General features: G+C 34.8%; 3 protein-coding genes and 2 pseudogenes across 9 annotated transcripts; 2 read left to right on the top strand and 3 right to left on the bottom strand.

Annotated features, from left to right (window-relative positions):
• Nucleotides 1-5174: 5174 nt before the first annotated feature.
• LOC150034945 (uncharacterized) lies at nucleotides 5175-5792 on the bottom strand. The gene has a single exon (XM_090315184.1). The coding sequence runs from the start codon at nucleotides 5790-5792 to the stop codon at nucleotides 5175-5177; it is 618 nt and encodes a 205-aa protein (XP_090171310.1).
• Nucleotides 5793-18149: 12357 nt separating this feature from the next.
• On the top strand, nucleotides 18150-22866 carry LOC120082114 (uncharacterized). 3 transcript variants are annotated; one of them, XM_039037346.2, is made up of 8 exons: nucleotides 18157-18355; nucleotides 18473-18775; nucleotides 19762-19896; nucleotides 20620-20676; nucleotides 21225-21305; nucleotides 21427-21510; nucleotides 21754-21888; nucleotides 22696-22866. In XM_039037346.2, the coding sequence occupies exons 2-8, from the start codon at nucleotides 18476-18478 to the stop codon at nucleotides 22759-22761; spliced, it is 858 nt and encodes a 285-aa protein (XP_038893274.2). In that variant the 5' UTR covers nucleotides 18157-18355; nucleotides 18473-18475; the 3' UTR covers nucleotides 22762-22866. The 3 variants fall into 3 exon arrangements, with proteins under 3 accessions (XP_038893276.2, XP_038893274.2, XP_038893275.2); XM_039037347.2 differs by lacking the exon at nucleotides 21225-21305; XM_039037348.2 differs by lacking the exons at nucleotides 21225-21305; nucleotides 21427-21510 and having other exon boundaries at nucleotides 18150-18355.
• Nucleotides 22867-27161: 4295 nt separating this feature from the next.
• On the bottom strand, nucleotides 27162-65257 carry XRCC2 (homolog of X-ray repair cross complementing 2 (XRCC2)). Of its 4 annotated transcripts, XM_039035912.2 has the most exons (11): nucleotides 64846-65257; nucleotides 64517-64670; nucleotides 62611-62723; nucleotides 53060-53130; nucleotides 48877-48939; nucleotides 39781-39915; nucleotides 39345-39398; nucleotides 30020-30110; nucleotides 28235-28271; nucleotides 28041-28141; nucleotides 27162-27500 (listed from the first exon to the last, which is right to left on the bottom strand). In XM_039035912.2, exons 1-11 carry the CDS (start codon nucleotides 65020-65022, stop codon nucleotides 27477-27479), a joined length of 1020 nt encoding a protein of 339 aa, XP_038891840.2. In that variant the 5' UTR covers nucleotides 65023-65257; the 3' UTR covers nucleotides 27162-27476. The 4 variants fall into 4 exon arrangements, with proteins under 4 accessions (XP_038891840.2, XP_038891841.2, XP_038891842.2 ...); XM_039035913.2 differs by lacking the exon at nucleotides 39345-39398; XM_039035914.2 differs by lacking the exon at nucleotides 39781-39915.
• On the top strand, nucleotides 49121-52791 carry LOC120081213 (small ribosomal subunit protein uS12 pseudogene; annotated as a pseudogene). The gene has a single exon (XR_016530602.1). The product of XR_016530602.1 is annotated as a small ribosomal subunit protein uS12 pseudogene (transcript).
• Nucleotides 53139-56264, bottom strand: LOC150034944 (uncharacterized; annotated as a pseudogene).
• Nucleotides 65258-72089: the final 6832 nt, after the last annotated feature.

Genomic DNA, 72089 nt, shown 5'->3' with positions numbered 1-72089 from the left:
AAATAGATACATTAGTTATTTTATGATATACTAAAAATATCTAATCAAACGCCTCAACTAACCACAATACGGTTCAAAATTATAAAACTACTAATCAATCTTTGGACGATTCAAGATATTTTATAATAATGAAAATCAATATACTCATGATAATATCTTTAATGTTTCATAATATTATCTTCCTTCACTAGAATCACGTTAACATGATTAATAGACTTAACTTTAATTTGATATCTATTAAACTTACTAATTTGCCCACTTTGGTGACTAACAAATTATTCATAATATAAATATGATAATAAAATAATCACAAATAATTTATCATTTTAATTTGCAAAACATTATATTATCAATAGAATATCTATAAGACTTACTAATTTAGCCACTTTGATGACTAACAAATTATTTATACTATAGATAATATAATAAAATAAACACAAATAAATACACACTTTAAATTATTCCCATGATATATACATAACACATAAAGATAATAAATACATATTTTATTATATCAAACTTTAAGGAATTTAAACATGCATAATTTATTATCTTCTAAACTAGATATAATAATCCAAGCATAATTTACATGAACATTTATGGATAACATAATTAAATCTTGCATAACATTAGTCTAAGAAATTTGAATTCAAAATAAGCAATAATTTAAATTTTGAAAAACATAAATAATTGATAGTGTAATTATCTTTATTTTTTTTAATAAAAGATAAAACTTAAATCTCGCATAATATGAATTCACGATAAGCAATAATTTTGGAAACGGTAAATAATTGATAGTGTGATTATTTTTTATCTTTTCTGAAAAAAAATGGTTAAAAGAAAAGATTTTTTTTTAAAACTCTAAACTTATCTGTTTTCATGAATTAACTTTATTTTGATATCTTTATAAATTTTACTAATTTGGCCACTTTGATGACTACAAATTATTTTCAACATATAGATATCAAAATAACATAATTTCAAGTAATTTACAACAAAAATTGTAAAACATTAATATTACAAATAATTTATCAACATTCCAATTTGTAATTTAAATTACAAGGATAAAATCATATTTTAAATTTGAATGATAAACATATTACATGAAATAAATTAATTAATTAAAAAACATGCCACGGTTCATCCAAGTTTCAAACTTAATCCATGATCATCATAAATTGAATTTTCACTACATTAATGCCAAGCAACAAGCTGAGACAAAGCAAAAGTCAATCATATGAATGCCTAGCATAAAACTTAATTATCAAAGAAGTACTAGCGGCATTCCATCGGTCTATGTTTCAAGATGACAAAATTTTTCATGGGATCAAATCTTAAGGTTTTTCGATTCCATTAAAGTAGGAATCCCTTGTTTGATCGGGTATAGTAGGAGGTCAAACCGAAGATTTAGTCAGGTACCTGATTGGAGACGAAGCGGGAACGATGAGGGGATCCCCGCTCCCGACTCCGTCTCGAATTTACGTTTACTATTATTTTTTTATAGTATATATATATATATATAAACTACTGTATTATTTCTTTTAGAAATTTAAGCTATGTACTGTATGTTAGAAAAAAACGTGGAGGACAAATATGAAAAATGAGAGATATATTTTCTATTTAACTAAGCATGCCTTTATATAGGCTTACAAACATAAGCGTAGAAATGTCAATGGTTTAAAGCTATAAATGTCATCAAATGCTCATAACTCACATAACTCCTATAACTCAAAAATCACTATTGGTTACAAAAAAACTAAAAGTCACAAAACTCAAAAGTCACACTAAATGCCACAAATAAAGTAATAATGACAAACTTTTCAATACCTCCCCTTAAACTTGATTTGTTACACCAAGTAAACTTATTTTGATAAAAGTCTCCAATTTGAGGGGCTTTGTGAAAATGTCTGCCGCTTGGTCCTGTGACTTGATATATTTGAGTTCCACTTCTTTCTTCGTAATGCAATCCCGAATGTAGTGAAATCGGGTATCAATGTGCTTTCTCCTCCCATGAAATACCAAATTTTTGGCTAAGGCAAAATCTCCATTGGACCTTCCATTTGAAATTTCAACTCCTTCACTAAGTTTCTTAGCCAAATTTCATGACATACACATGAAGTTGTTGTGACGTACTCTACCTCGCGTGTTGATAATGTGACTATAGGTTGCTTTTTTTTTTTTTTTTTTTACATCCATGTGAACATCGTTTCACCAATAAAAAAACACAAATCCCACAGTGCTCTTTCGATCATCCAAATCATTACGCTAATCACTGTCACAAGAACCAACAATATCAAAATTGCTAGAAGAGATATAGGAAAGATCATATCCAATCGTCCCTTTGATGTAGCGAAGTATCCTTTTTGCCATTTTGCAATGTGTTGTTGTCGGTTCCTCCATAAATCGACTAATAATTCCAACTGAATAAAGAATATCCGGTCTTGTACATGTCAAGTATCTCAAACTTCCAACCAAGCTTTTGAAATATGTAGAATTTACCTTCTCTCCTCCATCTTACTTGGTGATTTTGACTCCATATTCCATCGGTGTTCCAATTGAATTAGCATCATTCATATTGAACTTCTTAAGCACTTCTTTAACATAGCCCTCTTGGGATATAAAAATCTCATCTTCACCTTGTTTGATCTCGATCCCAAATAGTAACTCATGAGACCAATGTCCGTCATTTCAAACTTCTTTGTCATCTCTCTTTTGAACTCATCAAACATGCTAGGATTGTTTCCGGTAAATTCTAAATCATCAACATGTAAACAAATGATTAGTATGCTTTCACCTTGCATTTTGATGTAGAGGGCATGCTCATAAGGACACTTCATATACTTCTCTCGAAAGTACTTGTCAATCTTCGAATTTCATGCTCTTGGTGCTTGCTTTAAACCATAGAGTACCTTCTTCAATCGAAGCACTTTATCTTCTTCACCCTTGACTTTATAACCCAATGGTTGTTCCACATAAACCTCTTCCTCAAGAATTCCGTTCAAGAATGCCGATTTGACATCCATTTGATGTATCTTCCAATTATTATGGGCTGCCAAAGCAATAATCAAACGAATAGTTTCAAGGCGAACCACAAGGGCAAATACCTCATTATAGTCGATGCCATGTCGTTGGCTATACCCTTTCACCACTAGTCTCACCTTGTGCCTCTCAACATCGCCATTGACTTTTCTCTGTGTCTTGTATACCCACTTCACTTCGATCGGTTTGTGCCCTTTTGGAAGCTTGGTCAACTCCCATATGTCATTTTTCTCTATCGCTCGAATTTCTTCATCCATTGCATCCTTCTAGTTCTTGCTTGCAATGGCTTCTTGGAAACTAATAGGCTCACAATCACCTAAAATACAATATAGAATTATGTCATTTTGATTTTCATTTACCTCATTAAGTTTCTGTAGACTTCGAGTTCCTCTTAGGCCAATTCCGTTCTCCGAATCGCTAGATGAACCTTTAGATGATGATCGATCGGTCGAATGAGGTGGCACTGGAATGGGCAAACCTTCACCCATTTCATCCCTGATCGGCTCATTTTCATCGTCTTCTTCAAAATATGGAAGGAAATCATACTTCTCCTCTTGTATATTCCAATCCCAAGAAACTTCCTCATCAAAAACAACATCACGACTAATCATTACCTTCCCATTCAAAGGATTGTAAAAACGATAACCCTTTGAACTTGCATCATAGCCGATGAAGATGAGTTTCTTGCTTCGATCACGAGTTTGGTCCTTTTTTCTTCCGACACATGAGCATATACGATACTCCCATACACCTTGAAGTGACCAATCCTGGGCTTTCTTCCATTCCATGCTTCTTGAGGTGTCTTGTCAAGCACACTTTTGGTTGGTGCTCAATTTATTAAATAAACTGCACAAGCTACGGCCTCCGCCCAAAATTCCCTCGGCATCTTCTTTGTCTTTAGCATGCTTCTTGCCATGTTCAAGATTGTCCGATTCTTCCTCTCCACCATGTCATTTTGTTGCGGTTTCCTTGGGATTGTTAACGGACGTCGGATGCCTTTTTCAACACAAAATTGTTTGAACTCATTTGATGTGAATTCACCACCTCAATCGGTTCTCATGACCTTGATTGTAAGGTTGCTTTCATTATCCACACGTTACCTTAAATCTCTTGAAAATTTCAAATACTTCTGATTTTTCCTTCAAAAAGTACACCTATGTTTTTCTAGAAAAATCATCAATAAATAGAAGGAAATATTTACTTTTACCATGAGACTCTGGTTTGATCATTCCACACACATCGTCATGGATGAGTTCTAAAAGCTTCTTTGTTGTTGTCATAGACTCCTTCGGAAAACTACTTCGATGATGTTTGCCAAGCAAACACTCTTCACACACTTGGTTTGACTTGTGAATGTGTGGTAAACCTCGCACCATCTTCTTCTTCGACAAATCTTCTAGACTTCCAAAATTAAGGTGCCCGAACCGTAGATGACATAGCCAAGAGAGACCTTCATAACACGTCTTCAAGCATTTTGAAACATCATTACATATATTCAAAGGAAACATTCGGTTTTTAGTCATGGAGACTTTAGTAATAAGTCTCTCATGATTATCCCTCAAATACAAACAACTGTTTTTCATTTGAAATTCAAAACCTTTCTCTAACAATCGTCCTACACTCAATATATTATTTTTTACATTGGGAATATAATAAACATTTGTGATATATTGATTTTCTCCATTTTTTAACCGAATGAGAATTTTACCTATTCCTTTGATGGCGGCTAAAGAATTGTCTCCAAAGGCAATATTACCTTTCTCCATCTCGTTCAACTCCATAAACATCTCGCGTTTTCCACATATGTGATTCGAGGCTCCTGTGTCAAGATACCACATACTATCTTGACTCTCTTCTTCTCCCTTTGAAACCATAAATAAGGTTCCATTCTCCTCTGCATAATTGGATTGCCCTTGATGAGCTTTTGATGTGCTAGCGGTTGATTGATCCTGATGCTTTCGATCAATCAACTCTGTTTGAGATGAGTAACACTCATTCGCATAACGTCCATATTTATTACAATTATAATATTTTACCTCAGATTTATCTCTCCCGGACCTTCCACCACGCCTTCCACGACCACGACTATTCTCCTCCTTGATTTTGAGTTAGAGAAGTTGTTTAACGGTCTATGTTTACTCTATCCTCCTTTTCTTTTTCTCCTCATAGGCTTGTAACGAGCCTATAAATTGTTCAATTGTCATGTTCTCGAGATCCTGTGTCTTCTCGATCGTCGTGGCGATAATCTCGAACTTTGTATTTAGACTTCGTAGAACCTTCTCCATGACACGAACATCGGTGATTTCTTCACCATTCCGTCTCAATTGGTTGACGATAACCATTACTTTTGTGTGATATTCCGCTATCACCTCCGTCTCCTTCATTTGTAAAGATTCAAACTCATCACATAAGGTTTGCAACCATATCTTTTTCACACGATCGGCTCCTCTATGAGTCGATTGGAGCTTGTCCCATGCTGCCTTTAACGTCTTCGCATTGGCGATGGTCTCAAACGTATCTTCGTCCACCGATTGATACAAGATATAAAGGGCCTTCTTGTCCTTCTTTCTTGTCTCCTTTAACGCATCTCTTTGCGCTTGATCGACTCCAGCTTCTACCTCTTGGAAATCGTTCTCCATGATCTCCCACACGTCTTGTGCTCCTAGTAACGCTTTTATCTTGATGCTCCAATTGTCATAGTTGAGCTTGGTAAGCATTGATAGTTGAAGTGAACCTATCCCACCGTTGGCCATTTTTCTCTCAATATTTTCTACTAGCTTTGATACCACTACGTTATAAAAAAACGTGGAGGACAAATATAAAAAATGAGAGATATATTTTCCATTCAACTAAGCATGCCTTTATATAGGCTTACAAACATAACCATAGGAATGTCAATGGTTTAAAGCTATAAATGTCATCAAATGCTCATAACTCACATAATTGAACTCAAAAATCACTATTGGTTACAAAAAACTAAAAGTCACAAAACCCAAAAGTCACACTAATGTCACAAATAAAGTTTAATAATGACAAACTTTTCAACGCTATAATGCTAGATTTAGATTTTTTTTGTTTATATTAATTAAAGTAAGTTAAACACTATATTCTATGTTTAATTATACATTTAAATAAATAAAATAACGGTAATACTGACGTCTAATCTAAAATATTAAAATTTTTAATATAAATATCAATTTTTTTAATTAAATTTTCTTAGAACAGGGATTTTCCTAAAATATTAAAATTTTTAATATAAATATCAATTTTTTAATTAAATTTTCTTAGAACAGGGATTTTTCCCGTGGTGACTCAATCCCAAAATGGAGAATCCCCAACTCCAACCTCGATTTCCTAAAACAGGGAATGAGGTGGAGACGATGATGAAAGTTCTTTAAGGGGACGGGGATGGGGAATGCACACCCAACCCTGTCCTATCTGTCCCGTCCTGTTGCGAAGAATCGAACCATCACTGACCTATGAACTGAAAATAATAATAACAATCCGTTGTAGAGAAACCATTAACATCAATATTCAAAATTACTTCAGTCATAAAAAAAAATCCTTAATTTATGGTTGATAGCTTACCTAATCCTTTAATGTTTTAATCAATTTACTGTAATTTAAAGTATCTACTAAAAAAACATATACCCATTTGTAGCAGAGACATGAATTTATACATTAAACATATCATAAGTTCTCAATCAAAATTCTGATATTACTAGTAAGTTTCAACTTCATGATTATACAATAAAACCCTAATATTATATAAAACAATAAATACCAAGATTTTTTAACTAAATGATTCTCACAATAACATTAATTAGAATAACGTACTTTGATCCATGGTAATGATCTTCTAAGGGATTGTGTTTCTCTCTCTTACCCATCTTTTAGAACTTAATTAGGTTTTTTGATAAAGAGAAAAGAACTACTTAATGTGCTAGAGAGTGTTTTTAGGGTGGTATATTTATATAAACATCTCTTATCAGGATATTTAATTAGAAAATTATATTTTAATTAATAAAATTAATGAACATGGGCCACATTACTGATAAGATTAAATTTAAAATATATCTAACATCATTGAATTAAAGGATAATAGAATTGCTAATTGAAAACCCAGCTTAAAAATCAACCAACCAAATAACACAACAGTTAGATCCAGAGCATTTGAAATGAGTAGGAACAAATCGATCTGCCAAAACCACACATTTTGATGAAAAGGGTTTGAAAAAAACAGCCAACACAAGTTGAAAGAATGAATTGAATTTCACCACAGCACTGACTTCTCAATATTCTCGAGAAAGCGAAAAACAACAAAAGACAGAGAGAAATCTAACCTTGAAACCCCCAACAAAAAAAAAATACTACAAATTTGGCGTTTCTGGATGAATAATATTTTTTTTTTCTTCGTGGCATAGCAAAAAAATCCAGAAACCTTAATTTAGAGCTTTAAAATTAATATTGGTTTAAAATTACATTTGTTGATGGTCGTAAGGCGTCAACAAATGTTTATATTTAATTTGACGTACATGCACATCAAGAAAAAAAAACCTTTCTTGATACAAACATATGTAAGTTACGTCAAAATGGTGAATTATCGATCTTTGATTCGTTTATGATAAAAAAAACCATCAAGAAAACTCTTTCTTGATGGACTATGGCTATCAAGGAAGTAGCATAACTTGATGGGCAATGACCATCAACGAATCTATCCACGAAAACCAAGATTTAATTCACGTGCATTTTGAAACTTTAGCATGCAAACGTGGGTTTTCTTGATGGGCAAGGCCCATCAAGAAAGAGGTTTGCATTGACTCACTTTGACCATTTAGGAAAAGACCAAAATGACGTTGTTTTGAATTCATTTTTCTTAACAACCATTGTCCATAAAGAAAAGGATCTATGTTGATCGGCTTTGACCATCAAGGAAAGGCTTGTCATCACTGGAGGGATAGTACTCTACAAAAAATTATGCCTCAGAGGTACGATGAGTTGCACCTGCACGTCCTCCAATATTTGCACGATACCAGCTAGCTGGACAATATGGTTAGCCATGCTTTGCAGCTGAGCTAGAGTCTCTTGTTGAAACTAAATAGAGCTACTAGTAAGTTCAAACATTAAGAACTCCAAAGTCATACCTAGGCATAGATCTCGAGGAAGTTGTTCATCCTCCACCGCGTCGACATGGACTACCTCATGTCTCAAAGCCACCAAAAAGCCGAAGGAATGGTCTGGCAATAGCTCGTCCTACCTCCAAACTGAAGTAGCAAGCTGACCAACAAGGCCACTCAGACTTCGCAATTTAGTTCTAGCCTCTTCATTAGAGAAAAGACTCTCCTGCTAGAAGCGTTCGAAATCCTGTTACCTATGGAGGTTCTCCTATTGAAACTTAAAAGTGCTATAAGTAAGATCTGTACCCAAAGCCTCTAAAGATTTACCTGAATTAGAAAACTAAGCATGAGTCGATTGTCAGGAAGTGATATGGGCTTGGGCATCTTGGCATCGTTGCCACCTTGAGTATCTATAGTAAAAGATGAATGGATTGAATCCCGATGCAGAAGCGTTTTATCATCTTTGTCTTTCATGGAAGAAAAGATTTTTTTAGAATTAAAAGAAAATACAAATTAAGCTTGATGTGGAAATGAAAAAAAAAAACAAATAAAAGAAGTTAACCTTTGAAGATCTATTCTTTGATTTTCTCTAAGACTTTTCACGCACGACTCAACAGCTTGAATACCACAAAAAAATGTCTTTCCCACTATGTCTTAGGCAAGAATGCAGATTTTTGGGAACTTTTTTTTTGGAAGAGAGAAGGAAAAGTACAAAGAAAATATTTTCTATCCGTAAATTTTCAGAGAGAATTGTTGAGAGATATATCTTTTGTTGAGAAAACATAAAAAATAGTACGTATGTTTTTAACAAATAAAAACAACTTAAAAGCAAAAGAGAGAGAGGGGTACTCTAACTCCCCACTCCATCCCTCCACCACTTCCTACAATGGGAAGTTGACATAATTTTTAATTAAAATTAAATATAATTTAATTTAATTTAAAATTTTATTGTCTAATTAAATAAATTTAAACATCTCATATTTAAATCAAACTTTATTTGAATCATATTCAAATTCATTTCTCTCTCATAATCTATAGTTTTAATATAAATCGCATTCATATTAATTTTAACTTATAGTTTTAATATGAATCTCATTCATATAATTTATTATTCGAATGTTATTCAAATAAATTAAATATCTCATATTATATAGTTTAATTTTGAATGCTATTCAAAATTAACTTTATAATATAATATATCTATATACATTATATTTAATTGTATCTTATACAATTAATTTACATTTCTTAATTTCACTTGAACGATTCAAATTCTTCCAAAACAATGTGATCCTTGTTTTACCCTTAGTGGGTTAGCAGGGGGACCTAATGGACCTACAAATTAGAAGCTTCAATGATCCAAGACTAATTAAGTAAACACTTTAATTACATTAATCAACTTTCATTAATTGTGGGTCACTCGAATAAAGACCCACAACTGTATTATTCGCATTGTAGGATATTTCTATGTCCATTGATTTAACCATTTCACGTAAATCAATCCTTCAGAAATTGTTCGTAACTATAGTTGGGTCAAATTACCATTTTACCCCTTGTAGCTACCTCTTGCTCCTTAAGTACCACTGATCCTCTAATAAACAATTTGTTTATGGTCCTACCATAAATAAAGTAGCGCGAGAGGGTGAGGGCTTATTGCTTATGTTCCAGACTCAACACTTAAGGGAACAACTTATCTACTTACCCTAAAAGCGAGAAAGAGCGAACTACAACTTGTGAAGCTATGTTTCCAGCTCCTCTCTTGATATCATTCCCAAAATGGTAGCCATATTGAATTGGCAACTAGAGCCACTCTAACCCATACAATTCAAACAAGAACCCACTCATGAGCAAGAGTACATAATGCATTTAGGATTCAAATTGATGGTCATCATTTGAAATATTAGTCTCTTCAGTTAACAGTGTTACAAAGAGAGAGTATATATTTCGTGGTGTTGGGTTGTGTGTCCTAAAAAACTTGCAGTTTGTAAAGTTAAACACATTCTATTATTAATAAAAATGTTATTGAATATTTCTTCAATGAAGTTGTTATTGAATCTTTAAATTACATTCATACAGTCTAAATCTAATAAACTAAGATCCATGGCTATTACATGAATACTTGAACTTTATGTAGAGACATAAAGATGGATCAAGTTCGAGAAATAGCCAAAATGTTCTATAGTATATGGATAAGGTTGGGTGCCTTATTCTGGTAATGCTATTGGATACGGCCTACTATGTAGCGGTTACAAGTTGTTGTAAATGTGCTAGAAACGAAGTGATCCTGATTTGTTCATGTATTAACATGAAAAGTGGGGTCATCCTATACAATGAGTTTGCATAAGATCAGACCAAGAAATAAGTCACTCTTACTTTCTAATGTTGTTTACTGTTTAAGACAGACTATTTCGCTTTGATGACCTAGGTAACTCGATCTTAATCCTGAGCTAACTATAAACTCCTGTTTATTCGGGATTATCCTTAGATTTATATAGGTGAGGGTTGGCTCAACAGTGCCAGTTCAATAAGCCTCCCATCTCAGGGGTAAGACTAGGTAGATAGCTGGGGACATGGGTTGCAAGATGGATTTCACGCCTACCCGATTTAGGGATAGGAGGAGAAAGGTTGTTATCTTAAGTACTGAATCCAGGTCTTGAACAAGGGGCCCACCCTCTCATTGGCTCGAGAGGGATCTGATTTAGTGATTGGATCATAAACCAATTGTTCATTAGAGTATTAATAGAAACTTAAGAAACAAGACGTAATATCGAGGGTAAAACAACTTATTGACCCAACCGTAATTATGAACAACCTGTGAATGGTCGACTTACTAGTTATAGTTAAATCATGTGGACGCACAATATCTACATTGAGGAGAGTGCAACTATCGAGCTATAATGGTGTGACTTGATAGTTAACGAATATTTGATTAATTCGGTCTAAATAGTTTTAGCCAATTAATCTTATATCATTGGAGCTCATGATCTGTAGGTTCATAAGATCCCTCTACTAACTCGTAAAACATGAACACCTTAAATTATTAAATTGAGTGAATTTGGAATGATATCAATTTGAATGGTTCAAATTGAATTTCAATTTAAGAATGTTCAAATTGAAATTTAGGGTTTGATTTTGAATAAGTTCAAAATCAAATTAGGGTTTGTGTAATTATATTTGATATAATTAATTAAAGTTTAATTTGATTGAAATTAAATTGGAGAGTTTACAATATTTATATATTGATTTAAATATTAATTACATGAATAGGATTCATGTTTAAAATTAGTTGTGTAGTTAATTTAATATTTTATATTAAATCAATTAATTAAATGTGTTTAATTAATTAAATATCAAATTGATTTCCAATTTTAATCTAATTTAAGAAATTGGATTTTATTTTTAAATTTGATTAATTATGAATTAATCAAAATCAAATTTCAGTTAATTGAAGAATGATTGAAATTTGAATTTAAAAAAATAATAACAAATCGGAAATTAGGAATTTGATAGTGATTTTTTCCCTCAAACACCCAAGCATGAGGTGCTCTTCATGCAAAATCACACATCAATTTTCACTTGAATCAAAAGTAGCTGTTGGCATTGATGTCTTCTGAAGTGCTTGCATGAGATGGATGATTAAAAGGTCTCCATAATTGCTCAAATGGATAAGAACTGAAGCTGGAAAACTGGTTTCCTAGAGCTTCATCTTCTTCCTCTCAAACCTAGAAAAATCACCTCACAAATTCACTCTCAAATTCAAGGCAAAGAAGAGTAGAGAAGATCTCTTGGTGGTTCACAGAAGATTTGAAGGTGAAATAACGTGAAGAATAGCTTGGATTGGAAGATTTCATCAAAGGTATGTGAAACTTGAAACCCACCTTTTGATTTTCTAAAATAGCATGCTTTAGAACTCAAATTAAATATAATTAGAGTGCTTATTGATTCTGTTTGTTTTTGTTGCATGCTAGTATATCCTATCACATGGTTCGGTCTTTTACAATCTTACTGTATAGGATATCTCCACTCACATGTATTCAATGAACGATTTGGATCAAACAATTTGGAACAATTACAACATTTGTAACACTTACAAAGTGGGTCATATCCATAATGTTACCAGGATAAGGCACTCAACTTTATTCATATACTATATATCTTTTAGGTTACTACTTAAACATAATCCTCTTGTATGTCAACCACATATTGTTCAAGTTACATTAAATAACCTTGGATCTTAATTTATTGGATTTGAGTTATACAAATAATAAATTAAACTTTATTTATTTGAAAATAAATAATATTTATGTTTCAATAATTTGTTTACAAATTTACAAACTACGAGATTTAGGATATAATTCCCAACAAAAGAACTCTTCCCATCTAGGACGATGAGACCCGTATTCCAAATGGCTATAATACCTCTTCTCGAAAAATCCTCTTTTCACTGGGCTTCATTGCAACCTTGGGAATGCTTGATAGGAAAAACAAGCATAAAGTGGAAGCTAACAAAATCATTAAGCACTCTAATTACACTTAATTTGAGCTTAAAACATGCTAAAAAAAAATTACAAAGAAGAGGATTTCCTAAGAGCATATCTTTGTAGAATGACTTCAATTCCTTGCTGAATTCCACGGATTGGTTCTCTAAAACTCTAGAAGGCTACCAAGAGAGTCTTCTCTACTATCCTCAGCCTTGGATTGAGTGGTAGAAACTCAAGATTGAGATAGATCCAAGGAATTGGAGAGAGTTTTTTAGTTGAAGAGTTTTTACAGAAATTTCATCCAATTTCATAATGCATGCCTTCAAAATTCAGAATAATGAAGTATTTAACTAGTTGTAACATGCAAGCACTCAATTATTCAGCCAATTGACACCTCAATTAGTACTAAGTGTGTGGGGAAGGTGTCAAAAATGTGAAAAAAAAATCCATTAACAATCCCAAAAATGGGATACTTTCCTTTTTGGTGTGTTGACGATATTTTGTGGGATTATCTTTCATCATTTCGTTGTGCTATTTAAGCTTAAGAAGTTCTCATACTAGAGTTGCCGCATCAATTGTTTCATGAGACTAACGTAGAATTCTTACAACACTACATTATTTTCAAGTAGAAGTGCTTTGATCTTTTTAAGCTATTTTTGGCTGCATGTTCTTCCCAGGTTCTTTCTTCAATTCACGAAGGTTGATTAGTCTTAGGGGGAGCCTAAGATTTTTTTTCATCAAAAGGGATCTCTCTAGCCTTAAGGGGAGCCTAAGGTGTTACTCATCGAGAAGAGAGTTCTCAAGACTTAGTAAGTTATCATGTGAAGAGAGATTACAAGTTGGACAAAAGATACCATCAAGTGAGAGGAAATCCCACACACTTAGGGAGCATAAGTATGTAGATTGATCCAATTCTATCATAAGTATGTTCATTAAGGATTACCCCTAATGCCCTAATTTAGTTCTGAATTGCTTCTTAAAGACATTCCACAATTGATCCCTAAATTGCATGAATCTTTTGGGTTTTCTTAATTATGACATTCTTAAAACTCAAAAGACTAAAAATTCAGGTATGATTATATGAATGTTCTAAATTAGTGGATTCTTTCAAGAAAATAGGTAAAGAAGTTCAAATTTTCGATCAACATCACTAATTCTTGCAATCTAATTATAATTTTTCTATAAAGCCATGAAATTTTGCATACAAAAATAAATTAAATCTGATTGTCAATTCAATTTTAATTGATTTCATTAAAAATCTCAGTAAGAACATTCCAGAACAACATATTACATAAAAGAAATTGAAGAAAAGTCTCAAGAATTTGCTAATCTACATAATCCTCAAGAAAGAAATTACCTACTCATTGAGAGGGAAATTCTTCAAGAAATCCATTGAGTCTTGCATTGAAATTTACGAGGTTGAAGAGAATTTAGCAGAACCTCTCAAGAATTACAAAGAAAAGCTCTTAAGTTCGTCAAATTTGATCTCTCTCCCATAAAAATGGCTGAAAAACTACTTTTACACAGATGTCGCAACGTTGCAATGTTGGTAGGAAGCATTGCAACACTCCCTTGCATAAACAAGCGCGTTTTTTTTTATCTTTCCATCCAAATTCATAGCGTTACAAAGCTGTCGTTGCAAAGCTATCCTGTATATCAGCATTCTACCTTGACCTTTTAATGACAGACAGCAGAAATCTGCTTTTAATGACACACAAAAGATGTCGTTGGCAAAAAACCTGCACATCTTCATATTTTCTTCCTTCTTTTCTTTTTTTCCTTTGATCCATTGCTCAGTTTTGACTTATTTTTTGTCCTTTTTTCTCTAATTTAATCCAATTTTGTTGTAATGACTCTAAAATGCTCTCGGCACCATTTTACCTATAAAATTGACATATTAAGCAAATTGAAATATAAAATTGAGGGAGTTATGTACTAAAATGTAGTTCTTTTTAAGACCTATCAGCCTCCCATCGTTAGTAATCGTCACCACATTTGGAACTCTATAGAAGGCACCAAAAACTCTCTACATAAGATATTATGCACTAATACAAAATTCTGCACTATATTTCTTTTAGTCAGTTTTTTATCATTTCTTGAGAATTTGAGCTAAAACACTTACACAAATCCGATCTTCTTCGCAAGTTGGGAGTGTCACATCTTGATTCATCTCGAAAAAGATTGAATCAAGATGATCCAAGATTACTATGCATTTTTTTTTTTCAATTTTAGTTTTCTTGTCTGTTCTTCAATATATTAAGTTTAATTTTAGTTTGATTTATGTATTTCAATTCTTTAAGTTAAATTTTGATCGTTTCTCCTTCATCTCAATTTCTTTATTATTTTAGTTAAAAGTTTGTTTCACTCATTTTCTACACATCATTTTTTATCGAATCTCATAGAAAGTTGAAATTGTTACAACTTGAAATCCTTTGAAAAAGGAGAAGACAAGTGAGATTAGAGAAAAAAAATGTAGAAATTTGGTTTTAAGTTTCATTTCATAGTTTTGAGGTAATTCTAATTTTTCAATATTTGTTGTCTACGTTGTTATATTTTTAGCGGCCTTGCTTAATTATTTTTCTTTATAAGTTATAACTTTTAGAAATAGGCTTTTCTCCCTCATTTGTTATTTTCGTTTATTCAATTTTTTTCATTACCTAGAATTTTGCTTCCTTTTCCTTAAACACTCCACATCCTAGGTTTGGTAGGGTAACCTCTGACGAGGTGTCACATAATGTCTAGAATATGTATTTTTTAATTGGTCAAGTTTTTATATAATTTACCCTATCGTCAGAGCTTTAATTATTGTTATCACATGATTCTATATTTTAAAATTTTAAATTCAAAGTCTGGATATACTTAAAATATAAGAAGGTTCTTTTCAAATATTGCATTACTCGTTCAAAATGACTTGTCAAGATTGAAAATGATATGTCAAAAATTACCTTTTTGCTTTTGTTCTATGTTGAAACTTGTCAAGGTTGGAGATCTAAAAACGAACTAAAATGAACTATTTTACTTTAGCCGACTATATGTTTCTTCTTGCTCATCTCTGTTTTTTTTTTTTTTTTTTCTGCCGAGAGAAGTTTTCTTGATTCTAACTCTTTTTCAACAAGTGTTCTTTGTCAAGAGTGTTATGCTAACCCTACAGAGCAATCAACATGAAACAATTAACATCGAAATCATGTCTCAATTGCTTTAAAGGCGATGTTCATTCTACTACTCGACTATCATATTACGGTCAACATCCAATTCTAACATTATTTATATCACATAATAATTATAATATTAATATTGATAATAATAATAATAACCGTCGTTGTCGTCATCATCATATTACCTATCGAACTAGCAAAATTATACTAAAATGAGCATAATTCGTAATTGATGAGATATACTTCTTTCCTTCAAATGAGTAGTTTGATTCCTCATCTCTACACAATTATCTTACTAAAAGACTAACAAATTTATGGTCAACTTGGACAAATCCATATTTCACATCACAATAAGTAGAATGGGTATAACGTACAAGTACAAGATTTTGTTACTTTCCCCATTTGAATTCTCTTGACACATACTTAGACAACTCATTTCTTATATATATATCAAGTTCACTCCAATATGAGGTGTATGAATCTAAACACCGCATTTTTCTAAACGTATATATTTGCACCGTCCATTACATTCATTTTAGATAAATAGTCGTGTGAGACTCATAGCTTTATCAATTAAATCTAAAATTTTATAAATGTATCACTTTAGAATCTCAATTAAAAAAAAAATCAATATTAGTTATCCATTTTATTAATCTAATATTTGAATAAATGAACATGTGGCGGATCTAGAAATGCATGCTAGGGGTGCACAGTTTCATATATGATTAAAAGTTTAGAGCATGTAATTTTAAATTTGCCTATATATAGGTTCTTTAACTTTAAAATGTGTATAATAAATTCCTAGTTTTTTTATTATGTATTTTATAAATTTTCATGGTCAAGTTTATAAACAATAGTTCTCTTTTATATATATATAGACATGCACACATATATGTTAAACTTTGGACATGTTCAAATATATATATACACACATATACACACATATATGTGTGTATATATATATATTTGAACATGTCAAAAGTTTATTATAAAATTTAATTTCGTGTTTAATAGGTTTTATTGTAAATTTTTTTTGAGAAAAAAAAGTTCGATGGAGTATCTATTATTTGCTATATTGAAAATTTAAGGCTGGATTAGATACAAAATTAAAATTTTTGTCCAATAAAATAAATCATTTTTAAAATTTCAAATATTTTCGAAACCTATTGGATACAAAATTGTAAGCTCATCAATATGTTAGACATTTGTGACTTATTAGACATAAAATTAAAATTTATATATTTATTTTGCCCAATTTTAAAAATTTGAGACTAAACTTGTAATTTAATATTTGATATACATCTAAATTACATTGATGTAATGTAACATCTATACTCAGTAATATTATTTAAAAAGATTAAAAATTAAATAGTATATAGAAACATTTGCATGAAAGAAATGCTTTTAAGTTGCAAATTGAAGAAAAATATATTGAATAATGTAAAAAGAGGTTGCAAATTGAAAAAAAAAAAATTATAGTACAACAATTGTGGGGTGGGGGAATGAGCCTCCGACCTAGAGGTTGGAGCGCATGTCAATACCACTAAGTTAAAAATTGAGCATTGTAATAATATATAATAAAACTAAATGACAAGAATTCTAAGGGGGAAAAAGAGAACACTTACGTTGCGCAACGTTGAATCCAAAGAATAAGAAAAAAACAAAAAACAAAAAACCTTACGTTAACTCTGAACTAGGGGGGAACAACTCCTTTATCCATGCCCAACAACCACATGCCCCCTGGTCCCACACGATCCGCTCCTAAACACGGCTATAAAAGTTGAATACATGGACGATTTTTAGATATAATCTCCACAAATGGTTTGTTATGGGTGATTTTGGATGAAATAGTATAACAACACCAAGGAAAAATATAAACGAAGTCAAGAAGGCAGTAAGATTCAAACTAAAAATAGCAACTTAGAACCATAATGAGTCTAGAAAAGGAGGATTGGCTTGGGCCTCAACCCAGGCCATGGTTAAGATCGAGTTTAATAAAATAACTAATACGACATTGCACATGCTCTAGACCATGAGATCATTTTAGATCGAAAATATGGCTAAGAGAAAGTGCTCGACCTCGATAGACTCTACTAACATATCAAATCGAGTATGTCCCTTGGACACCTACCTCAATCTTGTGAACTAAAAGATAACCTCCTCATTGGTGTACGAATCTTACAACCTTATCATGTCACATGAAGCTCGTGTGCATTCTTTTCTCTTCAAATTTTAACAAAAATATGACATAAATTGATTTACTTGTAACAATTGAACGAAGTCTACTATTACAAAATTTCAGAATTTTTAAATTGATATAATTATTTAGTATTTAAATGGATACCACCCATTTTGGTAAAAATTGATTTTTTTAAAGAACAAAAGAAAAAGGAAGAAAAAAAGAAAAGAAAAGAAGTCGTGTGGGTCTACAATTGCAAAGCAAACAAGTGGTTGAAATTAATCTCAAAATGAAACCAAAAAACCAATTTGAAACCACATCTTTTCTCAAATTCTTGATTCTCCGCTCCCGATTCCATTCTCGATCCTCCGATTATCCTCGAAGGTAACGTTTATCTACAATTTCTCCATCGAAATCAACATCGAGTTTTTAGTTCCCTTCTTTCCAATTTCAGTTGCCCTTACTGGTACAATCGATGGAACCGATTGATTGTTTTTGCAGATTATGACGAGCGTAACGTTCGGCCACCAGAGTAATTGGTCGCCGGGGATTGGAATTCAAGAGCATCTAGGCAGAACAAAGATTTCTAGGGTTTCGTATTCATATTCGGAGTATTGTTGTCCATTTCTTCCTTCCAGAGATGCAACAATCACTCACCATGGGAATCATGTTGCTTACTGTCGCCGGCAAAGTGGACGGCATGTAAGACCTGTTCTTGCCGGTTCCGTCGACGGTGCCATGGATCCAGATGAGTCCGATCGCGGGATTAACGACAGTGAGACTCCCAAACCCGAAAATGGAGGGGTTAGTACTCTACTGCTTTCACTTGACATATTTTCTATTGGTTTCAACTCTAAAACATCCCACAAATATAGGTGTTTAAACAACGAGGTTCAAATCTTCATTGCCAATTCCAATTTACGTTGAATTAAAAGAAAAAATTCCCAATTATACACTTTTCGATTTGCTGACCTGAATCTGATTGTGTTTAAGTATATATTCTCGATTTAAAGTATGAAGTTCAAATCTCGACTTCTTTGTTAACTAAAAAGGAATAGGCCTCGAGATTTTGATTCTAAATTTTAATAAATAAGTGCCCTTTGATTTCTGAGTTTGGCGAATATGCAATTTCTAGAGGTTTCTAACTTCATGCTTAGCACAACCGTATTTTATAACCATTTGTAGGGACGGATCTTTAATCATAAAGGCATCCGCCTCTCCCAAACAAATCAACCGCATTTTATAACCATTTGTGAGAACGGGTCTTTAATCACCATGAAGGGTCATTTGTAAAATTTTTAAAAAAATAAATAAAAAAATAAAAAAATAAAAAAAACTACAATTTATAGCCATGGTCCACGATCCAAACAGCAAATTTTAAAATAGCTTTAGTGTATTCAGATTTTGAATGTGAATGTGAAGTTATTACATACACAAATATATTAAAACAGATAAAACATTAAAAAAATTATTGTATTTCAGATTATAAACTCAATTATTTTTTTTGGTTAAATTAAAATATATATTATAGTAAAAAATAATAATTCTACAACGATTTTTATATAAACCAAATTTATAAATTAAATAATAATAATTGATATCAACTTATTATTTAATGGGTAATTATAATTAGTTCGAAGGTTTATAAATATATTATCGTATACATTCTAAACAATTGTTTCAATTGAAATTTAATTTATGAATTTATTGTCAAACACATAAAAATATGAAACACAGCTCATTTAATAAAAAATTTATTAAGTTCATTGTTTTTAAATTTCTATTTCCAGATGAACTTTGAAATGCTTAGAGAGAACTTGGAGAGATCGGTTGGGACAGATGATTCCAGATTTAGTGGGATTGACCTGGCTACTCTTATCCGAAACAAGTATGGCAAGTCTTATGATGTTCAACTAATAAAGAAGGTATTCAACTTTTATTTCTAAACTTTGATTCCTTAAATTAAATTACAAGTGTAGTCTTTTATGTTTGTGTTAAATAAGTCTCTGAATTCAAAAAAAAAAATGTGTAACAAGTCTTGATCATTGAACTTTAAAAGTTTCTCACAAGTTCATTGATTTTGTATCTATTAAGACCTTAAACTTTTAATTTTGTCATATTTCCAGGACCTGGTTACTAAGTTGTTAGGTTAATGTGTTATTAAGAAAGAATTAATTTTATGTCTAATAATAGATTCAATAATGTAAAAAAATGAGTATGTTAGACTAAATTGAAAGTTCAAATATCTATATGAAAATTTTAAAGTTCGAGAACTTATAAAATACAAAATTGAAATTTCAAAAATCGAGATAACGTTTAAAGCTTAGAGACTTGGCTAATAGACAATCATGAAAGTTTGTAGATTAAACTTGTAATTTAAGTTTTGACCTTATCATTATTACCTGAAAAAAAAAAAACTTGATTCAATTTTGAACTTCTTTTCCACCTTTTTTCCCCTGAACTATTAAAAATTAAGGGATGCTATGTTGTACATATTAGACATTTGTTGTGCATTATCATCAAAATTCAAGAAGCTAAAACTATTTTCTCAGTTTGTCTAGTTTCTGGGTATGTCATATAATCAGTGTGGTCTGTTCCTAATTTAAACTAAATTATGGATTTCTCATCTTGTTTCTGTGATAATTCAGGAGTTCATGGGACGGAATCTTCTTGCTTTAAATGTCATGTGGAAATACAGAGAGCAGGTATGCAAGGCCCACTCTACTTTTTCACCAAAATCTTTAATCAACCGTGATCCTTTTCAAAATTAGGAGAACCTGTTTATGAATTATAACATCTGAGAGGCTGATGAAAGATTAAAAAATGGCATTTTTCTAATAACCTGACAATTGAACCACTCTGAAGAATAAAGAAATCAGACTGGCAAATCTTTAGTACTACGGAAATATCATACTCTTACACAATAGTTTTCTTTATAAATATCCTTTTAGTGTTGGTGTCTCCCACATCATTTTTAAAAGGATGTGACGTGGTTGGCAATTCATGGAAGGGGGGTAGTATGCTCTCATAGTACCCGAAAATTTTCCTGAATTTGGCCTATCTACCTGAAGTTCCTTTAGATAATTTTAGCAAATCAGAATTTTGGGAGAAAAGGGAAGGGATTTTAATATTACTAGCTGCTATACAAAATTAAAAGGGAGGTGCTCCAAGAACTAAAAACCAAGCAGAAGCTCTAGTAAAATCACTAAAAGTTAAGGATGTGTGAATTAATGATTGAGATAATGAAACCTAGGGGTGTCAGTGGTTCGGTTCCGGTTTTCAAAAGCAAAATCCTATGTTCCCTGGATTCGAACTTGCTACCTCGTGTATCAAGGTGCGCTTACTTATCAATTTGACCAAACAATCTTTTGAAGTTATATTATATATATTTTATCGGTTGGTTCGGTTTTCAATTGGTTTTTCTGCCTAGCCGGAAACTAACTGATAACTTTCAGTTTTTATATTTTCAACCTGAAGCCATGACCGGCTTCAACTCGAACCAACAAGCAGTTTCGGTCAGTTCAAGCAGTTTTTTTCAGGTTCTTAGTTTTTCCTTGCACCTCTATTGAAACCAAACATGAATTGCAAGTAAATAATCTACAGAATAGAAGGGAGAGGCTATTTTTCAAAAACAATTATAAATCAAATATTTTTCTATGTATGTGTATATTTCTTTATCCTTCCTGCTCAATATATTTTGAATGTGCATGAAGGCAAATGAGCACTTCACAGAGAGATTATTTCCACATTTAAATCTTGTTGGATATTTGTCAATTTCGTAGAAATCATTTCCATTGTCCGAGGAAGAGTATCTATTGCGGCTTGATGGTGTGGCTAATACATTAAAATGCTGGGGAGCCGTTGCTCACATTCGAAACAGCTTAGACAAAACTAAAGACCGGCCTCGGATAGGAAAGGTAAGATTACTGGGAACTAGGCTCTTTTTTGTGTATGTCTTCCATTTTTAAGCATTCTCCACTAGAATTATGAACAAAGGCTGAAGAGCGAGGACAGGGTTGAAGGGGAAAACTTTTGGCAAAAATGGGCACTAGAGTCTAGAACAGCCTTAGTTCATTATAAACCTGATTATCAACTAATCTATGCATATCTTTTTAGACATGAAACGCTTCATTGAATGAAAGAAAAAAGGAGAAACCCCAAAGCACTTAATAGGTAAGAGATTTTCAATTGAAAACTAAGTAAGAAAGTAGTGAGTAAAAGGGTGTTAGTTTTGCACCAATTAGTACAAAGCTGTAGAAAGGACCAAATCCAAGAATCTATGAAAAAGATGGGGAAAAAAAAAAGTCTCTAAAAAGACAACTATTGTGCTCTCCCTATAAAGTCTGAAAGAACACTCGCAAAATTGCCAACCGTCTTCTTAGTACAATAAAAAGAGATGCAGGGATTTCAAAATGCTATTAGAATATGCCAGCGACGGACTAAAAGCTTCCAAAATAATATGTCAAAAACAAGAAGCAAAAGACCAACAGAAAAACAACTCATCTAAGTATAGTTCTGTGGATAAAATAGCTATTATTATTCAAAAGGTTGATCAAATAGTAGCATTGAGCTAAGCCAAAACTTAGCAACTTGATGATCTTTAGCAATGACGAATTCACTTGTCTTGAAGAACCTATGACCTTGAGATTGAATACCCTTGTTAGTTGTGTTAGATTTGTATTTCTTATGGGATATTATCATTGGTTTCTATTGAAACTTTGCAGGCAGTCAGTATTTTTATCGACATGGACGAGTCTGGTGGTCGTGCCAATGAGTGGATATACAAGTAGATTACTTATACAAACAAAATTCAAATGTCAAATGTATATTTCTTATATATTTTTTTTGTATAGGTAAAAATCCAATAAAAATACACGTTTTATTTATTTAGATAACTCTAGTTCCAACTGGATGATAACGGTGGTTTTTCGATCGCTTGAGTTCAAGACATTTTCTTTTTAGTTGATAGGAAAGAAAAAGACAACAAGGTCGAGTAGAAAAATCTCTCCAACACCCAAGAAAACTACTTAACAATGGGAATTGAGGGAGTTTTGACGTGCAAAGTTGAGCTAAGTCAATAATTATTGACTAGGAAATTAAATTATCTAAAGAGTTAAATTGTATGTGTTTAAGGTGTAGAATTGAGTTGCATTGGTAACTATTGTCTTTATTTGGGATGTTGAGTTTAATTGGATTGAGTCAGAAAGTCTTTGTTTAGGATACAGTATTAAGTTGGTATCTGGTGCAGTTTTTTAAATGAAATTAATTTTTTTTTTTTGTTAGTGTTGATTTTAATTCCAACTATACATAAAATTTTCTAACTTTTTAAGACAAAAAAATCAATTGTTTTCCATTCTTAAAACATAACAAATTCTCTACAAAGTATTCATATACTAAACACAAAATTTTGAATTCAATTTTTTAACACTCAATTATATAACATATTTTTTCTTCATTAAAACCTAAAAATTTTGATGAAAAAAATCTTATAGATCTAACATATTCTCGAAACCCAAAAATTCAATGAAAAGACCGGTAGACCTACCATACTCAAGAAATCAAAATCCAAAACTCTATTAAAAAAAACTCTACATATCCAAAATCGTGGGCAAATACGAAGATGCAAGGAACAATAAAATATGGTATGGGGAGAAGATATATCCAAAACTCATAATAGAAACTCTCAAAAAATGTAGATCTAAACAAAAAACAAAAGAGGAAGAAGAAAATTCAAAAAATGTAGATCTAAACAAAAAACAAAAGAGGAAGAAGAAAATAGTTGAATCTATAACAAATAACCACACAAGTAGTAGATCTTAGAGGAAAAAAACCATGAAAACAACCCTACAAAAATATATAGAGAAGAACAAAAGTGATTTAATAAGAAAAGGCTCATGATCAAGCGAGAAGAGAAAATATGAGAAAAAGAAATAGAGGAAATAAAGAGCACGAACCAGATGGAGAAATGTGAAAAGAGGTGAGTAAAAAAGAGAAACCGACATAAGAGAGTAATGAGGAAGTTGAGAAGAGAGTTAGAGAAAACACACCAATTTAAGAGGTATTGAAAGAAAGTAAAATGGTAAGTTTAATAACCTACCATTTTTGTTTTATCAGTGGGCCAACACACTGAGTGGACCTTTTTTTGTCCACCCAACTCAACTCTCCAAAAATTATCAAACACCACCTTAGAATGTCTTAAAGTGAAATGGAGAAGCTTATATAAAGAGGGTTAACAACATAAATAGCCTTCTTTTTAAGACCCATAACATTGAAGTTACGATTTTATCGAAAAATTGTCAGAAAAATACCATCAAAATTTTACTTTTCAAAACTAACCCGCAGTGCGTGATAAGAATGTTAACCAATATCACGTATTAAATTATTGTAGAAAAATCAATATTTTTTTGTTCAAATACTAAGTGAATCGACATTTTTATTATTTTGTAAAAAATCAAAATGTTAAAAAGATATCATTACTAAACTTATTTAAAAAGATTTATTAATTAAGTAATTTTTATAAATTACTCAATTTTTATATCCACCAATATCCACTAAAATCTAGAATAGAGAAACTTTTTCATTTGAAAATGGTAATCAAAACAATGTTCGAGTACATGCATATTAGCGGTTAAGAGATCGGGTTCAAACCCTCCACTCTCTATTTACCAAAAAAGGAGTAAAACAGTGTTGACAATAATTGGCAACATGCAAAAACCAATTACTACTCGTTCGGTCTAGCAATTCGTTGATTGGTCTTAAACCAAGCTGAGTCGTGTGCTGGAAATGGACGTGATTAAATTGGAAATAACACTAATGATGCACGATAAAAACAGAGAATTGAGTTGAGTTGGTAATTATTATCTAGAGAGTTATATTGACTGTGTTTGGTGTGCAAAGTTGAGTTGGTAATTATTGTCTGTGTTTTTCTCGTGTTTGTTTCTTTGTTTTATGGTTTCACAATTCTTTTCTATTCTCAAAACATAACAAATTCTCTACAAAGTATTCATATACTGGACACAAATTTTGAATTTAATTTTTTAAACACTCAAATATAAGCGATTATTCTATTAAAAAACTCAACCTAATCATTAATTACCATAAAAATTAAAAAGAACTTAAACCATTAGTGTCATCAAATGAAACTATTGACATTGTTTTAGATAGAAAAGATGACACTTAATGTTAATCTTAAAAAAACCAGAATCTTATAATTTAAATCATAAAACCAACTACTAGATAGTCTTTTTTGACCATTTTGTAGAATATGGATTTACCTTTTTTCTAAAACCGGTGAAATGATTTTAGAAATATTGATGTCTATTTTTTCTACTATTATGTTGCATCAGTGTACAAACTATCTTTTTTTAAAAAAAAAACAAAAAAAAAAAAAACAAACAAACTTGAGCCATAATTTTAAATTTCACTATTTCATTAGAATTATATAATATTTGAAAACATCAAGGGATAGGTTATTTAAAATATATCGTCGAATTTTTGTTTAGTGAAATAACAATAGGACGTCGTATGTAATATTTTTTAGATATAAGAAAAAAATGAAATAGAAGAAGAATAATTAGATCTAAAAGAACAATCATAGAAAGAAAATAAAAAAAGAGGAGTTGAGATAGAAAAATAAAACTCATTCGAGCCAGAAAAAGAAAGAATAGAGAAAATGAAAAAGACGAACTAGACAGCAAAAGAAGAGAGAAGATGAGAGAAGGGGAGTAAATGTGAAGAGAGCATGAGAGAGAGAGAAACGACAAAGTAATTGAGGGAGTTAGAAGAGTAATGAAAACACGAGGGAAAACAGGTGAGAGTGAGAGTGATAAAATGGTAGATAATTAAACCCACCGTTTTATTTTATCAGTGCTCGTTGAAGTTGGGCACACGAAGGTGGTAGGTAGAGTATGTCGTTAAAGTTGCTTGTGCGAAGGTAGTAGTTGGAGTTAGTTGCTAAAGTTGTCGTCGGAGGTGGTTGGTGAAGCCCGAAGTTCTTCATCGAAGTTGGTCGTGCGAATGTGGAAGTCAGAATTTTTTTTTTTACCAAGGTGATTGTTGGATTGGTTGTTGGAGTATCGTCGAAGGTGGTTTTTGGAGCTTGGAGTCTGTCGTCAGAGTTAACCGAAGGTGGTCATCAAAATATGTCACCGAAGTGTGGTAGCGGTAATCGTCAACGGAGACCAATAGGTGGAACCATTAAAAACATTGGAGGGAGAGAGAATTGGGAAGAGTTGGCACCAACATTTAAAGTTGGTTGTCAAACATTGAGTTGGTAAAAAATACCAACTCAACCCAACTCTCCTTGGTTATCAAACACCCCTAAGTGAAATTGAAAAAAATCTTATCCATTTTTTGCATTTGGCAAAATAGATTTAAATTAAACTTGTTAAATCATTTTTAAGAACATGTTAATTCCACGTTCGCTTTAAAAGCAATATTTTATAGCTTTTAGATTCTCCTAAAATCAGGTAGAATTTTTAATTAATATTTAGTTTTCAATTTTATACTTTAAAAAGAAGATTTATTTTATATATTTATCTATTTCTCATCCAATCAAATCTATTTTCTATTTTTCATGAGTTAAATGCACCATTTTTTAAGAAAAGTAATATTCTTTTTTTTAATAAAGTTATTTTCCTTAATATTTAAAAATTAATCTATAGTAAACAAATTGTATCATACTAAACAATTATTTTAAATTTTAAATTATAAAAAAGGAAAAAAAAAGAGTTGATTAGAAGTTTATTTTAGTTATTATATCTAAAATAAGATGTTTTTGTATTTATTTACCAAATATTCTAATCTACTTTTTTAGATTTAAGCTGAAATTTACCAAACACCATTTTTTTACTTCTTTTCACAGCTAATTTTTTCTAAAAGTACAGCTGCCCACAATTATTTTAAAAACTACAGAAATCTCAAACGGAGCTTTAAACTGCCAAACTTATTTGGTACATTACTGTCATTTATAATATAATTATTATCGGTTGGTTTTGGCTATTTTCAGTCTAACCTAAAAAAGCATGAAAAGCGACCAAAAATATTTCGTTTCCTTTATTTAAAAACCGAACCATTTTCAACCTGAACCGCCAAATGTTTCAGTCGATTTGAGCGATTTATTTCATTTTCCGATTTTCACATGCATCTCTAACGTCAATGTTAATCTTTGTTGACAAGTATGGAATGTCAATAAAAGAATAAACGTTGACAATATTCAAATAAAATTAACAGTGAAAACATTAACTTGAGACATCAACGATAACAATAAAGTTGATGCTTTTAGATAGTTGACACCATCATAGTTGATAGCCAACCAAAAAAAAACCGTCAACTAGAATGATGGCTCTTTTTAGCCGTCAATGGAGACCAAAATTATATAAATAAACAATAATACAAAACTTACACATTCAACATCATTCAACTAAAGAAACGAAAAAACTGACCTGGAATAATGAGAACACCCAACACCCATGAAATGGCCAGCAGCATATGAAACAAATGCAGTTCATGGTACTAAAAAGATGCCAGCCTGCAGGTATATATGTAAGAATCCAAAATCCCTTCAAGTTAGTTTTATTTACGGTTACAAATACATACATACGTGATTAAAATCCGTAATCTATCCATTTAAAGTTTTAAATTAAACAATAGTTTTTTCTTTTCTCTATAGAGATTTGAACCTATAACTTTAAGAAAAAGAGTACATGCTAACTACTAGTGAGCTATACTCACTTTATCAAAGTTTATTAGAATATACAATTTTAAAATTATAGATCATCTTTATACTAGAAGAGAATTTAAAGTAAATGGACTGATTCATTTATATGCTTAAAAAATTAGTTTGATGTATTTTACAATCAAATTTATTGTTATTATCATATATGTATGAACCAGTGTTTATGCATGTCTAACATATTTGTTGCACTAACAAGTGTCATATATGTCCAACAAATGTCCAAGTGTCTAAGTGTCCCTAACACGCTAACCAAACTAAAGTATCGTGATTCTAAGGATTTCATATTACTTTATTGTTTACAAGTAATTGGAGTAAAATGGCTTGGTTTCTCACATTTTGCACAATAAATTTATCGAAGAAGCCTAGGGACGGTAGCAGCCATTCTGAAAAATATGTTGGTTGATGATCACAACTGCTCCCTGTAGGATGTTCGTCTGCAAGGCAACAAAAAATATCAAATTAATGACTGATTATACAGAAAATGGGCCGAATCATATTCCACTTTTGAGCATAATATGTAATCAGACCTGAGCCTCGAACAAAAACTCTGTGCGTGACAAAAGACTGCAAAAACCCAGACAAAGATGGAATAAGACTTGTATACATAACGGGATTTTAACTGAAATTTCACTAATTTTCCATTATTTGTACATAATTTAAGAAACATTCTAATTGATAGTGCTTGAAAATGAAAATACATTTACCGTTGTAATTTAAGAAGCACGAACACGGACAGGACACAACGACACGTCAATTTTATCACGACAGGACTCAGCGACACGTCTATTTCTATAAAAGTAAGACACGGGCACGTTGTGGCACTTTTATATGTCTAAAAAAATTATTATGATTGTTGACTATCTGATATGGTGGCCAAAAGAAAATACTTCAAAAAATAATAAACATATAGAAGTTACACTCCCTGAGTTCGTTCAATCTTTTCATTTTTCATTGATTTAAATAATAGTTAAATTATTTTAATTTATTAACTTCACATATTTCAAGGATTTTCAGTTTTCATGGATTTAAATATTATCTTTATTTATTAACTTGCCAGAATTCTAGTGTTCATGAATTTAAATATTATCTTTTCATTTTCCTCCATATTATCTTTCCCATTTGTGTTCCTTTCTTCTTCCTCATTTCACCCTTTTCATTTTTCATCTTCCACAGTTCACAACTGTGATTGACGGTCTATCCAAGCGTTAGGCAATGGAAAATCAAGGTTGTTGGTACCGGATTATCCACCATCTTTGTTGTCCTCGCAATGAGCCACAGTATTTTTTTCATTATTTTAATTTTTCTGTTTTTGTTTTCTTACTGTTTGATCGGCCATCTCCGACGATTCCAGGCCTTGTCCCACCGAGTCCAACTGTGTCCGAAATTAGAAAATAATAAATGTTCAATTCAGACGTGTTTTTGACGTGTCGGAAACATGTCTGACACAGATGCCCCGCCTAAATCAGAGTAGTGGTGCTTCCTAGGTTGTAATTCTACATGAGGCATTCCGCAAATGTTAGAATGGAGTACTCAATTTTTCAAATAGATTCTAGTTATGATGCTTTAGATAATTTTCTACTCCAAATAAATAGTTGCAGCCCCGCTTAACCATTTGATTTTGGTTTTTACTAACATCTTTCCTAACTAAAGATTAAAATTCTTAAACAAATTTTAAAAAATAAACAAATATAAGTTTTCAAAGACCACATTTTTTTAGGTTCGCAATTTGGTTTGAATTTTGAAAACATTGTTAAAAAGTACATAACAAAATTAGAAAACCAATTGATAGAGTATTTATAAGTTTAATTTTTTAAAAATGAAAATAGAAAAAAAAAATTAAATAGTTATCATACAGAACTTATAAAGTTCCATCCCAAAATATTGTAGTAATGATGAGGATAGTGGAGAAAAATTGGGCTTTGGGTCATTGGGTGTGGTGAGGACAATGTATCCAAAACATCACTAAATGACCGCATCGAATTAAGAGGAGAGTGATAATAACAAAAGTAGATTCTTTTAGTTTCCAAAATTTGACTTGGATTTTTAAAACATTTCATAAAGTGGATAACAAAAAAAAAAATATTCATAGGTGGGAGAACTGGTTATAAAATTCTAAAAAGTCAAAAACCAAAAATCAAATAGTTATATCGGCACCTAAATGTTTTCAAAGAACTGAAGATCTAATCACAGAAGCAATTTTCTATTACCAGGTGATTTGATAGCTCTGCTACCTCTCCAAAATACTTCTAAATACATAAGTTATGGCTTTTTTCACAAAAGAAAATACAGACAGGGTCAATTACATAGATTACCTGCCATGCAGAAGGCATATACTCTCGGTACAAAACTTGTCCACCATCGGTTTTCCCATGTCTTGATTCTGACTCTGATAAGGATTGTTCACTGGCAAATCTATATGGGTTAGTGTATGCCATATCATCTAAAGAAGCATAGAAACATAAATATCGAAACAACAATGCCCATAGTTTTATTATTTATCACTGAATCCAAGTTTGAAGGGTTGATGGTATAAAAAGTAAGGCTAATGTCGGACCAACCAGTTGCAAATTCTCCCGGAAGTAGAAGATCATTTGAGATCTACACCCATATTTGAAGGTTCACTATGACGACACCCTAGGCCCGGGGTAGAGATAACCCCGCCCAACGCAAGCAAGGCTGAAGGGATATTACAAAAGAGGATGAGGAGCCTTTCAATAGTTAATAATTATTAGAACACGATAGTTACAAAAGAATTTATAGTGATTTAAGCACCACCCAAGGCTTGTATTGATCTTGTAATACTCTTGTATTTTCGATTGTTTGTTACGTTTCTTTTTCCTTCCTTTCTTGTATTTTAAGTATTAGACTCATTTCATTGATTCAATGAAAAAGTCTTGTTTCCTATTTTTTTTTTTTTTTTTTAAAAATGGTCTGATTTCCTTTTCCCAAAAAAAAAAATCACCACCAAGACTGATTAAAGCCCACTCGAAAAGAACCAACGGAAGAAGCTGTATCTTTGAATATCCTCCTTTTTTTTTTTTTTTCTGAGACAAACAGCCCCGCATTCTTCTCCAACCATAAATGAAATAGACGACTTTGATAAGGTTAACTAGACCTATTGTCGAGTCTCCTTTACCTAGACCTTTCAGTCTCCATTACCCGTTCATAAATATATGCTAGGATTAAATTTTTTATTATTTCCTTTTGTGTCAAATATATTCTTCAATATTACATTTACTCATTTTGTATTTTCCTTATTTGTAATAGAAGTTTCTTTTATTTAAGAAATTTTTTCCTTCTCATAGAAAATAAGACAAAAATTATTACTTTCATCATGGTATCAGAGTTGAAAGTCCTAATTTTATAAGAAACCCTAAAAATTAACCCTAAACCTAAACATAACAATCGTAGCCACCTCGCTCATCACCATCAGTCGATCGTGTCTCCAACATTCATGTATGTACTTCGTGTGCCTCGGTTCATGTTTGGCTCCTTGGGTTTTAATCGTGTATGTTATTGTCTAGTTATCTTCACTTACAATCCTTGGTCAGTTGACCATTTTCATTCACTTTACCGTTGCTGTCAGCCAACCACCTTTGCAAGATCTTGTAGTCGAAGGCGGCCAGATTTTTGCCTTTTTTTCTTACATTTCTGTCAGAACATAGTTGACCTTGAAGGAGGGCTTTCGTTTCTTGTGTTATCTTTTCTTGGCTGCAACTATCTGTTTTCAATCCATTGTTTATTGTTTTTGGATCTGATTCTATGTATCTTCAACAATAATTTTAAAATAAGTTATCTATTGTTAAAGTCTTAGACAATCGAATCCAATCCAACAGTCCTACTTGTTCTCAATACTTTTGGGGAGAATAATAATCTTATTATGTAATCAAGCTGAAGATACATGATTATAGGCAACAAAGAAACCCTAATCTAGGAGATATAAAATTACAATAAAGGACAACTAATCATAATTATAATATTAATATATATTATAACACTCCCCCTCAAGCTGGAACAAATAAGTTATCCATTGCTAAAGTCTTAGACAATCGAATCCAATCCAACAGTCCTACTTGTTCTCAATACTTTTGGGGAGAATAATAATCTTATTATGTAATCAAGCTAAAGATACATATTTATAGGCAACTAAGAAACCCTAATCTAGGAGATATAAAATTACAATAAAGGACAACTAATCATAATTACAATATTAATACATATTATAACACTCCCCCTCAAGCTGGAACAAATATGTCAATCATGTCCAGCTTGTTGCACAGATAGCTTATTCTTGCTTCATTTACTACTTTAGTAAGGATATCTACCAATTGTTCTCCAGTCTTCACATATCCTATAGATATCAACCCTCCTTGTATTTTCTCGCGAATAAAATGACAATCCACTTCAATATGTTTAGTTCGTTCATGAAATAATGGGTTGGATGCAATATGGAGAGCAGTTTGATTATCACATCATAGTTTAGCTAGCACAGTAACACTAAAGCCCATCTCAGATAAAAGTTGATGTATCCACACTATTTCACACACAAATTGTGCCATAGGTCTATTTTTTAGTCAGTACTCAAACGTGAAACTACATTTTGTTTCTTACTTTTCCACGACACCAAGTTTCCTCCTACAAAAATAATATCCAGAGGTCGGTCTCCTATCTTCTCGAGATCCAGCCCAATCAAAATCTAAAAAACATTCAACCCTTGTATGACTGATCTTTATATAAGATCCCACATCCAGGTACAGCTTTTCAATAACATAGGATTTGTTCAGCTGCAGCCCAATGATCCACAGTCGGGAAGACATAAACCGACTCACAATGCTCATAGAATAAGCAATGTCAGGTCGTGTTAAATAGTTCAACTTTCCAACTAATCTTCTATATCTCTCAGGATCTTTAAACAACTCTCCTTCTTTAGCAAGTTGCAAATTTGGTATCATCAGAGTACTACATGGTTTGACTCCTTGTTTACCTGTCTCAGACAACAAATCAAGTACATATTTTCGTTAGGACAGGTAAATACCTTTCTTGCTTCTCATTACTTCAAAACCCAAGAAATACTTCAATTGCCCTAAATCTTTGGTATGAAATTGACCCTAGAGAAAAGTCTTGAGAGAAGATATACCTGAGACATCATTTCTAGTGATAACGATATCATTAACATATACAACAAACAAAGTAATACCATTGTCAGATTGGCGATAGAATACAGAATGATCGGACGTACTTTTCTTCATACCAAATTATTCGAGTACTTGATTAAATTTACTAAACCATGCACGAGGACTTTGTTTCAGTACATACAAAAAAATTTTAAGGTGACACACCTTATCATTTTCCCTCTAAGCAACAAACCTAGGTGGTTGCTCCATATAGACTTCTCCTTTTGAAAATCACCATGAAGAAAAGCATTCTTAATGTCAAGTTGATGTAAAAGCCAATTGTGAGTAGCAGCCATGGATATAAATAGTCGAATGGAAGTCAATTTGGCACAGAAGAATGTATCAGAATAATCAGTCTCATAGATTTAGGCATAACCTTTGGCAACAAGACGAGCTTTCAATCAAGCCATTGTTCCATCAAGATTGACCTTTATAGCAAATACCATTTACACCCAATAGCCATCTTTCCAATCGGACGCAAAACCAGATCCCAAGTATCATTATTATCCAAAGCAGTCATCTTCTCAATAATTGCACTACGCCACCCAGGATGAGATAAACCTTCATGAACAGAGTTAGGGATAGAGGTGGAATCAAGAGATAGGGATTTTTTCATGATCTCAAAGAAGAGGTCAAAGATAAAGGAATAACTGGGAGAAGACAACTGGGTATACGAAACAAAAGAAGAAATAGGGTAAGTACAAGTGCATTTACCTTTTCGAAAGGCAATGAGAAGATCATCACTTGGTCCTGGATCAGATGTCGAAGAAGCCAGTGGTTGAGGACATAGGTCTGAAGGTGCCTGTGGAGGACGCCTGGAGTAAACTCGAGTAACCGGAGGGTCAGAAGGAAGAGACATAGAGGAAAGAGGAGGAGAGGATGATGTAGAAGAGGTAATTTCGTAGATAAAAAGATCATCATCCTCCCTCTGACAGGACTCGACGATGGAGTAAAAGGTATATCTTCGAAAAATGCAACATCAGGAGATACGAGAGACTTGTTTAGAGTAGGACAATAACAATGATAACCCTTTTGAACACGCGAATAGCCTAAGAAAATGCATTTCAAAGATTTTAGATCTAATTTGGTATGATTTGGACGAATATTCCGAACAAAACAAACACAATCAATCTTAGGGACAATAGGAAACAAAGATTTCGTAGGAAAAAGAGTATGATAAGGGATCTCTCCATTGAGGACAGAGGAAGGCATTCTCTTAATCAAGTAGTGGACACCGCATCAACCCAAAATTTCTTTGAACGTACTTTGAAAGGATAAGGCACGGACTATTTTAAAGAGGTGTCTATTTTTTCTTTCAACAAATCCATTTTGAGATGGAGTGTTTGCGCAAGAGGATTGATGAATGATGTCATGACCACATAAGTAGGATCCAAGTACATGAGAGAAATATTCACCAGCATTATCAGTTTGCAAGACTTTGATAGACATTAAATTGATTTCGAATCTCAGCATGAAAAGCACAAAAATGAGACAATGACTCAAAATGATTTTTCATTAAATATAACCAAATCACACGAGAATAATCAACAACAAAAGTAACAAAGTAACAAAAACCTGTTTGGGACACGACTAGACAAGGACCCCAAATATCAGAATGAACTAACTCAAAAGGTGCACTAACTCGTTTATGAACTCTAGGACTAGAACTAAGACGATGAAATTTAGAAAATTGACACGAATAACAATTCAAAGGCGACAAGGAATGAAATTCTGGATAAAGTTTCTTCAACACGAACAACGATGGATGACCCAAACAACAATGAACTTCAAACGAGGATCTAACTCCAGAGCAATGCATAGTTTTCAGTATCTGGTGGTCAAAAATGTAAAGGTCCCCAACTCATGTCCTCTACCAATAATCTTCTTCGTCATACGATTCTGAAACAAGCAATGACTAGGAAAAAAAAACGAGACAAAACAATCAAGGTCACAAGTAAGCTGGCTAATAGAAATTAAATTAAAAGACAATTGAGGCAAATGTAATTCAGTGGACAAAGAGAATGATGGAGTGAGAGAAACAGTGTCAGATCCAAGAACAAAGGAGGTTGATCCATCTACCAAAGTGACAGACAGAGATGAGGCAAGGGACAAAGGCATAGAAAATAAGTTAGAATTACTTGTCATATGAGTGGTGGCACCAGAGTCTGACCCATTTGGTAGATGTAAGAAGACATTTCATATTACCTGTCTCGGCAATGTTGACAATAGCATTTGATGAAGAAGATGCCTACAAGGATTTTTGGAATACTTGAAATTTAGCAAAGTCGTCAACAGATATGGTAATAGACTTCTCAGCCATATCATTGGTGGAAGCTATCTAAGCATGTTGAGATCGTTGAGTCTTATACAAAAACTTTCGACAATCACGTTTCAGATGTCCTGGCTTACGACAATAGTGACAATCTCTTGAGAATCTAATCTTCAATTATCATAACTAGGCTTATGAAAATTGTTAGTCATCCCTAAAGTACCCTGGGAGTTATTATTATTCTTATTCATAAGAGCACTATTAGGTTGAGAAACAGGCAAACCATATTGAGAACTCTCAATACGAAAACCACGACTGAAGTCTTCCTCTAATGACGGAATTTCAGAATCAGAAAGAATTTGTGTTTTAGCCATTCTAAACTCAGGTAAAAGTCCATTCAAAAATATTATAACAGCCATCTTTTCTCTCTGAGCTTGTTGAACTTTGACATCGGGCCTAAATGGCAATAGTAAAGCAAGTTCAGCAGCTATCTTCTTAAGTCTCATAAAGTAACTTGTAATAGATTCTGCATTCTATTCAGCTTGAAAAAATTGCATACAGATATCAAGCATTCGATGAACGTGTTCTTTTTCAGAGTATAGAAATTCTAAGAGTTTTAAGAGTTCCTTCATAGAATCACATTGATCTACCAAACCAACAACCTCACTTTCAATAGAATTCTTAATCTAAAGATAAAGTCGAGCGTCATCACGAAGCCAAGCGTTTTTCGTATCATCTTTTGGTGGCTCCTCAGTTAGATGGCAATCCATATCTGTACTAAGCAAATAAAATTGAATTGCCCAACACTATCATAGTAATTAGATCCATTTAACTTGTGTTTAGTTATCTTCGTTGCTAGGAAAATTACATTAGATACTACTATATGCTTCACTTCATCCATTATGAGCTAACAAATAGTTTGTAGATCTCACGAGTGGAAAGGGCAAATTAAAATCGAAATCAAAGGTGAACCAAAGAGCAAAACAGCTCCAAATTGAAACAAAACAACAAACCCCAAGCACAAAAGGGTATTTTTTCCAAATAACTCACAACCGAGTAGATTTCAATGGAACCAAAAGCACAAAATAATTAAAAAAGATTAATCGAGAAGAACCCAACTAACGGAACGTGGAACGGTGGTCCCACGCGCCAGTGCATGGCGATGGAGGAAATTCTTTATGGTGATGCGTGAACCTCACGCACGGCCGTTCCCGATAACTGACGATGGCAGACTGGGGCAGACGGTGACAGTCCTTCTCCTGGGATTGGTGGTGTAGACAAACGGGCACTCAAACTTGATGACGCAACTCAAACCCTAACCTTGTGAGAAGCATAAACCCTAACGTACCCATCGAACGAATATTATAAACTCTAGACTGCTCTGATCCCATGTTCTCAATACTTTTAGAGAGAATAATAATCTTATTATGTAATCAGGCTGAAGATACATATATATATATAGGCAACTAAGAAACCCTAATTTATGAGAGATAAAATTACAATAAAGGACAACTAATCATAATTACAATATAAATACATATTATAAGTAGTCGAAGGCTGCCAAATTTTTGCCTTTTTTTCTTACGTTTCTGTCAGAACATAGCCGACCTTGAAGGAGGGCTTTTGATTCTTGTGTTTGGCTGCAACTATCTGTTCTTTATCCATTGTTTATTGTTTTTGGATCTGATTCTCTGTATCTTCAGCAATAGTGTTGAAATAAGTTATCTATTGCTAAAGTCTTAGATAACCAAATCCAATCCAACAGTCCTACTATCCAAATAACCACCATTTGACTTAATAGGGATGATTTTCTCCATTGGTCCCAAAGCGTACAAGTATATGTTCATTGACAAGGAAATATTGATTACATTACTGGAGAAAAACCACACCAGACACAATGACCCTTCATTTGTTGGGTGGGATGCTGAAAATTCCATGATTATGACTTGGCTCATAAATTCCATGGTAGAAGACATTAGTTGTAACTATATGTATTACTCTACTATCAAGGAATTATGGGATAGTGTAACTCATATGCATTTCGATTTGGAAAACCAATCACAAGTGTTTGAGTTAAACATAAATTAAGTGGCATACGACATGGAGGTAACTCAATTACACAATACTTAAACTTCTTAAAAAGGATTTGGCAAGAACTTGACCTCTTTGATACATATGAATGGAAGTCAAAAGAGATCAAAAGCACTATAGGAAAATTGTGGAATATGGACGTATTTACAAATATTTTGTTCACCTGAATGTTAAGTTTGATGAGGTTCAAGGCAGGTAATTCGAAAACCACTCTTCCAACTGTAAATGATGTTTCTTTTAAGTTTCCAAGGAAGAAAGTCGCAATAATGTTAAGATTGGCAAAGAGACTACTTATTCAATTAAAAGCTCTGCGATCGTGATTGAAAATACTACAATAAAAGCTTCTGATTAATCAAACAAGACACATGAAAAGTCTCATGTCTAGTGTAACTACTGCAACAAACCTATGTGAAATGTTTTGAAAATTTCATGGAAAACCTGTGAATTGAAAAAGTTCTAAGCAAGGTAAGAGGAATTCCAACCAGCATACTTCTAATGCCAATTTGGTTGACTCTAGCCCATTCAATGAAAAGCAACTTGATCAAATTCTAAAACTGCTAAAGACTAATTCATCATCTGGTAGTGTTAGTGTTTCCTTGACACAATCAAGTAATTGTCTTCAAGCTCTCTCTTGTCTCATTCATCTTCGTGGATTATAGATTCTAGAGTCTCTGATCACAGGACCAGTTCTTCTCAGTTATTTGAATCATACTCTCCTTTGTATTGCAATGAAAAAATCCGTATTGTTGATGGTGACTTCACTCTAATGTGAAAAATGTAGAAATTGAGGCAAATGTAGGACATATGACAAAGAAAGAGATAGAGTGAGATTTACTCTACCCGATCTAAGAACATAATATTTTGATCCATCTGCTAAGGTAACACTTAGAAGGAATGTAGATGACAAAATGGTGGTAAATAAGTTGGGATTACTCATCATAGGAGCTAGCATCATAGTTTATGACTCACTGGGTAGAGGACGAAAGAAGACAATGATTCATGTTACCTGATTGCAATGGTTGTAGTAGGGATACGTGCAAATGATGAAGATGTTTTTGATGATTTCTGGTATTGTTGAAATTTAGCAAACTCAACTACGAACTAAGAATGGCTTCTTGAATAACCATATTAGCCATCACCACACGTTCTTGTCCGGCCATAAGTTAATAACGGATGTGAAAAAACAAAATCTAATCAAAATTACAAAATCATACGGCTACCCAATTTCTGAAAATCCAATATGAACTCCAATGAAATAACTCTAATCATTTCACAAAATAAATTCGAATCCAAGCCGATTATGACCAAGATAACCACAGAAACAAGTTGTAAGTAGCACGAAACAACAAGCTACACAAATGACAAGTAGCAATAGACCAAATTAGAACTGAACTGCAAAAAAAAATCAGAAAATATAACTAAACCTTAAAAAAACAAAATTGAAACAATGAGAAAAACCAACTTGTCCAAATATTCTCACAACCGAGTTTTGTCAAATCTGATCACACAGAAGGGCTGAAAATTGAAATCAAAGACAAATCGAGGCAACAGAGGGCAATTTTCAACACCTCACGCACCCTTGGCTTAATATCGCAGAGGAGTTCATCAAAGGAGTTTCTAATCATCTTCATCAGCAACTTCACCGAAGTCAATACTGCCCTTGACTTAATATCTCAAAATTGGGGCAACAAGTGAATTCTTTAGCAGTTTCAAGTTTGGAAGTGGTAGCCAAATAGTTCTTCTATATTAGACGTTGGTCTTGAGAGATCTCGGATTTTCTCTTGTTGAGTGGATTATCTTCAATATAGAGACTTGGAATATATTTTCCAGTTACTCGTTGGTCTTTCCTTGGCTATTAAAGATTCTGTGGTCTATTGCAATGGAAGATATTTTTTAGATTTTTGTTTTGTTAGGATTAAAAAGTCCTAAAATCCTCTGCTTCACAATTTGTTCATTTTGGTTCGGCTTGTTCAAATGGTTGGTTATGCTATTTCGCCTCTCTAAAGCTCTTAGCAGCTAGAACATTTAAACTGAAACTTACAGTTCTCATTTTATATCAATGCCTCGAAAGTTGATCAATTTGAAAATCAAGGTCACGCCTACCATAACATCATTCTCTTTATTCTTGATGGAAGAAACGGTGAAGGTAGTGGTTTCCTATCCAATAAAGGAGAATCAAAATGAAGCAACCAAAAAATGGACAAGAATTACAAAAGAATTGGTGGTACGTAGATTCATATCTTAGATCTCCAAATTTGCAAAGCAAGTCTTCAAGCAATTTTAAGCATAATAGTTTTAGAGAATTGTAACAAGTTGTCAGAGTACTTGACCATGTGTATGCAAGTATATGGATCAGGGCGAGCATTCATATCTCAAATATGAAACGGTTAAGACTAGGCACACATCACCAATTGTAAAGTATAGCAGTTGAACCAGGCAGTAAAGTACAAGAAACATAATTCCTTAAGGGTTAAGACTATGTTACTCAATTTTTTGTTTCACAGAGGAGAAAACAAGTCCCTTTCGACCTTAAACTTACCGTCTAACTATGTCAGAAGATCTATTCCCAAAAATGGTTGCTTTTGAAGCAATAACAATACTCGGATGAACCAGCAAAAGCTTTCTAACCTCTTCTACAGCAGCTTCTAGCACATTTGCAAGAGAAAAGCCTTTCCTACAGAGAGTAAATATCTACAATTGTCATAACACAAGGAATACAGTTGTACATAGTTGAAACACGTTTTCTGTTTGGATGATTGTCACGAATGTATGCACAAGAGAAAAAAATTATCATTGGCTTGGATGTGGTGTGGTTTAATTTTCTTTTATTATTGATGATATCTACATGAAGCATTAGGGGGAAGAGTTTTCCTTTTTTTTTTTCCCTTAATAGTGAGAAACCATCACGTCATTGAAAAGAAAAGGGCCCTACAAAATTTATAGGCCAGGGAGATAAGTCATTCTCTGACAAGGAAAGGGAGATTACGCCCTTAACTAGAAAATTTGATTTAAAAATAAGTATTTAAGAAAGAAAGACTGGGATGCCCTAGATTAGGATGTCTAATCTGTTCTTTAATAGAAAGAGAGATGATTTTAGTAAACCTTGTGAAAGGGACTAATCAAAGTACTGTTGTGTCTTGGGTATTGATGAAAGTAAAAGAAGAAAAGAGCACACAACGTTTACATGGAAAATCCTAGAACAGGGAGAAAAAACCACAATACAGAGAACTTTTTATTATTTTCTAATAATTCATACAAGAGAATACACTGATATAAATAGACTGGCGGGAAACCTAGTACAAACCAGGGCAAAGCTAAATTACTAAAATGCCCTTAGGGCTAAAACCCTCTATTTTCAACAGGTATCAATAGTGAGGCGGATAAGGTTGGGAGCCTTCCTTCTTCTTACCTAGGCCTTTCTCTCAGGAATAATCTGAAGTATGTTTCTCTGTGGGATCCCGTGATGGACAAAGTTCATAGTAGGTTAGCCTCTTGGAAAAAGGGTTTCTTTTCTAAAGTGGGTTGTAGTATTTTGATTTATTTCTTCTCTCTTTAGAGCTCCGGATGAAGTGTGTAAGCTTTCGGAGAGACTGCTGCGTGATTTCCTTTGGAAGGGGATTGATGAAGGAAAAGGAAAAGGCTTGCACCTAATAAGATGGGAGGTTATCGAAAAACCGGTTTCATTGGGGGCGTTTAGCAATTGGGAACCTTAGGATTCGTAATAAAGCCATTTTAGCCAAATGGTTGTGGCGCTTTTCCTCTGAGCCCAATTCTCTCGTAGGATTATTGTTAGTAAACATGGCCCCAATCCTTTCGAGTGATTGGCTAAAGGGATTAAAGACACCTATCGGAATCTTTAGAAAGATATCTCGAAAGAGCCCCCTGCTTTTTGTTCTTTGGATCCAGTGTGCGGTGGGGGATGGGAGAAAGACATATTTTGGGGAAGATCAATAGGTTGGGGGAGAGACATCTTTGTGAGTTATTTCTGCAGTTGTATCATTTGTCTTTCTTTATTTATTTAATTTTTTTTTTTTGTGCAAAATCATTTGACTTCTTTTAAAAATCATTTTGTGGCTAATTTTCTTGTGTGGATAGGGAGCTTTTGTTCGTTTTCCTTCGGGTTTCGTGGTGCACTTTCCGATAGGTAAACGACAGAATGTAGTTGTTCTCCTTTCTCTTCTTGAGAGTCACCCTTTTCGTCTTGGGAGGAGAGATTTGAGAGTTTGGAGCCCTAATCCTTTGGAAGGGTTCTCATGTAAGTCTTTCTTCCAATGTTTGGTTGATCCTTTTCTTTTGGGTGGGTCAGTCTTTTCGTCGCTGTGGAGGATTAAGATTCCTAGAAATATGAGATTTTTTCACTTGGCACGTTCTTCACAGTCGTATTAGTATGTTGGATAGACTTGTTAGGAAGATGTCATCACTGGTTGGGCCTTCTTGTTGTATTCTTTGTTGGAAGGTAAAGGAAGACTTAGATCATATTCTTTGGCAATGTGAGTTTGCGAGCTTTGTCTGGGACTCTTTTTTCCAAACGTTTAGTATGATGTGTGCTCGTTACAAAGATGTTAGGGATATGTTCGAGGAGTTCATCCTTAATCCACCGTTTGGAGAGAAAGATCGTTTTCTCTAGCTTGCAAGCATTTGTGCTATTAGAGTTGCGGGGTGAAAGGAATAGTAGGGTGTTCAGGGGGTTGAGAGGGATGCTAGAAAAATTCAGTCTCTTGTTCGTTTTTATGTTTCACATTGGGCTTCGATTTCGAAGGTTTTTTGTAATTATTCTATAGTCATGATTTTGTATGACTAGAGTCCCTTCTTGTAGAGGGATTCCCCCTTTTCGTGGGCTTGGCTTTTGTGTTCTCGTATATTCGTTCATTTTTTTCTCAATGAAAGCTATTCTTATCAAAAAATCATAGTGGTAAAAATCATCAAACATCCGAGTATTTTTTTTTTTTTCAAATTAGAATAGATTTTTTTTTATTGATATAATGAAAAGACCAATAGGCTCAAATTACAATGAGACAAAATAGCAAACCAAGACAATCAAAATCTGAGGATCAGGGGCGCACCCAGACATCTCAACTATGTTGACACCCCCATAGCACCCTCACTATTTCCAATACGATGACAAGATACAAGGATTAAGAGGATACAAAAGTACTAAATTGCTTGATTACATAAAAAAAGATAAAAGCATTCCAATTAAGACAAATATCCTGAATGGAATAATCTTCCAAAAGCTTAGATTGCGAACTCCAAGAAGAAGCTAAGAGGCGGGCGGACCCCATCTGTCAAGCCAATCTTTAGAACTATCATGGAAAATTCTCTAGTTACGTTCAAACCAAATCTCAGAAACCAAAGCTTTAATTGCATTTGACCATAGTATCTGAGCTCTAGAGGTAAGAGAAGGACCAACCAACAAATGGAGAATATTGTCTCTAGTTGTGTTCCCAAAAACCCATTGCACACCGAAGCAAGCAAATAATTTTCACCAGCAATTTCTTGAGAAGGAACAATCAAATAATAAATGTTGCATGTCTTCTCCATTGTCTAAGCAAAGAGGACGGATCAAGGGTGATAGAAATTTGTTCTGTAGCTTGTGTTGCAAAGTGGATGAACAATTAAGGGAACCATAGAGAAGAATCCATACCAAAATATTGAATCTTTTGGGACTCTTTGATTTCCAAAGAGCTTTGTAACACACCTTATCAATCAGAGAACAAGCAATCAAATATTTTGACAAGGATTTCACCGAGTACCTTCCTGATGCATCCAAAGACCACAATCTCGAGTCCTATAAAGATGAAATTCTGCTACCCTCAACTCTACTTAGCAGCTATTGAACTTCAACGATCTCCTCTTCCTTAAGTTGCCTACGAAGTAAGAGGTTCCAAGAACATCTGGGTCCCATCCCAATGATCATTAACACTACCCTTTGGAGATGAAGCAGTTCAGAAAAGCTTAGGAAAACAGTCCTTGAGAAGAACTTTAGTACACCATGAATCTGTCCAAAAGAAAATATTCCTTCCATTACCAAGCCTAAACTTTTCAAGGGATCTAAATTTACTCCATGTTATTGAGATGCTGATCCAAGGACTTCTCAGGCTTAAAACAAGCTTGCCTGATGTGTGCCAAAGATGTGGATCAACTCCAACTTTTAACAAATTTGCACCATAGAGAGTCTTGTTCCTTAAGAAACTTCCAATTCCATTTGAACAACAAGGTTGTATTTCTATTTTTCAGATTACCAATCCCTAGGCCACCATCAATTAGAGATTTAGAAGCTAACTCCCACTTTCCCAGATGGTTCAGCTTGCTGCCTTTTTGACCTTCCCAAAAAAACTTACATAAAATTCTCTCCAACTCTGAGATCACCAAGGAAGGCATTTGAAATATAGACATATAGTAAGTGGGAAGTGGGAAGATTGGCCAAAACTGCATTACATAAGGTTAAACGACCCCCTCTAGACAAGTTATACCTTTTCCATCTATCAAGTTTAAGTTGAATTATATCTTGGTTAAGGTGAACTTTATCAATAATAGGCTGCCAGAAAGAGTGTTGTTTCGGGTATCCACCAAGAGGTAGGCCGAGAGAAGTGAAAGGAAACTTGCCCACTTTGCAACTTAGCCTAGTGGAAGTAGAGATCAAAGAATTCTTATCAATATTGACTCCAAATAATGCTGACTTCTCCCAATTAACTTGCTGTCTGGAGCACCATTCAAATAAACTTATTGTTTGAATAAGAATGTCTAACATGGCTTCATCGTGCTTGCAAACGAGAAGAGTATCATCTGCGAATTGCAAAATTGATAAGTGCACGTCGTCTTTGCCAACCAAAAACCCTTCAAACCCTTCATACAGTCCCCTGTCATGAGCTCTATTTACCAATATCCTGAGCACTTCACTAATGATGAGGAAAAGAAATGGTGATAGTGGATCAACTTGTCTAATTCCCCTTGAAGCTTGAATGCGTCCTCTACGTCTTCCATTGATGTACGCCAGAGAATTTTGGGTTTTGAACATACCCATTAATCCATTCTATCCATTTTGGATGAAACCCCAAAAGATTAAGAATTCATTCTAGAAAACTCCAATCAACCCGGTCAAAAGCCTTCTCAAGGTCTAGCTTTAGAATCCACCCCTTCTTCATACTTGCTCAATAGTCTTCAACTGCTTCATTGGCAATTAGAACGGGGTCTAGAATTTGTCTTCCTCCAAATGCACTTTATGTATTAGAGATAATGCTTGGGATTATCTTTTTAATCCTCTCAGCGAGTACTTTAGAAATAATCTTGTAAGTGGAGGTAGTTAGACTTATAGGTCTAAAGTCTTTGACTTGTGACGAGTCAATCTTTTTGGGAATTAGGCAAATAAAGTTCTTCTTGATGTGAGCATTCAGCTTTCCACTAGAGTGAAATTCCTGAAACATTTTCTGAAAGACGGCCTTTAAATTCTGCCAAACTTCAATGAAAAACTCAACTATAAATCCATCTGACCGGGAGCTTTGTTTTTGCCAAGAGATTTAATTGCTTGAAGGATCTCCTCACTTCAAAAGGGGGAAATTAATGCTGAATTTTGACAGCCGACATACGATTCCAAGAAATATCAGAAGGGATGGCCCGAGAACCTAGAATTTTCAAATACAAGGAAGCAAAATAGCTCAAGATTTCGGATTCAATCTCCCAATAAGATTGCAATATTGACCCATTGCTTGAAACTAATCCAGTAATCATATTCTTCCTCTTCTTTGCTCAAAGAAATCTATGGAAAAAGCTAGTATTTTCGTCACCCAATTTTAACCAATTCAATTTGCTTTTTTGAATTAAGTTCCACTCCTCCAGAAGGTACCAATTCATAAGATCTCCCTTGATGGCAAGTCTAATATCCAATTCAACATTTGAAAGGTCGTCTCTCGGCTTTTGAATAAAAAAAAGCCAATTCAGATAATAAGTCTCTCTTTTCTTTTCCTTTATAGTTCATAGTCCACAAACCAAGATTAAATTTTATCTTTCACCTTGCGCAACTTGAGACTTATTGTAAAGCCTGCCCAACCGTCTGATCGATCATGAGCCAAAACCTTTTGGATGACCTTCGAGCACTCATTAATCCTCATCCAACTATTGAAAAATCGAAAAGGGGAAGGATCCCAAGAGACTGCTCCAGCCTCTAAGAGCAAGGGAAAGTGGTCCGAGAATAGCCTTGCTTTTCTATTGACTCTTGAGTTATCAAACAAATCATCCCAATCTTTATTGATGAAGAATCTGTCTAGAAGAGAGTGTGATTTCGAAGTGCCCTCCCTTGACCATGTGAAGTTTCCATTGGATAATGGTGTTTCTAATAACCCTATAGATTGGATAAAATTATTGAACTTTCTCATTCCTCTTGTAGTTCTTCCAATAGGGAATCTTTCATGACTCCATCTTGTTATGTTGAAGTCTCCTCTAATGCACCAAGCTTCCTCGCAATAATTAGAAATTGAAACAAGTTCCAGTCAAAGATGCCTTCTTTCCCTATATTCAGATGCAACATATACACATTTGCCACCCAGCACGTGATTTTGCATTGAGTCACGATCTTAACAGAAAATGTGTATAACCGCCTTTCAAGAACCAGAGGCGTAACTTTGCTTCCATCCCACATGGTAAGTATACCTCCAGATTTGTCGATTGCTTCCACATATGTCCAGCCGATGTCATTAGAGCTCCATATGGATTTAACAAATTGAACATCAACAATAGGTCGCTTGGTTTCTTGAATCAGAACTAAATCAAGATGCTGATTTTGTAAGAAATGCTTAAAAACTGACTATTTGGATTTGTCATTAAGTCCCCTCGTGTTCAAAGTAACGATCTTCATGCTTATGACACATCCTTAGGAGGTGCTATTTCCTGCAATTGAAAACCACACTCGGTCACTAAAGAGGAAAATTTGGAAGGAATTTGAGATGGAGAAAGTTATGGAGCACTTACAAAAGTTTGTTACTACTGAAAAGAAAGTGCTCTGTATGCTTCCCCCATTTGATCAGTAGAAGAATCTTCAACATTTTCAGGCTCATCATGATCGGAATCTTCACTACTCATACTAATATATGATTCGTCTTCTGACTTTGAGAAGAAGGCTTCTTATACTCCTGAGGAAAGGAGCCTTGAACGAAAGAAACTTTTGACCCTAGAACCCTGAAATTGTGTTGAATGATTATTGGAGAGGAATGACGTTTTCTTGAAGGTCTTGAACCTTGTGGAATGAGTACTCGAACACATTTATCTTCTAGATCATCTAGATTATGAGAGTGGTGCACCAAGAAATCCATTGTATGTGTGAACTTTTGAAAACAGGTCCGAGGTGATGAACATACCAGATTTTTGGGGCTCAAAGCCTCTTCATTAATGTAATGGAAATCTTGCTCAAACTCAAGCTCTTCTACAATTTCGTTTTGAAAATCCGGATCCTGAACTGAAGGCAGAACATAGCAGATTTTAGAGGGGGACCTTTAAACTTCTGAAGCAATATCTTGATTTTTTGTTTCAGGCATAACCTTTGAGTTGTCTCCTTCAAGATTGCAGTTGGGGTTGTCTTTAGGAATTAAGAGAGTCGAATTGTCTTCTTGGCCTGGAATTGAATTTTCAATAAGAAGAATCATTTCTCTCCTCGTTGTCTGGGCTGAAATTTTCTCTCCGAATTAATAAATGGCTGTGAATGGTAATCAACAGGCAAATTTGTCTTTTCAACCTTCCTCATGTTATCCGAGTAAATTCCTTCTTTCCCTGAAGTAATGACCTCTGGAATACCTTCCGATACTTTAATTCCCTCCTTTAGTGTGTCGACCAAGAATCCTTCATTCATCATTGCTTCTTTAATGCAGATTTTATCCAAGGAATTCGAAAAGTCTTCTGCCCCAAAACATCTTTTGCAAGCCGCTGATTGTTTTGGGAGATCAAAGATCCGAACTTTCAAAAATAATAGCCACTTTGTCCCTTTGGGGACATCCGAATAAAATTGAAAAGCAATAGCCACGTTTCCAAGCATAAGTCTTCAATATCCAAAGAGGTTGGGATATAACCACAAATATTCTCTTCAATCTTAATGTAGGCTGATGAACACTCCAAACAATTTAGTGTTTTTGATGAGATCTCCACTAAACCACCTAAATGTTGCCCAATAGCTTCAAAAACAGAATTCTTCCAAAATGGTAAAGGAAGATTCTTAACTGAAATCCAACCACCATAACATGAGATAGCTTTTGGGATGGAATGAACTTTGTTTTGACCAATGCCCAAGCTGCAGATGCATCCGACCGTATTCATACCATTTACCTTCCAAGAACTCCTCATCAATCTCTATATGAAACTTGATCAGTGCTTTGTCATCACAGAAGGGATTAATTGTAACATTTCCTTGGGAAAAAATCTTCTAAGGTGGTTTTAACTTCAGGCCATGTATAGAACTCCATTAATCTCGTTACCACAATCAAAGAATTCAGATTTAAATCCAACATTTCTTTTCTTTCTTTCTTTTTTCTAATCCAAACTGGAAAGGGAGGGGGGCTTGATCTTTCTTTTACCTTTGCTGCCTCTCCACAATTTAGTTGCATAGGGCCTTCTAGAAGATATAGATCAACCATAGTAGAATTATCAACTTCAAGCAAAGGACTCTATTGAAGGAGGGGGCAGCTATCCTTCAAACTGGAACTAATCAATTCAGCAAAAGAGTGTCATCCTTGATTATTCACACCTGCAGGAATATGAATATTCCATCTACCTCCTGAAGAAGGCCAAAATGCTATTTCCGCAGACCAACCTGCCTTGGATCTAAATTTTGCTAATCGTGCAACTCCCTGTTTCAGGAAAGTCTTTTTAAAGAAGAATGCCTGTGGTTTCTCTTTAGAAAGATCACGCATCTCCTTTCTAACCATAATATCGACTGCATGCTGAAGGTTACTTTCTGTTTTCTTTTTTAGAAATCTTCCACTGAAAATCCAGAGTCCTCATGCCAAACATAAAAGAATTGCAACCTTTGACCTCTATAATGAATCAAAACAAAAGCAAGAATAGAAAGTATGATGAAAGTGGCTGGAAAAGAGGGAAGAAGGTGCGGAAAGAGCTCGGGATTACTGATCAGAGAAAAGGACAGAGGAAGGATGAGAGAGGAGAGAGCATACCAACCTTTTTCCTATTTTTAGTTGATTTTTACACACTCCAATTCTAGTTCACTTCCAAACATCCGAGTATGTCTAATCAACTTTCCTGAGTCTTGTTCTTCAAATCGACAGTGAGATTAAAATGAAGTAATATCCTCCGCATTTTGTTGTAAGAATGAAAGCTAGTTGAGGCACACTTGTAAAGAGAAAAACCAATCAAGGAGAATGAGGAACTAAGAAATAAGTCAGGAGCTGAAATCCATGCTCAGGAAAAAAAAAAATCACGACAGAAAGTAGCTGGAAACTCTCACAAACCTACTTTAGCAGTAACTCACAATAAGAAGTTAATGGAAGACAAATTGGAACACCCAAAAAAGTCTAACCAGGAAGGAAAATAGGTGGCAACTAACAGTCTCCTTTTCTCAAATTTTATTGGGAATTCTGATTTGATAATGTGAATAAGTATATATAGAATTAAACAATTTAAAATTTAAAGGCATTACCTGTTGTGACCCCACAAAGGCAAGGATGAAGAGACACGATCAACCCAATGATAAGCTCCAATACTAATAAGGAAAAAAAAGAAAAGAAAGGAATGATTCCCAAATTCAACGTTAATATTTACGATTGACTATTTAATAAAAATTAAGCAAACAATTTTACAAAACGTTGAACAGAAGAAAAAAATTTGTAATTCTCATATATGTGCACCTTAGTATGTAGATTTGTGCATAATATTGTTGCATTTAGACTAAAACATTAGTCTTTCTATCTCTTAATTATTTTTAGATATCCTTTACTTTTGTAATTCCCTGATTTTTTTTTTATTTTTTTTTTTGAAACGGAAACAAGCCTCTTCATTGAAGTAATGAATTGAGACTAATGCTCAAAATACAATAATGGAGACAAAACAAAAGTATCCAACAGAAGTGAAATCAAGTACAATGCAAACACTTAACAAGAGAATATAGGCTGACTGATAGAAAGAGAAAATATAAAGCACTACATTTTAAATTAATGACTTGAATTGAATAGACTATAAAAAATTGGGAAGAGAGCACCAAGGGGAGGATTTGACTCTAGCAAACTCAAAACGGCCTAACCAATGAAGTGACCTGTCTTGAAAATGCATTGAATCCTTTCCGACCTTCAACATTTAAAATCTCGACCAAGATTAAAGGGAGCCAAATTTCAATTTGAACCAAGCTCAAGAGATATTATCCAAGGATTTCAAAGACTCCGTCCCACTTTTCACTTCTGTTAATGGCAAACCAAGACTTTAAAGCATTTGTCAACCTTTCTATTGGAATTTCTATTGCATTATAGTTATCCATTATTGGGCCATTTTCTAGAATAAGGAAATATCTCTCTCCAAAAATAACATGGTATCAGAGTCGTCATAACTCTAGCCGCCAACCATCATCGCCACCTCCAGTGACACCATTCTCACCGGTGAAATCACTCTCCACCAAAATCATCGACGTTCTTGGGCTTCAGCCATGAATGTTTTAAAAAGCTTAAGGTGGCTCGAGGTGTTTTCTCTTGAAGAGGTGAGGCGTAAGCCTCATTTTAAATTAAGAATCATAATTAAATCATAAAACATAGAATCTTATATGTTCTTAACATTATAATATTGTTTAAACTACCTGACATACTGAAAATTAATCATGAGAGAAAAATATCTTATTATTATCATTATCATTATCACTATAAGATCTTCTAAATAAAAATCTTTATTTGGGAAAATAAAGAATACATAAAAATGTGTAAAATAAAAACTTTGTGGTCTAGAAAAAGTAAGTATAAAAAAATTCAAAAGTTGGGGAAAAAATTCTCTAAAATTGGACAGTAACTATGAAGATAAAAAGGGAGGGAAAATAATCTAAACTTGGATGCTTTGATGCCAAATCCACTGGTAGAATTTTCCGGCTGAAAGTGAAAATTGAAGAAAAAGTTCCAACTCCACTAATTCTGTTTAGCCCACTAACCTTTGTCTTTTAGTGTTGTCTAGTGTGGTTTTCAATGTTGTTTAGTGTGGTTTTAAATAAGCATTTGGTATTTGAAAATTCAATTAAGTTGTTGTCGTCCGCATAACCCTCAGTGCTTATTAAAAAAGGCGTATGCCTTTATGGACAGAGGCGTAAGCCTCATTATTCTTAACAGATTCGCATGCCTTGAGGCATGAAGAAGCCGCCTAGCCTCAAGGCATGCCTCAAGGCACGCCTCAAGGCATACGCCTCCAACGATTTTTAGACATTGTAAGCATGTCCTCATCATCTTGTTTGCAAAGTCCCATCGTTGCTCTCTTTCATCGTGTTCGTAGGTCCCATCGCCCCTCTCTTCATTTTCGGTGTTTATGGGTTTCTCCAATTGTGTTCACGAGTCCCAACGTCAGCACTCATCAGATCCAATTTGTCGGTCTCACCTTTGGGGATCAACTTCGCCATCAACTGTTCACCTTTGCTCGCCAATTGTAGGCTTCATCTAAGTTTCACAATCACCAGCATCGCCTAAGTCTCACTCTCGCCAATACCATTTGGGTCTCGTTGGCATCTTCAATAGTGGTGGAAACCATGGAGAAAATTTTTCAATACTTCCTCCAGTCAAGCAACAGACAAAAGGAACTTTCCCATGTAAATATGGGAAAAAGTCAAAAATTCTATTAATGAAGGTGGACTGGGCGAAGACTAGGGTTTTGGTGCAGCTCCTCGTCCTAAATTTTCGAAGCCCTCCCAAAGCCGCTCTCTCTGCAAACATGGGGAAGACAAGGGATATGGGAGCTGGGTGCAAGCTAAAGTCCCACCGTAGAAGGCAAAGATGGGCTGACAAGGCCTATAAGAAGTCTCACCTTGGCAATGAATGGAAGAAGCCATTTTTCAGGTCATCTCATGCTAAAGACATTGTGTTGGGAAAGATAGGTATTGACGTTAAGCAGCCAAATTCTGCCATTAGAAAATGTGCCAGGGTTCAACTTATCAAAAATGGAAAGAAGATTGCCACATTCGTACCCAATCACGGATGTTTCAGTTACATTAAAGAAAATGATGAAGTGTTGATTGTCGGATTCGGTCGTAAGGGATATGCGGCCAGAGATATTCCTGGTGTTTGATCCAAGTTCATGAAGGTGTCTGGTGTGTGTCTTCTTGCTCTTTTCAAGGAGAAGAAGGAGAAGCCAAAGTCTTAAATTTGCTTGCAAAGCTCATCATCCTCTTATAGTTTTCCATCAATGATTTTAGAGTAATTTTCAGATTTAATTAGTGGTTGTTTTGGACTATTATGTAGTTATTGCCTCCCTCCTTGCAGTCTGATTTTTGACATCGTTTGACTGAATTCCTTCCATTTTGCTCTGAAGGTGGACTGGGCATCACTGATTTACAACGAAACAGATCCCTGTTGGCTAAGTGGACATGAAGATTTCAGCTTGAACAGCATGCTCTATGGAGAAAGGTGATTAAAGACAAATGTGGCTCTCAACACTTTACAAGCCGCCTCCCTCTATAAAGCAACTAAGAGCCCATGGAAGAATATCCATTCTCACTCTTGTCTATGAGAACATTCAAAACAAAGTTGAAAATAGGAGAACACCTCATTTTGGAATGATATTTGGAAAGGAGACCAATCATTCGTCTGACCTTTCCGCATCTGTATGCATTATCTGGAGCAAAGAATATTTCTATGGCATAAGCATGGGACTCGGCGAATTGCTCATGGATTGAACTTTAAGTCAGCATCTCAAGGAAGAAGAAATTGAGGAATGGGCTGCCCTCACAATAAAATTCCCTCCATTCAGTTCAGACTGTCGGGACAAATGGACTTGGAAGCTTGATGAAGCCGGAACTTTTCTATAAAATCATTACTCAACAGCCTCGTATCTGGGTATCAAAACATCGATAAAGAGATATACGTGAAAAAGTGGAAAGAGTCCTTGCCCCAAGAAAATCAAAGATTTGATTATGGGAAATCAGCCACTCTTGCCACAATACTTTTGACAGGCTACAGAAAAGATGTCCTCGGGTATCTCCTTCTCCAAATCGGTGGTCTTTGCCAGAAATTGGGGGGATCACTCTGTCAGATCCTTATTTGTGGCTCCTGCACAAGAAAAGGTTGGGTCGATACTCTTTGCCTTTGGATGGAGCATTGTCCTGCCGGCTCTTGCCAAAAGATTGGCTCCATTTGGTTCAGTACAATCACCCTTTCAAGTCCACAAAAGCTACTCTATGACCTTTTTGATCAAGGCTGTCCTCTGGGGAATATAGAGTGAGAAGGACTTTTCAAGATACATGCACACCACAGAACATTTTAGATACGGCAATCTTTTATTCTTTTTCTGGTGTACATTATGAATTGTTTTAGCAATTACTGCTTAAACACTATCCTTGCAAAATGGAAAAATCTTTTGTAACCCCTTTGGGTGGATACATCTTTCGTATTGTTTCATTTGAGCAATTTCATTGTTTCCTATCCAAAAAATGATAATAATAACTAATAAATAAAAAACAATGGAAGTGACTAAAGTATACTCTTGCTAGCAAAACCAATTTATAGTCCTTTGGCATAGAAAATATATATAATAATGTATACATCTTTATCTTTTCAAGTTCATGAAATATATCGAAAATAAGGAGATTGAAAATTCTATCTAGCAGAAGACACATCGCAAGGTTCCAAATTAACTTTAGCACAAACCTGTCAATCACGAGTAGATGTAACCCAACTCCTAGACCATCTCTTTCTTTTTGAAGTTTATGGTGCATGGTCTGAAATCCAAAAGCTCTAAAGAATTATACAGACGAATTTTATACAATGGAGGACACACATAATTGTAGAGAGCCAGCTAAAAAAAGCACAGCGGCTGATAAAAAAAGGAAACTTAAAGTGCTGGATATTTTGATCAAGAAAGTGGAATTTTATTAGAAGAAAAGCAGTGAAATTTTAAACAACCATCAGGTTTTTGGAATGCCTATCAGGTTTTAAAATAAACTGGGAGAAATCTACCATTTGAGGGTTAAATAAAGAAGATACAAAGCCGTCTCTTGTAGCTTCCACGCTTCACTATAAGGTTGAATCCTTACCTTCCTTTATCTTGGTCTACCACGAGGAGGTCACTTTAAAACTGCCTCTTTTGGTGGCCCATCATGGAGTAAATTATTGAAGAAATTGGCTAGTCGAAGAGATTTCAGTTGTGGAGGTAGGTTGACTCTCTGTAATTTAGTGCTTTCTAACATTTTGTTATACTGCAGGTCAATAACTTTTTAGGAAAAAAATCAATTTATAACCCTAAACTTTGAGAGTTGTATCAATTGAGTATTTGTAATTAAGTGCTTTCTAGCACTCCTTGAGATCTTGACTTCCCGAAGATTTAAATAGAAAGGGGGAAGCCCAAGTAGCAAAAGAAGAGAGAAAAGAGACCAATAGAGAATGTTGCATTGTTGCTATACCTAGATTTAAATAGAAAGGGGAAAAGCCCAAGTAGCAAAAGGAGAGAGAAGAGAGACCAATACAGAATGTTGCATTGTTGCTATCCCTTTCTATGTAACTATATCCTTTTCTAATAAAAGGACAACTTTTATTTTGAGAAAAAAATGAAAGAAAACAAGGACATACAAAAAAACAAAGGCCACAAAAAGGAGCAACCTAGAGGAAGGGCCTCCACTAGTCACTGACAGTGTTTTCAAAGCGCAAGGCGCACCTCAAGGCGACAAGTCCCTTGATTGCCTCAAGGCGAGAGGCGAAAAAAAGACGACGCCTGAGCGAAGCGAGGTGCAATGATTAAATAAATAAATATATAACATATGTAGAAGAAGAACATAAATTTATATACAAATATCAAAGCCTCAAAGATTAATAATAGTAATCTAATAAATAAAAGTGAACAAAACTCTAAAAGTAAAAGTTCAAAACATGATCAAACGTCAAATTCAATATCATCCCCATCTAAATCTAAGGTTTCGCCTATTGCTCCCCCTTGGCCATCGTCCTCCTCAATGTCTAATTCCTCTTCATCGTGGTCCTCATCTTCATCACTAAACACTTGTATAGTTGGTGTTTGCTTTTGTACTCTAGAAGTGGAGGCAGAGGCAGTTGACTTTCCTTTTGATCTAGTGTACGTGAAGGGTTCTCTAATGCCACTAGCACGAGCTACATCTTCCCATGTGTGGTCGTCGTCATCAAGAACTAGCTCATTGTCAACTTCAGCTTCATTATTTTCTTCATCCAATGTTCCGACCAGCCATTCATTACTCTCGTCTATATGATCTAAGGAGATTGGATCAAGTTGATCCTTTAAATCAAAGCGCTCTTTAAGTGCTTGATTATACTTTATATAAACGAGATCATTTAAGCGCTTCTGTTCCAACTTGTTCCTCTTTTTTGTATGAATCTATAGATTATTAACCAATATGGAGTTAGAAATTTATTTTAAATTTTAAATTAATAATGTAGAAAACAAAATGATCACTTACATGTTCGAAAACACTCCAATTGCGCTTACACCTAGAAGCGCTACACATCAGATTAAAGACTCTCATGGCTAATTTTTGCAAAACTAGAGTACTACCACCATAAAAGAGCCCACCATGATGTTGTTCACACATTTGACATGATTTAAAAATAACATACTTATATACACTATTAATGTAGTAGGGAATGTCCTTACCTGGCATCTTAACTTTCCTCGTGTTGATTGCTAAGTCAATGCCGAACATGCCTTTAGCTTCAGAATATAACTCTAATTCCACTGTGCATTGATTTTGATCACTAGTAGATGGTATCAATCTTGGCACAACTTTAAGAAGACCACTCATGACTTCAACATCTTGAATAATTCTATCCTTGTGGTCATAGAGAAGTGATGAATTCAAATAATATTCAGCAGCATGTAATGGTCAATGAAGTTGACAATCCCATCTTCTATCAATGATCTCCCAAATTGGTTTGTACTTCATCTCATTATCATTAAACTCACTTTTAATGGCCTCTTTTGCCCTATCCATGGCCTCATAGATATATCTCATTGCAGGTTTATCACCATCGACAAATCTAAGTACTCGAACTAATGGGTCAAATGTCTTTAAAGTGTAGACCACTGAGTTCCAAAAGGATGGCATCAAAACGATGTCGGCTGCTCTCTTTCCCTTTGGATCTTTTGCCCATTTGGAAGTCGTCCATTTCTCAGAAATAAACATCTTTCTCAAGTTCGCTTTATTCCTGTGGATACTTGCTAGGGTCAAAAACGATGTTGCAAAACATGTAACCGCCAGTCTCACCAATTCATGTTGATTGGTAAACCCTCTCATCATGTTAAGTACGTACAAGTAATTATAAATAAAACCACTTAGTGCTATAGCCCTTTTAAGATATCTTTTGATCTGATCAATCTTCCCAATGTCCTCTAATATCAAATCTAAATAGTGGGTAACACGTGGTGTCCAATATAAATGTGGCCGCTTTGCTTCCAAATATTTGTCAGCTAGGACATAGTTCGAGGCATTATCAGTCACAACTTGGACAATATTCTCTTCTCCTATCTTTTCCACCATGCTATCCAAGAGTTCAAATACTTTTTCTCCAGTTTTGATGCATGAAGATGCATTGATCGATTTCAAAAACAATGTCCCCATTGTAGAATGCAGTAAAAATTTATAAGGGTTTTATCTCTTCTATCAATCCACCCATCAGACATCAAAGAACAACCATTTTTTTTTCATTCAACCTCATGGTTACTCATTAAATTTTTTGTATGTTCTACTTCCTTTTTTGAGCATGTCACTCTAGCCTCATGATAAGGAGGTATCAACCCAGGTCCAAATAGTCCTATGGCTTCAATCATTATTTGAAAACTTTTCAACCAAATTGTATTCAAGGGAATACCTGCTTGATAAATCCAACGCATGATAAATTGAGTTGTAGCATCTCTCCCTTCTTTGTTGTATTTGTAACGTCCCAAAGTTATTCAGTAAAAAAAAAAATGAAAGGGGGGGGAAATATTGGTTATTTTTAGAAGAGATGTAGGGTTTTAAGTGGCTGTGGGATGCGTGCAAAAAGGGCAAAAAAAAAATTAAAAAGGGTTTTTCTTTTTTCCCTTTCCTTTCTTCTCCTCCTCCTTCTTCTTCTTCCTCCAGCGCCCCCCCCCCCCCCTTGCTACAGTCACTTTCGCCGGGTCGTCTCCTCTTCCGATCCGCCGCCGTTCGACCCGACGCAAGCCGCACCGTCTGCTTTTGTTTCACGCGAGGCCCAACCGCGCGAGCCTCTTCCGCGCCGCTTTTCGTCCACCGCACGTCAATAGTCGAAGCCCAACGCGCGTCAGAGCATCCCTCGTTCGTTTTGTGCACCGGAATAGTGTCGGTTGTCGTCGATTCGCGGCAGTCCAGCCGAGCGGTCTGTTGAAGGTAAGTTGTTTTCTTGGCAGCCCATTGTCATTTGGGGATTCTTGGGGCTAATTTGTTATTGGTTTCAGGAATGTGTATCGGTGAAGGGACTTTTCAAGCGGAGTAAGGTCTTGTTTTGGGACAGTGCGTTATCTTGAGGTAAGGGGTTTACTGCTGAATTGCTGTTGTTAGGCCTGCTGTGAAATATTTTATTTCATATATGAAATCTGCTATGGGTGTTGTGCTGAATTCGATAAGTTGAATTTGAATTATTCTTGTTGTGATGGATATGGATGTAAGGATTGAAGGATACTGTGATAAGGTTGAAGCATGGATATAATGTGTTAAGGCCTGAAGTGAGTACTGCTGTATGAGTTATATAATATGCTAAGGCTTGATGTATGAATTATGAGTAGGCTGAAACAGTTGATGGAAATATGGGGAATGGGGTTAAAGTTTAATGTTGAGTCATGACCTTGATTGTATGTTTATGTTTAAATATGTACTGATGTTCGTAAGCTTATGCCCATATGAGATTTTGTGACTGTTAGTATACCATTGGGCCATGCACATCGCATGTGTGAGCCTTCAGGCCACACCCTATGTTTAAGTACGGTGTCCTTTTTGGGATCACCACTTGTAATTATGCAATGACCTTTGAGTCACTACTTATGAAAGCGTGCCTTCAGGTTCGCCCCTTATGCCTATGCCTATGTTTATGATGTCGTTGTGCATTTTTGGTCCAATGGATAAACTAATAGGTCACTGAGTGGGCCCAGTAGTGAACCACTTACTGAGTATATTTTTATACTCACCCTTTTCTCTCCCTATTTTTCAGGTAAGAGTAACAACAGGCTGGCGAATGACAAGAGAGATCCATGACCTGGCCATTAGGACGTTTCACTGCTTCCGCATATAGTATTATGTTTGAAATTCTAGTTTAGGAGTTAGGCGTCTTTCATTATTATGCAAAATATATTAATTTTATTATTTGACTATTTAATTTTTAACATTTGTTTTAGTAGAAATTAGGGGTACCCCGACCAGTAAATTATTTTATTTTATTTTTTCTTTAGTTTATTTACCATTATTTACTTATGTTTTCCCATCCTTGCTCATTTGAGCATTATTAAATAAAAATTTTGGCTCTTTAATTTGATGATTTAAAAGACATTGTACGATTGAGTCTATGCATGCAGGAAGTAGCATCCTAGAATATTGTAAGAAATTAGGGTCGTTACAGTTGGTACCAGAGCCTAAGTTTTAGGTTCTGTAGACTGACTTACATCGTGAGTCTAATCTGTTCCTTATGGCCACAAATGGATCTTTCGTCATCGCCAGGTATGTCGTTTTAAAACCTTTAGGGAATTATATATACATGGAATCCTACTTGCGTGCTGTCGTTTGATGGTTTACCCTGCTAGTGTGTATTAAAGTGTTGCGTGTGGTCACCAGGTATGGGGGAAGAAGCGGGGAGAATTTTCTCCCCGTTGGCTAAATGGGGAGGGGGACAAGGAATGTATTCCCTAACCCTACCCCCACCCCTCCTCATTGTATTTATACATATATAATAAAATCATATTATATATACATAGATATAGATATACTTATTTATTTATTTATATTAAAAAATAGCTTCAATAGTTAGCTATTTTCTAAATTTCATCCGAACTTTTTCATATTTTACTACATTTCTAAGATATAGATATTTTAATATTTAAGTTAAGCCTAGGCTATGATATCATAACATTTAAATTTTAACTTTTAGTAACTATGAGATTAAATATTTTAATTCTATTTTTTCATATAGAATATTATTGTTTTTATTTTTATTTTTTTGAAAAGGAAACAATCTTTATATTAATTCATAAAAAGAAAGTACAAGAGATGTGTACTTGAATAGGATCAATACAAGATACGGGATCAGGAGACGCACCCGGGCATCTCAACTAGGTTGACACCCCCTTAGCTTCCTCATCATATCCATAGAACTTAGACAAAGACGGAAAATATAAAGCTTACAGAACAATGAAAAAACAGAGAAAATGCCCTCTTTTTTATGGCCAAAATACAAATTAAGAGGGAAACAAGAGAATCATAAAAAAAAATCTAGCTACTTAGTCTTCAAAATTGGGTAGTGTTGATCCTTCTCCTTGAACCATATTCAAACTGGGAAAATGAATCCTTGCCAATTCAAACATATGTCTTGAAGTGAGTAGGCTTCAAAGTGCTTTGAAAGAGAACACCATTGAGAAGCATTAGGTTTGGCGACTGGCGGAAGAACCAAGTGTGTTCTTTATCTTGAAAGATTCTTTGATTTCTTTCCAACCAAATTTCAACTAATATTGCTTTTACTGCATTGCACCAAATCAGATTTGGGGCTTTTTTGAGGATAGGACCAGTGAGTAACTGTTGAACATTCTATTTATAAGTAAAGTCAAACACCCAACTGATGTTGAATGGTTTAAAAAGGACTAACCAACAATTTCTTGCGAAGGAACAGTCAAAGAACAAGTGTTGTAAGTCTTTCCCTGCTGATTTACATAAAACACACTGATTCGGAGAAATAAAATGGGAGGGCAGCTTGTGTTGCAGAACTGATGCACTGTTTAAGGATCCAAACAGCAAGATCCAAGTTGTAATGTTCACTCTTCGAGGGCTATTGGTCTTCCACAAAGCTTTTAAAAGGTGGGTGTCAATAGGTGAGGCCAAAGCAAGATGGTTAGACAATGATTTTACCGTGAATGAACCACTTGTTTCTAAAGACCAAGATCGAGAGTCAGGCCTGGAAGAAGGCTTTATGCTGGAAATCAAGGAAAGCAATGTCTGAAATTCATGTATTTCTTCTTCTTTCAAAAGTCTTCTGAAGGGTAAAGACCAAGAGAGTGATTGTGAATCCCAATGGTCCATAATAGAACCATTTTGGTTGGAAGAAACTCTAAATAAAGAGGGAAAACTGAGTTTAAGGGGTGAATTACCAGCCCAAGAGTCGAGCCAGAAAGCAAATCTGCTACCATTTCCCAGTTTGAGGACAGCCAAGACTTCTACTTTCAACCAGCTTTTTGATATGTTAATCCAAGGACTTTGGAGGCTACAGAAGGACTTTCCCAGAGTGTGCCAATCACCAAAACTTTTGCCATGAATACTCCTTATTACTTGTGCCCATAGAGAAGAATTTTCATGGAAAAAACACCATCCCCATTTGGCAAGAAGAGCCAAATTTCTGTTTTTTAAACCTCCTAGTGCCAGCCCCCCATCTTCAACTTTTTTTTATACAATCTCCCATTTTACCAAATGATTTAGTTTTCCTCCTTTATGTCCTTCCCAAAAGAAATTTCTCATGATTCTTTCCATTGAAGAAATGACCTTTTCTGGCATTAAGAAAGAAGACATATAATAGGTCGGTAGATTTGAAAGCACTGAGTTGCATAGAGTTGCTCTACCACCTCTTGAGAGGTTGTACCTTCTCCATTTATCGAGTTTACCTTGAAACTTGTCTAACACCAGCTGCCAAAAGTCTAATTTCTTTGGATAACTGTCCAAAGGAAGGCCTAAGTATAAAAAAGCCAGCTGTACAGATTTACAGCCTAACCTTGATGCCACGGCTTCTTGCTTGGATTCTTCAATATTAATTCCACATATGGCTGACTTTTCCTAATTTATTTTCTGACCGGAGCACCATTCATATAATGTAAGAGTTTTCCGGAGAATCTCTAACATTCCATCGTCGTTTCTACAAAATAAGAGAGTGTCGTCTGCAAATTGGAGAATTGAGATATGGATATTATCTTTTCCTACCACAAAACCTTCGTACAAACTTTTTTCATGAATTCTTTTGATCAAGGCTGAAAGTACTTCACTAATTAAAAGGAAAAGAAAAGGAGAAAAGGGGGTCTCCTTGTCTAATTCCTCTTGATGCCAATATTCTTCCTCTAGGCCTTCCATTGATGAATATGGAGAATTTAGGATTAGATATACAACCCATAATCCAAGATATCCATTTTGAGTGGAAACCTTTTTCATGGAGTACTTTCTTTTTCCAAATCAAGCTTTAGTATCCAACCTTACTTCTTTTTAGCTCTATACTCCTCAACGGCCTCGTTGGCTATAAGAATTGGATCCAAGATTTGTCTTCCTTCGATAAAGGCGCTTTGAGTGGAATTTATTAAACATGGCATGATCACCTTGAGCCTTTCCGCAAGCACCTTAGCTATTATCTTATAAATAATAGTAGAAAGGATTATAGGTCGAAAGTCTCTTATCCTTACTGCTTCCTCCTCCTTTTGAATTAAGCAAATGAAATTCTCCTTAATACAAGAGTTGAGTTTACCGTTGAGGTAAAATTCCTCGAAGACATCTCTAAAACCATCCTTCAACAAATTCCAGAAATGAAGAACAAACTCTACTGTGAAGCCATCTGGTCCAGGAGCCTTATTTTTACCTAAGGCTTGAATAGCACTTTTAATTTCTGCTATGTTGAATCTTGTAATCAAATGAGTGTTATCTTCAGTTGAGACTTTTTACCAAGCCAAATTTAAAGGAACTGAATGAGTACCTGAGTCCTTTGTGTATAAATTGGAGAAGAAATCCAATATAATAGTTTCAATCTCTCTGAAAGATTTGGTTGGCAATCCTTGTTCGTTGAATAATTCAGCAATAAGATTCTTCCTTTTTTTAGCTGCAAGGGAACGATGAAAAAAGGAATTATTCTCATCACCCAAAAGAAGCCAATTCAGTTTGCTTTTTTGGATTAGGTCTCTTTCTTCTATTTGGTAAAGAGATGTTAGGTCAGCCTTTAAGGATAATCTCATATCTTCTTCTACTGAAAAGTTCTCAAAGCTATCGGCTTGGAGGTCTCTTTCACTAATTTCTTTCAGCAAGGTTTCTTCTCTGATTTTCTATGATTTTTCATGCTCTGTGAGCCACTTTTTAACACTCTGTTTTACTCTTCTTAGTCTGGAATATAAAGCAAACCCAGCCCATTCTTGTTGCCCTTTTATCAATAAAGAATTTTCAATTATCCGACAGCATTCCTTATTTTTTAGTCAACTATTGCAGACTATTGCAGAATATTATTGTTTTTATTAAGATTCTGAAATCTTATAGTGTTTTTTTTAATAAAAAATATATTGGAAATGGCCCATTTAATGTAAAAAATTATTTGGTAGAGAATAATTTAAAAATTGTTTTAAAAAATGATTAAATTAAAAAAAAAAATGAGGAATCCCCTCCCTGATCCCTGTGGGGAATTTCGTGGGGAAGGGGAATGAAATAGGAGGGTGGGGACGAGACGGAGAAGGCTTCCCCGGCCCCGTGGACATCTCTATGTCGAACACTCAAAAAAATAGTTCCAAACCAAGTAAACGTAGTACAACTCCAAAATAAATTATCTAAATCTTCTTCCACTCTCCGACAAATACAACAAAAACGACCCAATAATGGAAACTTCCACAAGAGCCTATCCAAGGTATTGATTCGTCCACGAACGACCAGATAAAGAACTTCACCTTTTTTTAGAATTTTCACCTTCCAAGGAACAAAAAAAGCTGACACCCAAAGAGGAGACGACATGAAAACTAAAAGTGTACAAACACAAGACATACTACTTTGATACTATATTAAATCACCATCGAACCTAAAACTATAAGCTTTAGAGTTACTGTAAATTTAACATTTCTACAAATGGTTTTAACTACTTCTTCGGCAAAGATTGAGGCTTTACTCCCTTCATTTTTTTATGGATAAGATCCATTCATCTTTTTGTTATTTCACTTATCAATGAAATTTGTTTCTTATTAAAAAAAATAAAAAAATTGTCTGAATGAAATGCATGCAGAAGGCTAACTTTCTTTTAAATAAGAAGAATCTTACCTTGAGAGTGGCAAGAAATTCAAAACTGTCATAGCAACGGATATAAAAGAATCTTCTCAAGCATGTAGCATGTAATGCATCAAAATTTTCCTGATCTCCTGTGCTTGAGGATCCTAGAAAAATTTAGCCCTAATTTTAGCACATAAACCTTTAAGTATAAAGTTTTCTCAGAGCATATCAATTGAAATTAATAACCAACATGAGGAAAAACTTGACTAAAATCCTCCTCCAAAAAAAAACTACCAGATCAACTGACATACTCCACAAACAAAATCCCCAAAACTCGAACTTCTGAAAGAAAAGTAAAGACCAAAGAAGAGCTCTCTCGAAAGCTAAGGAGACTAGAAATATGAAGCCTCCTCTCTCCTCCCTCCCCGCCATTCTTAGCTTCTGAAAGCCACAATTGTCATCGTCACTACCCATTGCCATCATCTCACTACAGTTGCTCATCTCAGACCCATCCAACCAAAAGCCCACTTCCCTCCATTTGTGACTGACGCAAAGCCTTCTCCTGACTACGATCTTGCAAGTAATATTTCGGAGTCCTTCCTTCAAACGTTTGGCATGATGTATGCTCGTCACAGTCATGTTAGTGCTATGATCGAGGAGTTCCTCCTCAATCCGCCTTTTTGGGTAGAAGGGCCTTCTTTTATGACATGCGTGTGCGATTTTATGGATCTTGGGGTGGGGGGGTTTAGGGGTTTGAAAAGGGATCCTTCGATGATTAGGTCCTTTGCCTGCTTTCATGTATCTTTGTGGACTTTGATTTCGAAGATCTTTTGTAATTATTCTTTAGGTATATTGTGCACAGTTGGAGTCCCTTTCTTTAAAGGGTGCCTAAAAGTTGTTATTATAAAAAAAAAGCCTTCTCCTGACTATTCAAGCCCCAACTGTTCACAACTTCTTCTAATTGTTGTCAACCGTTGATTTCTGCCATCCATCAACTTCCTCGTAAGGATTTTAATATCGTTGTGTACTGTCCTCCCTTTCCAGCCGATCATCCTCTACTTATCATCTTCCTTCAATTATCATCTATCAACTTCCAGCCTTCACCAATTTTTTCAACATGGGATCCCTCACCAATCTTCTAAACACCTTATTATTCTGCTCCCCCAAAGAACACATAAAATAGTGCACACCTCAACAAGCCATAAATAGCAACCTTTCTCACAAAAAAGCAGATGAAGGAGGAACACCCCAATCATATCACTAGTGTATCTATGCTGGGCTAGTAAGAAACCAAAAGGCTACTTTGTGGAGATTTTCTTAATCCAAATTATTAGATCATCTACGCTTATTTCTTTTAGGAATTTTTGGTTCAAGGGTGCAATAAGAAGGGACTTAAGAGTATATGTGATCCATCCAATGTACTCCAGTGAATCTATAAGGAAGAAGTTTTGTCTTTGGAAGACTCTGAGATTCAATGTGGGTGCCTCGAGAGGTTGGGTCTACTTCAATCGAAAAGGATTTTCTTTCTATCGAGATCGCTTTGTTCTATTTTGCACGAGACGTGGTGGGCAGGAACTTGGACAGATCAAGTAAAGGTGTCATGGTAGCAGTTTATGGCACGGGAAGGGAGGAGAGAGGGGAGAGAACATGATTCCAAGGTGGTCTTTTATTTTTTCAATAAAGGGACTATTTGCGGTCAAAATTTCTGTTTGGAGACTGGAGAGCGCTATTTTCTTAACAGGCAAGCAAAAGAGACGTCATCGAGGCTAGCTCTTGCTCTATATTAAAATGTATAACAGAAGAAGACACGCGCGTACAGAATAATAAAATTCGAAGACGCAACAAATCCTAGAAATAACCCCAAGACATTAAGAGATATCATTAAGCAGAATTGCAGCTCGTCAATATAACCTTGAACTTAACATTTTATCAAAATTAAATGGCACAAATAGCTCACCGTTGCTAATGGCTTCCAAAATTCGAAGCTTCAGAACTTGGTACAGCCTTGTGATGTCAAGACGACAATCCAAGTCAATGAACACCACTGAGCACTCCAAGCCTCCATAGCGGATCCCATTCCACTCCTTTGGAAGAATGCAATTAACAGCAGCCTGCTCACAGAAGCAGTCTACTTTTCTTTTGGTAAGACAAAAGCGGTCTAACTTTAATGGCACACAAATTGTTCTCAAATGCTTTCGAGGTAAATCACCATCAATTTTTTATCGATATATCGGATATAAATCATGCAAGAAGTTCAAATGGAGAGATTGAACTTGATAATTGGACCTGGATTAAGATCTGCGTTTTGGCAGAACCAGAAGGTCCAACAAGTTCGACCACATTGCCAACGCGGAGAGGAACTCTGTGGAGAGGCGGAACAACCAAGGAGGTTCGTTCTTTGAGAACTCTGGCAAGCATCTCCGAGGCGCTCTCATCGCCGTCGATCCACTGACTGAGCGCCATAACGACCCCCTTGTTGGCCGGACCGGCGGCCTAGGGCTTTGGAGGGAAATTGCCGAGCCACTTCAACCAACGTGACTCGAGTTTTTTATTCTCTCTCTCTTTTTTTAACCGTAACCGGAGATGGGCACTTCTAACCGAGGCATATACTTGTGGGTTGAGCTTTTTAGTCGGGAATTTCGTACGGATGGGTCAAATTTTGAGGCTCATTCTAAATTTATCTCATCTTTCAAATCTGCTTAAATTTTGGCCTTCTGATGACATTCGTTACGTGTGAAATATTTGTTTAGTCCTCAAAACGTTCGAAGACGCATGCATCTCAAATTCTCGCTCGTTCATCTCGTTTCTCATTCATTCCTCTCGTTGGATTGCCCATAGGAAGCACTCGACTAGGATTCTCGCGCATACCTATCGTTTTTTACCTCTTATTCTCGTGTCTTCCTCTTGTTCATCTTCGGACAGAAATCGTACGTTTTAAATCTCAATTTTCAGTCTGACTCTCTCGTTCCTCTCACTTCATCTTCTTTTCTCTCGTTTCTGCATCTTATTCTTTATCAATTTCCCGCCAATTTGCATGTAATTAATAGCCGTTGTACGAATTTTTGAATACTTTGAAAAACCCACAATTCTTTCAAATCAACTTAATGAAATGTGTTATACGCGCTTAAGTCCCACTAAGATAACAAAACATTTTGACCGAATCGAGTATCATTCATTCTCATAAAACGTTCTCTCTAAAAAAAACCCATAACATTTAGCTACAAAATTTCCCAAAAATACGAATTTGTAACGTTCTAATCGTTGTTGAATCAACACATACCAGAAATTTCACACTCCAAGTAAGTATAACACATGCACTGCCTTGTTTCTCATTTACTTAAATCATACGAGTCGTGATAGGAAATGGTTGTTTGTGAGTTGGTATTATGCTACTATAGATAGGCGAGAGGAAGAAACGAGAGTGAGGCTAGTCCAACATAAGGAAGGAAATACCGTGTACAATCTATTAAAGGAGAAAAATGAACGAGAGCGATAGTTAAAGAGAAGAAGAAACGAGAGGAAGTAGCGAGAGTTATAACGAGAGTTTTACAAAATCTAAAATTTTAAATTTATTCATTTGTGTATTGAATGATGGACGAGAAGCAACTGTTTGTTCAATATGGAGGGTCATGGGATAAGAAGGAACAATGTTATAATGGAGAATGTTTGAAGGATATTATAGTGCCAATGACATTGAAGTATAGTGAATTGAGGGATCGATTGTTTGACCTTATGGAAATTAGCACGTATAACACTGATATAAATTGGATTGTGAATGTCCTCCTGTATTTTTTATGAACGACCACAATGTTAAATTTCTACTTTTGGATTTGGATCGTAACAGACCACCGATATTCATAAGTGTTAAAAAAATCTATCAAGTGGCAAAATTTGATGACATAGAGGCAGAATGTGGACCAATATGTGTGGGTGATATTAATAATGAACCAGATACTTTTCCATCAGCGGTGTCGATGGGAGACGACAACACGAATCCATGGGATTTGTATACTCATGGCCAAAAGCGGGGTCGTAATAAGAATGTTGTGAATGAGAATATTGTGAATGAGTATGTTGTGAATGAGAATGTTGTGAACGAAAACATTGTGAATGAGAACATCGTGAATAAGAACCTTATGAATGAGACTCTGGCTACTAAAAATGGTGGTTTTATCCTTACTCCGACCCCAATTTTTCATAATGACTTTGGTCATTTTATTGGTAATGTGCATCAGAGGACCGAGGCAATAGAAGAGAGTTGTCCTCCTGAAGTTCGACTATTTGCGAGTATTGTGAGAAATGGAGACATGATCATGCAACCGCAGTCTACATCTGAATTGGATATTTAGGAAGGCCAAATTTTCTTTTGCAAGAACGGTGTGAAAATGAGGTTGTCATTGTTGGCCATAAAGAATAATTTCAAGTTGTAGGCTAGGAAATCAAACAAAAAAACTATAGTGTCTGATGTATCCACGAGACATGAAGTGGGGAATACGTGCAGTTAGAATAGATGGTTATGACATTTCCAAGATCAACAAATATACAGTTGCCCGCACATGCTCGATTCAAGTCCTTAATCATGACTATAGGCGAGCTAGTATGTTTGTAATTGGCCAATTAATAAAAGATAAGTTCGGCGTTGGTCGTGCTGAAACCCCACACCATAGCATTGAGGATATACGACTGGAATATGATGTGAACATAAGTTACGACAAGGCATGGCGTGCAAAAGAAAATGCTTTCGCTCTTGCAAGGGGTACCCCGAAGGAATCTTACGCCCTGTTGCATGCTCATGGTGAAGCTTTGAAGGTTGAAAATTTGGGGACCGTTTCTAAGATTGAACTAAGAATCCCAATACTTCAAATATGTGTTCATGGCACTAGGTCCTTGCTTAAGAGGGTTTAAGAGTTGTTGTCTAGTGATCGTTGTTGATGGCACTCATTTGAAGGGTGAGTATAAAGGCACAATGTTGGTTGGTATTGCAATGGATTGTAATAACTAGATGTACCCTCTGACATATGTTATCGTCAACAATGAGATGTTTGGACAACCGTCCTCACAGCTTAAACATGACGCTTAGAAGTTTAGCTTTAATACCCATATAAAAGAGGGGACATCTGTTAGAGAACACGTTCTCAACACGATGGTCCATTTTAATGTGGCTGAAATGAACGGGGTCGTCATCGATGAGGTCAATCAGGTTAGCTTTATTTTGGAAACTTTGCCTGAGAGTTTCATTCAGTTCTATAGTAATGTTGTTATGAACAAGATAGACTACAACCTGACCACCCTCCTTAATATATTACAAACTTACCAATCATTAATGAAAGTAAAAGAACAGAAGGGAGAGATAAATGTTGTCACTTCCTCCAAGAAGTTCTACGGAGGTTCGACTTATGGAACAAAATTTATGTCTTCTTCATCTGGCAATAAAAAAAATAAAAAAATAAAAAGGGAGGTTGGGGGAATAAAGCTAACCCTGTTGCGGCCCAGAGGGGCTGAAAAGTCAAGGTTTCCAGAGAAAAATATTTCCACTACAACCAGGAGGGAAACTGGAAACGAAACTGTCCTAAGTATTTGGCAGAGAAAAAGAATGTCAAACAAAGTAAGCATGATTTACTAGTTTTGGAAACCTATTTAGTGGAGAATGATGATTCGACCTGAATAATTTATTTAGGGGTCACTAATCATGTTTGTTCTTCTTTTCAGGGAATTAGTTCATGACAGTAACTCGGGACTGGTGAGATGACGATGTGAGTTGGAACTAGGCAAGTTGTCTCAGCAATAGCAGTTGAAGGCGTTAGATTACTTTTACAAAAACCTTTTTTTGTTATTAAACAATGTTTATGTAGTTTAAGTTTGAAGAAGAATTCTGTAAAGTGTTTACTTGAACAACATTATTCTCTTAATTTCAATATAGATAAAGTGTCTATTTACAAGAATGGTGTTCAAATTTGTTCTGCAAATTTAGAAAGTAACCTTTATGTGCTAAGGTTGTTAGCAACTACGGCACTTCTAAATACTGAAATATTCAGAACTGCAACAACTCAAAATAAAGACAAAAGTTTTCTCCTACAGAAAATGCCAATCTTTGGCACCTAAGATTAGGTCACATAAATCTCAATAGGATTGAAAGATTGGTTAAAACTGGACTTCTAAGTGAGTTAGAAAAAAACTTTTTACCAATATGTGAGCGCCTTAAAGGAAAAATGACAAAAAGATCTTTTATTGAAAAGGGTTATAGAGCAAAGAAACCTTGGAACTTGTATATTTAGACCTCGTGGTCCAATGAAGGAGACCGCATGATGTGTTGACACACGTCTTTCTCCCACTTACTATAACACATTCTCCATTCACCTTGATATTAACTCATGAAACTTTCAAGCATGGAATTTTATTGTCTAAGGAACAGTGTCCTAAGACACCTCAAGAATTTGAGGAAATGAGATGGATTCCCTATGCATCGGTTGTTGGCAGCCTTATGTATGCAATATTATGTACTAGACCCTACATTTGTGACACAGTGAGGATTGTTAGTAGATATCATTCCAATCCAAGATTAGATCACTGGACAACAATTAAGACCATCCTCAAGTATGTTCGGTGAACGGAAGACTACATGTTTATGTATGGAGCTAAGGATCTGATCCTTATAGAATACACTGACTCTAATTTTTAGACTGATAGGAATTTTAGGTAATCCACATTAGAATCAGTGTTCACTCTTAAAAGAGAAACTATAGTTTGGAGAAGCACAAGCAAGGTTGCATTGCTGCCTCTACCATAGAGGTAGAGTATGTAGCGGCTTGTGAAGCTGCCAAGGAGACTGCGTAGCTCAGGAACTTTTTACAGATCTAGAAGTAGTTCCTGACATGTCAAAGCCCATCACCCTTTATTGTGATATTAGTGGTGCTTTGGCTAATTCCAGGGAGCTTAGGAGCCACAAAAGAGGGAAGCACATTGAGCGCAAATATCATCTCATCCAGGAGATTGTGTATTGAGGGGACATGATCCTTACGAAGATTGCTTCGGAGCACAATATTGCTGATCCATTTACAAAGGCTCTCACGGCTAAAGTGTTTGAAGGTCACCTGGAGAGTCTAGGTCTACGAGACCTACATCATCTAGTCTAGGGAAAATGGGAAATATGTTACTAGGCGCGTATTGTATGCTCTAGTTTATTATTTATTGTACCTTGTTTATACTTTGTATTCCTATACCTCACTAGTTTTAGGACAAATGGGAGATTGTTGGGGTTGATGCCCTAAATCTCATGGTTTCATAATTCGTAAATTATTTGTACAAAAAGTTATTGATAGCACAAAAAATGTGTTATTTTCCTTTTCTTAATTATAGGTCGTTACTATGTTTAATGTATTTATTTAGTGATTTTATAGATATCGAGCATCTTGGAAGTAGAATCCATCATTACAAGCTATTCGGGGTTAATTCGGAGCAATTAGGAGCTAATTTATGCAACCAGACTTCAAAAGGATGTGAATGGATAAAAATGCCCCTGGACGAAGCGTTGCAAGACCCAAACGAGCATTGCACAACACTACAAGGCCATAGTTGATTGTTGCTGAAGCACATAGTAGCTTCACGATGCTTCGGATTATGACTAACGGACGAGCGCGCAACGTCGCGACACTACGATGGCTGCTATATATATATATATATGTCTTCGATTTAGGGTAGAAGGATGGACCTCCAATCGGCTCCTAGGCCGATTTTCTCCTCTTCTCACCTCTCCATTTGTATTTTTCTCTCTTTTTCTCCCCATCTCATTTAACTAATGGAACGATGCCGAGATTTGTCTTTTCCATCTCCATGGGAGGGTAAGTTCTAGCTATTTTCTAGTTTAGGGGATTCTAAAACAATGTAGTTTTTGGGAGTTTTGTTTGAATGTGTTCTTTTTATTCTTGCCTATAGGTTTTGATATGAATTTTGTGTTCATGAGTTGCATGGTTTTATTATTGATTGACAACCAATGATTTTGTTGTGTGATTCTAATATTTGAAGATTAGCTTGTAATATGTGACATGAAATTATAGGTCAATCTTATTGGAAACAATAGGTTAGTTAGGCTTGCGATTCATTAGGCCTGAGATATGTTGCCTAAAAAGAATAATATTGCTCCTATCAACCTAGAGAGAAATCGTATTGAATATTTGATTAGACATTGAAAGTTGAACACTCATCCTAGCGTTATCCCTAGAACTTAATGTGATTCATTAATTTATATGGAGCGGATTCATTTTCTATGCATGTTGCTTAATTAGGTAATTAGGACCATTGATTGGGATTCCAATCAATTGGGCTACGCATAGTCAAGAAACTAAAATTGCATTTAAATAACTCGATGAACAAAAATTGCGATGGTCAATTCCAAATCCCCTAAGCTAGGTCGTTTCCTTTAATTGCATTTCTATTTTTTTTTCTCGCACTTTATTTTATGCACTTTCAATTATCAATCCACACCAATTCCCCCCCCCCCCCCCCAATTTATCTCTTTAACTGAAAATACGCTTCGATGAACTAATCTTCCACGCTTCCTTGAGGTTCAACCCCAGACTTGTTGCTTATACTACCAGTTAGTATAAGTAGTTTGTTCGGTGATTTATAAATATTATTCATGTAGCAAGGGTTTACGGGCGATGGTAAACTTCAATTCTACCAAATTGGCGTCATTGCTAGGGAAGCCAATTAGTTCTTCTTAGTTAGTTTTTAGTTAAAGTTTCTTTTGCTTTGATTTTTTTCCTTTTCCTGTCAGTTAAGCATGACAGGATTTTCAAATTAATCTTGGACGTTTGGAAGTCAAGTTGCATATTTTGACGACGAGGTAAGTGGCCTTCGACACCACATTGCCGAGTTGACTTCCTTAGCTGGCCACTTGGTGGAAAGGAGTTCATAGCAAGTAGAGGTGTGCGGGAGTTGCCTACTCGAGGGGCATCCCACGCAAGCATGCCCAAGGTTGTAGTGGATGCCTACACCATGTGATCTCTCATGCATCTTTAAGTCCCTTGTCTAACGAAATTAGAACTTGCATGCTTAGAGTTGTATTATTGGGTTTATATTTTTGTTGTCACCCTGAAAGTCCTAGGTGCTACGTGTTAAGTGACTAAAACCTCAACCTAGTAATACATACCTAAGTTTTTGCCAAACTCTTGTTTTGTATTGTAAAAGCCAAGTGTAGAGTATGTAAAAAGCAAGTTTGTAAAAGGCAAAGCATGTTGAAAAGTAAAAACAAGTTTATATGTTATTTTTAAAGGGGATTACTCCTCTTTCTTGGGGTCATGATTAACCTGGGGAGGCTAAAGCACCTCGAGGAATGAGTAAGCTTCAACACTTTGTTATGAGACATTGCTCGTAGTTGGATAACTTGCATGACACCCGTGTGGGCAAGCCAAAATGAAGGTGACATGTCTAGATAAGGTTTCCTATTTTGTGTAAAGCAAAAAAAAAAAGTAAAAACAAAATGAAAACAAAAATTAAATAAAAGTTAGGTTTCCTTAAGTGTGCCATTCAAA

The sequence above is a fragment of the Benincasa hispida genome, chromosome 7 (assembly GCF_027475165.1).
Source record: "Benincasa hispida cultivar pf3 chromosome 7, pf3_genome.v1.1, whole genome shotgun sequence".
NCBI lineage: Eukaryota > Viridiplantae > Streptophyta > Magnoliopsida > Cucurbitales > Cucurbitaceae > Benincasa > Benincasa hispida.
The sequence above is the reverse complement of the archived record's forward strand: the minus strand, read 5'-3'. Positions and strand labels throughout refer to the sequence as shown.

What these genes read in the sequence shown, in the direction of transcription:
- LOC150034945 (XM_090315184.1), bottom strand. Translation starts at nt 5,792, where the DNA reads ATGGCCAACGGTGGGATAGGTTCACTTCAACTATCAATGCTTACCAAG.
- LOC120082114 (XM_039037346.2), top strand. Translation starts at nt 18,476, where the DNA reads ATGACGAGCGTAACGTTCGGCCACCAGAGTAATTGGTCGCCGGGGATT. An exon ending in TGTGGAAATACAGAGAGCAG is followed by an intron (nt 20,677 to 21,224) that starts GTATGCAAGGCC and finishes AATGAAACCTAG; the next exon opens with GGGTGTCAGTGGTTCGGTTC. An exon ending in ACCGGCCTCGGATAGGAAAG is followed by an intron (nt 21,889 to 22,695) that starts GTAAGATTACTG and finishes GAAACTTTGCAG; the next exon opens with GCAGTCAGTATTTTTATCGA.
- XRCC2 (XM_039035912.2), bottom strand. Translation starts at nt 65,022, where the DNA reads ATGGCGCTCAGTCAGTGGATCGACGGCGATGAGAGCGCCTCGGAGATG. An exon ending in AATTTCTTGCCACTCTCAAG is followed by an intron (nt 53,131 to 62,610) that starts GTAAGATTCTTC and finishes TTTGGATTTCAG; the next exon opens with ACCATGCACCATAAACTTCA. An exon ending in ATAAATTTATTGTGCAAAAT is followed by an intron (nt 27,501 to 28,040) that starts GTGAGAAACCAA and finishes ATATACCTGCAG; the next exon opens with GCTGGCATCTTTTTAGTACC.